Here is a 72,089-nt window from a genome sequence, read left to right as displayed (position 1 = left end):
ACGCTTGCATCCCAGGTATGAATCCCACTTGATCGTGATGGATAATCCTTTTAATGTACTGTTGGATTCTATTAGCAAGTATCTTGTTGAGGATTTTGGCGTCCATATTCATTAGGGAAATCGGTCTGTAATTCTCCTTTTTGATGGGGTCTTTGCCTGGTTTGGGGATCAAGGTAATATTGGCCTCATAGAATGAGTTTGGTAGCTTTCCTTCTGTTTCTATTTTTTGAAATAGCTTTAGGAGAATAGGTATTATTTCTTCTTTGAATGTTTGGTAGAATTCCCCAGGAAAACCGTCCGGGCCTGGAGTTTTGTTATTTGGAAGGTTGTTTATCACTGACTCAATTTCTTCATAATTAATTGGCCTGTTTAAGGAATCAATTTCTTCCGGTTTCAATCTTGGTAGTTTATAGGTTTCCAGGAAGGATTCCATCTCTTCCAGATTGCTTAGTTTATTGGCATATAGCTGTTGATAAAAATTTCTAATAATCCTTCCAATTTCAATGGTGTTCGTCGTGACCTCTCCTTTTTCATTCATAATTTTAATAATCTGGGTCCTTTCTCTTTTCTTTTGGATAAGTGTTGCCAGTGGTCTGTCAATTTTATTGATTCTCTCAAAGAACCAGCTTCTAGTCCTGTTGATCTGCTCTACTGTACTTCTGGTTTCTGCTTGATTGATTTCAGCTCTAATTTTGGTGAACTGCTTCCTCGTGCGTGGATTAGGCCTGTCCCTCTGTTGCTGTTCCAGCTTCTTGAGGTGAGAATATAAAAACTGCATTTTAGATTTTTCTATTCTTTTGAGTGAGGCTTGGATGGCTATGTATTTCCTCCTTAGGACTGCCTTTGCAGTATCCCATAGGTTTTGGACTGTTGTATTTTCATTCTCATTGGTCTCCATAAATTGTTTAATTTGATTTTTGATTTCTTGGTTTATCGAGTCATTCCTGAGCAGGATGGTTCTTAGTCTCCAAGTGTTTGAGTTTCTTCCAAATTTTTCCTTGTGGTTGAGTTCCAATTTCAGAGCGTTGTGGTCTGAGAATATGCAGGGGATAATTTCAATCTTTTGGTATTGGTTGAGACCTGTTTTGTGTCCCAGAACATGGTCTATTCCTGAGAATGTTCCATGGGCATTAGAATAGAATGAGTATTCTTTGGTTCTGGGGTGTAGTGTTCTATATATATCTATGAGGTCCAACTGGTCGAGTATGGCATTCAAAGCCCTTGTTTCTTTGTCAATTTTCTGCATGGGTGCTCTGTCTATTTCTGATAGTGGAATGTTGAGGTCCCCTACTATTAATGTATTTTTATCTATATGTCTCTTTATTGTGGTTAAGAGTTGGCTTGTGTATCTTGCTGCTCCCCTGTTGGGGGCATATATATTTATAATTGTCATGTCCGCTTGTTGGATACATCCTTTAAGAATAATATAGTGCCCTTCTGTGTCTCTAACTATAGTCTTTAGTTTAAAATCCAATCTGTCTAATATGAGAATTGTTACCCCAGTTTTCTTTTGACGTCCATTGGCGTGAAAGATAGTATTCCATCCCTTCCTTTCAGTCTGGATGTATCTTTAGGTTCAAAATGAGTCTATTGTAGTTAGCAAATGGATGGGTCATGTTTTTTATCCAATCTGCAACCTTGTGGTGTTTTATGGGAGTATTTAGGCCATTTACATTGAGACTGATTATTGAGAGATATGATTTTAATAATGCCATGTTGCCAATAAAGTCTTTGCTTCTATAGATTGTGATTTTCTGTTCTGTATCACTTTTGGGGACTTTTTACCTTTATAGAACCCTCCTTAATATCTCCTGTAGGGCTGGTTTCGTGGTTACAAATTTGGTCAATGACTGGTGAATCAGGAAGGTCTTTATTTCTCCATCAATTCTGAATGACAGCCTTGCTGGATAAAGGATCCTTGGCTGCATGTTTTTCTCTGAAAAAGCTTTAAAAATGCCCCCCCATCCCTTTTTCTCATTCCAGGTCTGTGTAGACAGGTCTGATGTAATTCTGATACCTTTGCCTTGGTACGTGAGAAATTTCTTTGCCCTGGCCGCTTTCAATACTGTATCTTTGGATCTAATATTTGCAAAATGCACTTTGATGTGATGGGGTGTAGGTTTGTCATGGTTGAGCTTGGGAGGGGTCCTCTCTGCCTCTTGGACACGAATGTTTGTTTCCCTTGTAGATTAGGGAAGTTTTCAGCTACAATTTGCTCATATATCTCTTCTAGACCTCTGTTTTTCTCCACCCTGTCAGGGATGCCAATGATTCTGACATTGAAACATTTCATTGAGTCAGTAATCTCCCGTAACCTACATTCTTTTTTTTTTTTTAAGATTTTATTTATTTATTCAACAGAGATAGAGACAGCCAGCAAGAGAGGAACACAAGCAGGGGGAGTGGGAGAGGAAGAAGCAGGCTCATAGCGGAGGAGCCTGATGTGGGGCTCGATCCCACAACGCTGTGATCACGCCCTGAGGTGAGGGCATACGCTTAACCGCTGTGCCACCCAGGCGCCCCCCCGTAACCTACATTCTTGAGCGGATATTTTTGAGTCCAGATTCTATTTTAGCTTTCTCTTCTACTAACCCATCCTCCAATTCGCTGATACTTTCTTCTGCCTCATTCACCCTGGCCATCAGAGCCTCTAGTTTTGACTGCATTTGGCTCATAGAATTTTTAATTTCTGCCAGATTTGGTGTCATTTCTGCCCGTAGAGATTCTATATTCTCATTAACTTTTTTGTTAATACTTTTTTCAAGTCTACACATCATCTTGACCATTGTTACTCTGAATTCCATTTCTGATAATTTGGTTATATCCAAGCAGATGCCACAGACTCATTGTCTTTTCCTTGCTGGGGGGGATTTCTCCTTCTCGTCATTCTGATGAGGAGAGGTTGCGGGGTTGTCCAGAGCCCAAATTATTGACCAGGACTCAGGCAGTGTGCACTTGTTTTATAGGGATTTTAGGGATGTGGGCTTCTTGATTTTTTAGCCTGCCTTCTGGGGAAGGGCCCTGTCGCGCCGATACTCAGGCAACCCTGTTTGGGTAGAGTCTCCCTGTCCCCTGTGAGGGGGGATGGGGATGACACACTGTGAGCAGGTATTTCCAGGCTTTTGTTCTCTGGAGGCTTTCCCTGGCGGTTTGCTGTGCCTTTTCTGAGAGTCAGAGCAGCAGTAGCCGAATCTCAGCCTCTGTCTCAGAACAGAGGGATCACAGACCATTCTCCACTGATGTTCTGGCCACTTTAACTCTGTTACTGTTGGTGCTGCTCAACCCTGCAGCATCCTGGGATGTGTGCCCCACACCCGGCATCCCAGCCCTCACTTCCAGGGCCGGCGAGTCTCTGTCCTTTGTGTTTCTAACACCGCCAGCCACCAGCTGCCAGCCTCCCCCGTGGGCTCCCGGAGCTCCCAGTTTCAGTCTGTTTCCAGGGAGCACACCGGAGCTCCGTTTCAGTCTGGTGGCACATTCCCCAGTTCACGGTCTCAGTCTGCTCTCTCACGAGTGCCAGTCCAGGAGTCCGCCCGCTCCCCCGTGCAGGTGGCTACCGCTTCCAGGCACCCAAACCCGGTGGCTCCCTTCCCCTTCCATTTATCTTCTGATAAATGTGAGCGGTTTCATGGCTCCCCACTTCAAACCTCAATACTCAGCGCTGGAGATGTTCATTTGTAGAGATGCAGATGTATCTTCCTGCATCTCACGCTGATTCCATGGATTTTCAGGCTGGTCTGGTACCTATCCAGCTCGACTCAGGGGACCGGCTGAAAAAGGGGTCCCCTACTCCTCCGCCATCTTAACTCCACCCTCCATTCACAGCATTTTTAAGTTTGGCTTGTTTAGATCTCTTTTCTCCCCATAGAGATTCTGTATTGTTGCTAATATTTTTCTCAAGCTTAGATATTGACTTTGTAATTGCTATTCTGAAGTCTATCGCTGACATCGTGGTTATATCCATATCCATTATGTCTGTGGCAGAGGCCACAGTCTCTGATTCTTTTCTTTGTTTGGTGTTCCTCATCTTAGTTACTCTGCTGGGGTGTGGTTGAGGGAATGTACAGAGTCCAAAGTATTTACCACAACCCAAGCAAGATGCACCTGTTTTATAGAGAACCTAGGGTTGTGGGCCTCTTGTTCTTCCAGCCTGTCTTCTGTGGGAGGGGACTGCCATGCTGTTATTCAGGCAACCTTGTTTGGGGTGGGTTCAGTGAATACCCTTTTTTTTGGGAGGGGGGATTTTGTTTTCTGGCTGCTTTCCCTGACAGTTTTCCACATGTCTTCTGAGAGTTGGAGCAGAAGTGACCCTCATCCAAACCTCTCTTTCAGAACAGAGAGGTTGCAGTCTGCTCTTCACTGAGCTCTCCAGGACACAGTCTCCTTTTCTGTCCGTGCTGCTAAAAAACCACAGCCTCCCCAGTTTTGCACCCCACAGCAACACTCCCCGAGGTCGATCCCAGGGGTGGGCACATCTGCCCTTTGTGCTTCTAAAACTGGGAGCCACCGCATGCACCCACAGCTCCTGGATCCTGTCTGGGGCTGGACTAAAGTCCTTTCCCCACTGCTACCAGTCTGGGAGTCTATGCCCAGTCCTCAGCATGGGACACTTTTGTGCTCAGGTGTTATATCACCTTCCTGGCACCAGCTAATGGCATCTCCCTCTCCCTTTGTTTTTCTTCTGATATCTACCCACAGAATCATGGCTCCTCCCTTTATACCTCGAGACCACCAGAGATATTCAGTTTATAGAGATCCAGGTATATTTTCTTACATCTCAGGCTGATTTCATGGGTGTTCAGAATGGTTGGGTAGATCTCTAGCTAAATTCAGAGAACTGGTTGAAATAGGGTCCCCCTACCCCTCTGCCATCTTCGTCCTTCTCCTAATTATTTATTTTTAAATAGGCTTCACACCCAGTGAGGAGCCCAACATGGGGCTTGAACTCATGATCTTGAGATCAAGATCTGAGCTGAGATCAAGAGTCAGCATGTAACCAACTGAGCCACCCAGTTACCCTAATCATGTTGCTTTTAAAGAAAAGCAGATTTTCTTTTCCTTTCTTTTTTCTTTTCTCTTTCTTTCCCTTTTCTTTTTTCTTTTTTCTATAAATAAAATTGTCTCAGTCTTTGTTTATAAGTAAGTAACCATATTACAATTTTGAAGAAACTTTTTTTGTGGCAGATCTAGAAAATTGTGAGTTAAACTATGTGCAACATGTACTTATTGATAAGGAGAGGAAGAAATTTAACAGATAATTTTTTTCAGTATATAATGCCTTTCTTTTTTAAATTTAAACTCAATCAATATATAATGCATTATTTGTTTCAGGTGCACAGGTCTATGATTCAACAGTTTTATATAATACCCAGTGCTCATTGCAACACATATCCTCTCCAATGTCCATCACCCAGTTACCCCATCCCTCCACACCCCTCCCCTCCAGCAACGTTCAGTTTGGTTCCTATGATTAAGAGTTCTTATGGTTTGTCTCTCTAGTTTTGTCTTGTTCATTTTTTCCTCTCTTCCCCTATGATCCTCTCTTTTGTATCTTAAATTACATACATCAGTGAGATCATATGATAATTGTCTTTCTCTGATAGAGTTATTTCACTTAGCATAATACCCTCTATTTCCATCCACCTCGTTGCAAATGCAAGATTTCTTCTTTTGATGGCTGTGTAATATTCCATTGCATGTGTGTGTATACCACATCTTCTTTCTCCATTCATCTGTTGATGGACATCTAGGTTCTTTCCATAGTTTGGCTATTGTGCACATTGCTGCTATAAATATTAAAGCGCAGGTGCCCCTTTGGATCACTACTTTTGTATCTTTGGGGTAAATCCCTAGTAGTGCAATTGCTGGGTCATTGGGTAGCTCTATTTTCAACTTTTTGAGGAAACTCCATACTGTTTTCCAGAGCGGCTGCACCAGCTTGCATTCCCACCAAGAGTGTAGGAGGGTTCCCCTTTGTCCACATCCTCACCAACATCTGTTGTTTCCTGTCTTTTTAAGTTTAGCCATTCTGACTGGTGTGAGGTGGTATCTCATTGTGGTTTTGATTTGTATTTCCCTGATGACAAGTAACGTGGAGCATTTTTTCGTGCATCTGTTGGCCATTTGGACGTCTTCTGTGGAGAACTGTCTGTTCTTGTCTTCTGCACATTTCTTGATTAGATTATTTGTTCTTTGGGTATAGAGTTTGACAAGTTCTTTATAGATTTTGGGTAGTAGCTCTTTATCTGATGTGTCATTTGCAAATATCTTCTCCCATTCTGTTGGTTGTCTTTTGGTTTTGTTGACTATTTCCTTTGCTGTACAAAAGCCTTCTATCTTGATGAAGTCCCAATACTTCTTCATTTTTGCTTTTGTTTCCTTTGCCTTTGGAGACATGTCTAGCAAGCAGTTGCTGTGCCCGAGGTCATAGAGGTTACCGCCTGTGTTCTTTAGGATTTTGTCAGATTCCTTTCTCACATTTATGTCTTCTATCCATTTTGCGTCTATTTTTTTGTATGGTGTAAGGTCCAGTTTCATTCTTCTGCATTTGGCTGCCCAATTTTCTCAACACCAATTGTTGAAAAGACTATATTTTTTCCATTGGATATTCTTTCCTTCTTTGTCAAAGATTAGTTGACCATAGAGTTGAGGATCCATTTCTGGAGTCTCTATTCTGTTCCATTGATCTATGTATCTGTTTTTGTGCAAGTACCACACTGTCTTGATGATTGCAGCTTTGTAATAGAGCTTGAAGTCTGGAATTGTGATGCCACTAGCTTTGCTTTTCTTTTTCAACATTTTTCTGACTATTCGGGAACTTTTCTGGTTCCATACAAATTTTAGGATTATTTGTTCCAGTCCTATGAAGAAAAGTTGGTGGTATTTTGATAGGGATTACATTGAAAGCATAGATTGCTCTTGGTAGCATAGGCATTTTAACAATATTTGTTCTTCCTATCCATGTGCATGGAATGTTTTTACATTTCTTTGTCTTCCTAATTTCTTTCGTGAGTATTATATAGTTTTCAGAGAACAGATACTTTGCCTCTTTGGTTAGGATTATTCCTAGGTATCTTATGGTTTTTGGTGCAGTTGTAAATGACATCGACTCCTTAATTTCTCTTTCTTCTGTCTCATTGTTAGTGTATAGAAATGCAACTGATTTCTGTGCACTGATTTTATATCCTGCACGTTGGTGAATTATTATATGAGTTCTAGCAATTTTTTTGTGGAGTCTTTTGGGTTTTCCACATACAGTATCATGTCATCTATGAAGAGTAAGAGTTTGATTTCTTCTTTCCTGATTTGGATGCCTTTTATTTCTTTTTGTTGGCTGATTGCTGCAGCTAGCTTCTAGTACTATGTTGAACAGCAGTGGTGATAGTGGATATCCCTGCCATGCTGCTGACCTTAGGGTAAAAGCTCTCAGCTCTTCCTCATTGAGAATGATATTCGCTGTGGGTTTTTAATAGATGGCTTTTATGATATTGAAGTTTGTACCCTCTATCCCTACACTGTGGAGAGTTTTAATCAAGAAAGGATAATGTATTTTGCCAAATGATTTTTCTGCATCTGTTGAGGGGATCGTATGGTTCTTGTCCTGTCTTTTATGTAGTGTATCACATTGATTGATTTGTGGATGTTGAACCACCCTTGCAGCTCAGGAATTAGTCCCACTTGGTCATGGTGAATAATCCTTTTTATGTACTGTTGGATCCTATTGGCTAGTATCTTGGTGAGAATTTTTACATCCATGTTCATTAGGGATATTGGCCTGTAATTGTCCTTTTTGGTGGGGTCTTTGTCTGGTTTTGGGATCAAGATAATGCTGGCCTCATAGAATGAGTTTGAAAGTTTTCTTTCCATTTTGATTTTTTGAAACAGCTTTAGAAGAATAGGTATTAATTCTTCTTTAAATGTTTGGTAGAATTTCCTTGGGTAGCCATCTGGCCCTGGACTCTTGTTTGTTGGGAAACTTTTGATTACTGCTTTAATTTCCTTGCTGGTTATGGTCTGTTCAGCTTTTTTATTTCTTCCTGTTTCAGTTTTGGTTGTTTATACGTTCCTAGAAATGTATCCAATTTTTCCAGATTGTCTAATTTGTTGGCATATAGTTGCTCATAATATGTTCTTATAATCTGTATTTCTTTGGTGTTCGTTTCTTTAAGCTGTTCTACTCTTATTTGGGTTTCTATTTCATTGATTTCTGTTCTAATCTTTATTATTTCTCTTCTCTTCCTGGGTTTAGGTTTTATTTGCTGCTCTTTCTCCAGCTTCTTTAGGTGTAGGGCTAGGTTGCGTATTTGAGGCCTTTTTTCTTTCTTGAGAAAGGCTTGTAGTGCTTATATTTTCCTCTTAGGACCTCCTTTTCTGCATCCCAATGATTTTGAACAGTTGTGTTTTCCTTTTCATTTGTTTCCACCAGTTTTTAAAATTCTTCTTTAGTTTCCTGGTTGACCCATTCATTCTTTAGTAGGATGCTCTTTAGCCTCCATGTATTTGAGTTCTTTCCAACTTTCCTCTTGTGATTGAATTCCAGTTTCAAAGCATTTTGGTCCAAAAATATGCAGGGAGTGATTCCAATCATCTGGTACTGGTTGAGACCTGATTTGTGACCCAGGACGTGATCTATTCTGGAGAATGTTCCATGTGCACTTGAGAAGAATGTATGTTCTGTTGCTTTGGGATGGAATGTTCTGAATATATCTGTGAAGTCCTTCAGGTTCTGTGTGTCATTTAAAGCCATATTTCCTTGTTGATCTTCTGTGTAGATGCTCTGTCCATTGCAGTGAGGAGAGTGTTAAAGTCCCCTTCTATTATCTTATTATTGTTGATGTGTTTCTTTGATTTTGTTATTAATTGGCTTTTATAATTAGCTGCTCCCATGTTAGGGGATAACATAAATATTTACAACTGTTAGATCTTCTTGTTGGATAGACCCTTTAAGTATGATATAGTGTCCTTCCTCATCTCTTATTATAGTCTTTTTTAAAAATCCAATTTGTTTGGTATAAGGATTGCCACCTCAGCTTTCTTTTGATGTCCATTAGCATGGTAAATGATTTTCCATCCCCTCACTTTAAATCTAGAGGTGTCTTTGGGTCTAAAATGAGTCTCTTGCAGACAGCATATTGATGGGTCTTGTTTTTTATCCAATCTGATACCCTGTGTCTTTTGACTAGGGCATTTAGCCCATTTACATTCAGGATAACTATTGAAAGATATGAATTTAGTGCCATTGTATTGCCTGTAAAGTAACTGTTACTGTATATTGTCTCTGTTCCTTTCTGGTCAATGTTACTTTTGGACTCTTTCTTTGCTGAGAGGACCCCTTTTACTATTTCTTGTAGCGCTGGTTTGGTGATCACAAATTCTTTTAGTTCTGTTTGTCCTGGAAGCTTTTTATCACTCATTCTGTTTTGAATGGCATCCTAGCTAGATAAAGTATTCTTGGCTGCGTGTTTTCTCATTTAGCACCCTACTTTTTCTTTTCCAATATGGATTATTATTTCTTTGTATTGTCTTATTGCAATGACTAGTACCTCTAGTAAAATTCTGGGTAGAAGTAGTGAGACTGAGGTCCTTTCATTCTTGATCTTAATCAATCTTCTATTTAGACTTAGGCTATTAATAATATGCTGCTATTAATTATAGCTGTAAGGTTGCTTTGGTCTATGGCCTTTATCAGGCTGAGGAAGTTCCCTTCTATTATTAGTTTATTGCTGTTTTTATCAGGGATGGATATTAGATTTTGTCAACTGCTTTTTCTGTATCTATTGAGATGATCATACAGTTTTTCTATTTTAGCTTGTTAAAATAGTAAATTACATTAATTGATTTTTGAGTATTAAACCAAACTTGAATTCCTGGGATGAACCCCACTTGATCATTATGTATTTTTATATTCCTTTAATATACATATCCTTATACATATATTATATATCTACCTTTTATATTTGTGGGTTTGATTAAAATTTTAGCATTTAGGTTTTTGAATTCTTGTGTCTATGGTAATGAAAAATATTGATGTGTATTTTTCTTTTCTTGTAATGTCTTTGGTTTTGATATCAGTGTAATGCTTGCCTCATAAAATAAGTTCAATTGAATTTTCTTCTCTTCATTTTTTTGATAGAGTTTGTTTATAATTCATATTTCTTCCTTAAGTGTTTGAAAGAATTCACCAGTGAAGACTGGAGTTTCTTTTTATGAGATGATCTTAAACTACAAATTCACTTTTCAAAATGAATATAGAGCTATTCATATTATCTGTTGCTTCTTGAGCGAGTCTTAATATTTGTTGCCTTTTAAGGAATTTCTCTTTTTTTGCTAAAATTACGAAGTATTGTCCATAGTATTCTTCTTTTCACCCTTTTAAATATCTTTAGAAACTATAGTAATGCCAACTTTTTTATTATTGATATTGGTAATTTGTGTTATTTCTTTTTGTTTTCCTAATCAGCGTGGCTAAAAGCTTATCAAGTTTATTATTGTTTCTCTGATATCTGGCTTTTAGTTTCATTGATTTCTCTATTATTTTTCTGACCTACATAATATTAATGAATTATTATATAATTTTTTTTAGTTATCCCATTCCTATATCCTGGAACATCTGTACTTTTATCCAATTATCTTTTGAAGAAATATAGGTCTTTTCATTTTTACTATTAAATTTTTTTATTTGTAATGTAGTATTTTAAGCATATGAAAGACTATATGTAACTTGTAGGTTAAGAAGTAAAATAAAATAAACACCTATGAAGTTGGTGGATTACTTCTATACCTGTCAGATCTCATTAATTCTGATTTTCTCCCACTTTATCTCTTACAGGGTAACTTCTATTAAAGTTGTAGAAGGGAGCACTTGGGTAGCACAGTTGGTTGAGCATCTGATTCTTGGTTTCAGCTCAGGTCCTGATCTCAGGGTCATGAGATCATGCCCTGTGGCGGGCTTCATTCAAATGTGGATTCTGCTTGAAATTCTCTCTCCCTCTTCCTCTGCCCTTCCCACTCGTGCGTGTGTGCTCTCCCTCTCTCTCTCAGATGAATAAATAAATCTTAAAAAAGAGTTGTAGAGGACTTTGGTTGTGTTTTTCTATGTACTAATTGTACCTAAGAAAAATTGTTCTCAGTTAATATTAAGTCAGGTTTGCCTAACATTCACTGAATGCTTTCTGCAATTCTTATCAATGTCCTAAGAAGCAGGTGTTACCATCATCTCTTCTATGGTTGAAATTTGCTTTAAGCCATATTCAACAGAAAACCCACCTCTAGCTTAAGCACACATGGGTTTATTTTTATCTCTCAATAAGAAAGTTTGCAGTTAATATTATAAGACTAGAATGGCAGAAAATAATGTCACACATGACCTGCTGTCTTACATTAGACTCCCCAGATGTAGACCTTGAGTTAAGGATTCATGAGCATGTGATTTACCAAGAAATTATTCCTAGGAAAGACTGCTAAGGGAGTTGGGCAGAGCAGGGATGGTAGCTTCAGCATGAAGCTGTGGGAGAATTTTTTAGTCAAATTTAAGGCAGAATTGTTTGACCCAAGACAAAGACTTCCAAAAGCCCTGTGAGGTTGATGGAGGAATGCAAACTCACAGAAACTTTCATCTCTCTGTGCAAGATGACAAAGCAACATCAGTACTGTAAAGCCAATCTTGCAAGAAGAGCTGCATGTGCTGGATATTGAAAGTGCATAGAAGGTGGTGATGGTGGTGGTGGTGGTGGTGGTTATATAGGTGTACATACAGAAATGTAATAAAATAATAAGTATAAAGGAATCCAAGGGGCTTTGGGCAGAACATCAGTATTGCTCACCCTACCAGGGTTCTCCGTCTTTCCTTTCTACCATTTTTAATGTATTGGCCTTTCTCCACATGCTCATTGCCTCATGGTAAGAAGTTGGCTGTTCTACATTCAGCCTTGTATCTATGTCTAGGTAAGAGGAAGGGGGAGAGAAAGACTGAAAAAGGGCATTTTAATTGAATATGTCCCCTTTAGAAAAGCTTTTCTCAACCCTTTATCTTGCCTTATTTTATTGTTCAGGACCATGTCAAATGGTTACCATATCTACTGCATGGGATTCTGGGAAAGCATACATTTTGAGTTGGGAATATGCTGTCCAGTACAAAATGAGGTTCTATTTGTAAGAAAGTAGGGATAGTGGTGATGGATATAAGGTAAACAACTACAATATTTGATACCTCCTCATTTTACAGAAGATAGATTGAGAGAGGCCACGTAATTTGCTGAAGTTACACAGCCTGTAATCAGTAAACCAAACTTATGTTCTTTTTTAAAAAATATTTTTATTTGTTTGTTTGTTTGTGTATGTGTATATGTATGTATGTGTATATGTATGTATGTATATAATCTCTATACCCAGCATGGGGCTCAAATTCAGGATCCTGAGATCAAGAGTTACAGGCTCTTCCAACCAAGCCAGCCAGGTACCCAAAACCTGTGTGTTGTTGTTGTTGTTTTGTTTTGTTTTTTGTTTTTTTGTGTGGCAAACTGCATATAGTTTTTGTCATCTTGCCATTTTTTATTTTAAGGCATACCCTATGAAGACATCATAGTAACATATATACATTCTTTATTTTTTTAAGGCCTTTTCATTCTTTTCCTGAAGTTCTTTTTTTCTTCTTTCTTTATTTGCTTCTTTGTTTCTTTCTTCTCTCTCTCTCTTTTTAGAGAGATAGAGTATGCATGCAAGTGGGGAAGGGAGAGAGCAGAAGGAGAGGAAGAGAGAGAATCTCAACATGGGGCTCAATCTCTTAACCCTGAGATCATGACCTGAGCTGAAATCAAGAGTCAGATGCCTAACTGACTGAGCCACCCAGGTGCCTCATTCCTCATTCTTCATACAGTTGTATAATGCTCCATGTTGATAGTCCCTGGATTTTCCAACCCTATTATTGGTTCTTTCAATAGTTTTCTGTTGAAATACATCTTTTCATGCATTTAAAAATGTGGCTTTATTTTTTAAATTTTTTATTTTTATTTTTAAGTTTTTATTTTAATTACCTGGTGCTCATCATGGCAAATGCACTACTTACTCCCTGTCTCCTATTTCACCCATCCCCCCACCCACCTCCTTTTTGGTAACCATCAGTTTGCTCTCCATAGTTAAGAGTCTGTTTCTTGGTTTGTGTCTTCCTCCCCCCCTTTGCTCATTTGTTTTGTTTCTTAAATTCCACATATGAGTGAAAACTTATGGTATTTGTCTTCCTCTGACTGACATATTTCACTTAGCATTGTACTCTCTAACTCCATCCATGTTGTTGCAAATGGCATGATTTTATTCTTTTTTGTGGCTGAATAATATCCCAGTGTGTGTGTGCGCGCATGTCTGTGTGTGTGTGTGTGTGTGTGTGTATCACATCCTCTTTATCAATTGATGGACACTTGGGCTGCTTCCATATCTTGGCTATTTTAAATAATGCTGTTATAAATATATGTATGTATCCCTTTGAATTAATGTTTTTATATTCTTTGGGTAAATACCCAGTACTGTGATTGCTGGTTTGTAGGGTAGTTCTGTTTTTAACTTTTTGAGGAACCTCCACACTGTTTTCCAGAGTGGCTGCACCAGTTTGCATCCCCACCAACAGTGCAAGTGGGTTCCCCATTCTCCACATCCTTGGCAACATCTGTTGTTTCTTGTGTTGCTGATTTTAGCTATTTTGACAGGTGTAAAGTGTCTCATTGTAGTTTTGATTTATATTTCCCTGGTGGTAAGTGATCATAAACATCTTTTCACGTGTCTGTTAGGCATCTGGATGTCTTCTTTGGAGAAATGTTTGTTCATGTCTTCTGCTCATTTTTTTATTGGATTATTTGATTTTTGGGTATTGAGTTTGAAAAGTTCTTTATATATTTTGGATACAAACCCTTTATCGGACATGTCATTTGCAAATATCTTTTCCCATTCCGTGGGTTGCCCTTTAGTTTTGTTGATTGTTTCCTTTGCTGTGTAGAATCTCTTTATTTTAATGTAGTCCCTATAATTTATTTTTATTTTTGTTTCCCTTGCCTCAGGAGACATATCTAGAAAGAAGTTGCTATGGCCAATGTCAGAGAAATTACTTTTATGCTCTCTTCTAAGATTTTTATGATATCTGGTCTCACATGTAAGTCTTTATTTTGAATTTATTTTTGTGTATGGTGTAAGAAAGTAGTTTCATTCTTTTGCATGTGGCTGTCTAGTTTTTCCCGACACCATTTTTTGAAGACACTGTCTTTTTTGCATTGGATAATCTTTCTTCTTTGTCGAAGATTAATTGACCATATAATTGTGGGTTTATTTCTGGATTTTTCTATTCTGTTCTGTTGACCTACGTATCTATTTTTGTATCATTACCATACTATTTTGATTACTACAGTTTTGTAATATAACCTGAAGTCTGGAATTGTTATGCCTCTAGCTTTTCTTTTCTTTTTCAAGATTGCTTTGGCTATTTGGGGTCTTTTGTGATTCCATACAAATTTTAGGATTGTTTGTTCTAGTTCTGTGAAAAATGCTATTGGTATTTTAATAGGGATTGCATTAAATGTGTTGATTGCTTTGGGTAGTATACACATAAAATTGTGTATTTACAAGTGATTTCTAGAAGTAGGATTGGAGTAAGTGCCATTTGCACTTTTTTTCTATGACATCCATATCTCGTCCTATTTTTTTCTGTAGGGTTATTGACTGTTTCTCTATTTTTAGAAACTATGTATTAAACATGTTAACTATTATGTTATAACTGCAATTCTTTTTCTTTTTCTTTTTTAAAAAGATTTTTAAAATTTATTTATTTGACAGAGAGGCAGTGAGAGAGGGAACACAAGAAGGGGGAGTGGGAGAGGGAGAAGCAGTCTTCCCGCTGAGCAAGAAGCCCAATGCGGGGTTCGATCCCAGAGCACAGGGATCATAACCTGAGCTGAAGGCAGACGCTTAATGACCGAGCCACCCAGGTGCCCCTTGCAATTATTTTTCTCATATAATATTTTACTCCTCTTGAGTTAAAAAGTGTATAATCAGTTTAACAATATTTTGATTAACTGCATCTGGAATTTGAGTCATAGTTAGCAAAGGCTTCTACTACTAACAGATATTAGGTTTTACCATGATTCCTTCCATCATTCCACTTTTTATATTTAGATCTCTAACTCATTTGGGGTTTCTCTTAGTATCAGTATGATTCATGAGTACAGTTTTATTTTTGTCCTTATGGATATCCAATTAACCCAATATCTCCATTACAAAGATATCTTTTTCTATACTTAACTGAGATGTCACCTTTATCTATACTAAATTTGCACATGCATTTGAGACTACATGTTTTTCTATTCAGTTTGTCGATCTGTGCATTCCTTCATCAGTACAACATTACAGAGATTTTAAAACATAATTGAATATATTCCAGATATTTTAATGTTTTTCTAGGGAAGAATTTTTTCTTTTTCATTTTTTTCTTTTTCCAAGTGCTAGAGGCTGTTGTCCCCAGTTTTGGTCTCATGGTGCATTTCCATCTTCTAAGCCAGTGATGGCTATGCAAGTCTTTCTCACATCATAATGTGATGTGCCTTCTTGTCCCACATTTAAAAGATCTTTGTGATTACATTTGCTCCACTCTGATAAACCAGGATAATTTCTTTGTTTTTTATTTAAATTTTAGTTAGTTAATTCAATAATTCATCGTTTCATACAACACCCAGTTCCCTCTTTAATATCCATTACCTACCTAATCCATCCCCACACACCTCCCTCTCTCTTCAGTTTGTTCTCTATCGTTTTTCCCCTCTCTTTTTTCTCTTCCCTCTTCCCATATGTTCATCTGTTCTCTTCCTTAAATTCCACATATGAGTGAGATCATATGGTATTTGTCTTTCTGACTTATTTCACTTAGCATAATACACTTCAGTTCCATCTATGTCATTGCAAATTGTAAGATTTCATTTTCTTGATGGCTAAGTGATATTCCATTGTATATATACACCAGCCCCTCTCTATCAGCCAACAGACATTTAGGCTCTCTCTATAGTTTGGCTATTGTTGATAATGCTGCTATAAACATTGAGGTGCATGTACCCCTTTGAATCTGTATTTTTGTATCCTTTAGGTAAATACCTAGTATGCAAATGCTGGATCATAGGGTAGTTCTATTTTTTGCTCTTTGAGGATCCTCCATACTGTTCTCCAGAGTGGTTGCACCAGTCTGCATTCCCACTAACAGTGCAAGAGACAAACCCATATTTTTAATATGCTGGGTAGTGATTCATGTATTCTCTTATGGGAGTATCCTATGGGCTAGGGACTATGATTGGACTTAGACAAATATTTCATCATCTTGACATCTCAATAGGAAGCAGCTCATTGATTCTAACTCTACCAATTGACTTTAACTTTTATCTTTTGCATCTGTTTCCAGATTCCTAAGCCCCTTAATCCCAACCCTGACTATTAGGGAATTTGGAGCAACTGAATTGACCCCCTTTTCCCTGGGATCTGCAGAGGGAACCTATTTAACATGACCTTGAGAATGAATATATGAATCGATCAGGGTAGATGCTAGGGCATGGGGATAGAGTATTCAGTCCTATTTCTTTCTCTGATGAGAAACTCACATTGATGTCTCTTACCTTTGTGCAACTGTGTACTGCAGAGTTGGAGTTTTAATACATAAATTGTACATGTTTTAAATTCCATGTGCACAAGGAGCATAGTTTAGGGTTTTGGGGCTTTTTTGTTTTGTTTTGTTTTTGGTTCTTTCATGGTACTTAGCAAAGTCCAATATATCTGGCATATGTTTAAGGAGCAACTGCTAGAGGACAAGATTTCTGGGCTGTACAGGTCATTGTATGATGGGGGAAAGGAATTTTGGGACAAGCCTGGCCCAATCCCCACTTGAGTACCCTAGCCTAAGATTTCTCTGTCTATCATGCAGTTTCTTGGCATGAGGCACAAAGGCTGAAATTGTTTTTGTTTTTTGACTTGTTTTGCAGATGTAGGGGTTTAAGTCAATATTTTTAGACTTTAATCAATCTGTTGCATTCTAATTAGCATTTTTCTTTCCAAATCCCCTGAATCTTCACTCTTACTTTTCTTTTCCAATTCTAAGCCACATTACTCATTCAAATAAAATTTTCTTGATAGTATTTCAAGGTATCCAATAAACACATAAAAATCTAACAAATATAAATAAAATGAGGGAAAAGTAAGTTTTGACATAATCGTTATTTCTGATACAATGAAATGAACAAATTCCTCCCAGTAATGTGTGTGTAAAGGACCATCAAAACACACGAAAATAAGTGGCAAAAGGCCACCACACATTTGTATATTTTAATCAAATAATACTCACCATAGTGATGGTGGAAAGTATTTTTAAAAAGGAAAATTGAATATCAGAATTAAGATAATCAGGTTGAAAGATACCTGAGTCAGAAGTCGGATTGAAGTTCCTTTTGCAGGTGTATGTTGGCTGTTTGATCTCAGGTAAAAGTCACTGAATAAGTCCTTTGTGCTGGCCACTATGATGGGCATTGGGAGTACAAAGGTGAAAAAGACACAGTCTGATCCTGGGATAGGCCAGTGTTGGGTATTAAGGAAGGCATGTATTGCATGGTGCACTGAGTGTTATACACAAGTAATGAATCATGGAACATTACATCAAAAGCTAGGGATGTACTGTATGGTGACTAACATAACATAATAAAAAATTATTATTAAAAAAAGAAAAAAAAGACACAATCCGTTTTCTGGAATATCTTACCTAGTTTTGAATTACCAGACAAATGACCTACTCCAGATACCAATATCAGTGGATTAAGATATGCTTATTTTGACTTAAAAATTTCAGAATAGTCATTTTATGATTAAATCATTATGGCCTCACATACTTTTAAAAATGCAATTTATTCAAGAGCATAAACAATGTAATCAATACATTTGGTTACTCAAAAACAATCATTTTAAGTATATCATACAGATGCATATGATCAACATTTAGTGTTTTTCAGAAAGAATGATGTATATTCTGCTTTTATCTTTGTCTCCATAATAAAACTGACAATGTAATGAAAGATATATTGTTGTTTAAAGTTGTTTACCCTCACACAGTCGTTCTTAGCCTTTTTAATCTTATGTTCCACCAGCATTATATCCAACAGATCTCAACAAATTAGAAATTAAGAAGCCTACACTCTCAGAAAAAGTTGTACTTCATAAGTATTCTGTTAATAGTTTTATCATTTATTGTCAGTGTTAGGCCTATGAAAAAGTTATAATAGAATTTAAGGCTTTAAAATAAGCAAAAACTATTCCTTTAGTAGTTGAAAAATTTTATTATATGGTTAAGTATAAATTTTACTACCTTAGTAATGTAAAACACAAAGATGTTTAATAAAAAATATTGCCATCAGTAGGCTTGTATGAAATTCTACAACATTCAGTAGACAAAGTATAAAAAGATGTTGGCATCCAGAGGTCAGGTGATATGGAATGAAGCTCAGGGGGCACAAAATGTATATCAAGACCACAGCTGGTCAAAAGAAATGAAAGAGGAAGAAAAGTCAAATAAATACTCCATAGTAAGCAGGGTAATCAGGAAGCTGGACAAGGAAAACACTTCTACACATGGGAAGAAAAGATCAGAAGAAATTTCGTCCCGGGTGACATGGATATTAAGTCCTAGATCCCTGGAGCATAGTGTCAGAAGGATATGGTATACCACAAACTGAAGGCATAGACAGTTAATTGATATTGTAATGTTAATTCTGTGTCCCATTTAGGCTCTAGTAGATGAGAGAACTTGTGGCTTCACCATGGTACTTAGTTAGATATTCCCAAAGATTTCAATTATATGTCTGAACTAAAATTTATTTCACTTCCTAATGTAAGAATGCCTTGTTAAATTTAACTCCGTTTATAAAATCCACATTTTAAAAATGAAACAATTAGATGTAAAATGATTTACTTTACAAATACTGGATTTATTTTTCTTAACTTTTCAACTATCTTTGTCTGTTCTCATATTTATATTATCTGCCTACCTATGTAGGTATCTGAAGTTTTGGGCATCTTCTTCTTTTCAAGATTTTTATTTATTTGCTAGAGAGGGATAGAGAGAGAGCACGCACATAAGCACGGGGAGTGGGAGGCAGAGGGAGAAGCAGGCTCCTGGCTGAGCAAGGAGCCAGATGAGAGACTTGATCCTAGGACCCTGGGATCATGACCTGAGTGAAAGTCATCCACTTAACTGACTGAGCCACCCAGGTGTCCCAGTTTTGGGCATCTTCAAGCACATTTCGTGTTTTATTCCATTTGTGAAATGTTCAGTCTAAGTAGATCTGATTGTCTTTTCACCAACAACTCTAATGTTTGAACTTGTTTGAAACTAGGGAAAATTATGTCTCTATGTAGCTTTTTAAAATGGATCCCTGTCTAAAATGAAACTTGAATTAAGGCCCTTGCTTCTCCTCAGAGGTCTCAGCTCTAAATATGAAGCTCTTTCTGGACTGAAAGTAGAAAAAAGTAAAAGTCAGGTTGTATATCTTCTGAGGTCTCTTTAACAACACACTTTTGAATATGTAGTGAGACAAAGGGTAATAAAAAACTGAACTGAAGGATTATAAAAATATATTTTACAAATAGTAAGAAAAACATTCCATTTCCCTTCAATGTTGTCTGCCTCTTTATCTCTTATCCTTTCTCCTGCAGTAGCTATTTGGGCTACCCAACCCAGGTTCCACAGCTTTTCATCACATTAAGTTTAAGAGAGCTTAAATATGGTATTCTCTACACTCGAATGCTCAGTTTGGTCCCCTACTTTAATTAGAGCAAGGTGGTTATCTTTTACTCCTATAAACACTCCAGGATTGTTCTTACATTCAAACGAAACACATTTAGGAGACTTCATATGAAGGCGGAAGAAGACCTGGTCTGGCAATTGGTTTTCACATTTTTGTAGCTGAGGAAACAAGAAAGAAAGCAACCAGCATGTGAGTGGGAAGTCCAAAGTCAACCTTACCTCCCTGAGTTAGAAACTAAAGGGGAATAATTTTAACTTAGTAGTTCTAGCAAGGCTGCTTACTTGTAGGGGATGGGAGTGGTGGAGAAGAAAGAAATGGGTAGAGGGCTAAAGTGCGGGGTGTGTGATTTGATTTGATTCATTGATAGTTGAGAGACATTGTAGGTTAGAGTGACTGGATCTGGATGCAGCAGCTCAGGATTTGTGCCCAACTTTTGCCATGTACTACCTCTGAGACATGTGCACATGACTTCTCAAACCCCAGTGTTTCAGTCTAATCAGTTTTCTAGATCAGTTAATCTACAACTTATCAGCAGGTACGTGAATGATAAAAGTGATTATTATTTTAGGCTGGTAAGTGTTGGGGATGGTTTGTATTACAGTAATATTTGACCAGTACAATATCTCTATTATAGAATTACTGTAAGAATTAAAGGAGACTGCTTGTAAAACATTTAGCACAGTATTTGGCATGTAATAGAGGTCTGTATGGGGTCAGCTCTTATGTCCAACACTGTTACATACATTTAGGAATGTTTGTTAAGGAAGATGCTGGTTACCATACAGTGTTTATGTTAATACCTTACATGGCTGTATTAGTTAGATTTATAATTTTGTATTTATGTTATTTGTAATCTGTATTATACTCATATGTTTTCTTCCTGGTCTCTATCTTTGGCTTCTTTGTTCCTGAAGATGTTTATAAATTTTCATCATGACCAATATTATACTGCCATTTGCATTGTTTTGTAACAACATTGTAACATTGTAAATCTTGGCATATGAAAATGTTCGTGACTGTCCATTTAGCAGGGTTGGAGTGTAAAATTATTTTTGCATTTGCCTAAGAAAACTATAATTTATCAAGAAACACTTCTTGGAAGGACAAAGTAGTTCCTAAACTCGAATAGAAAGAATTTGAGATCATTCTATATAGCAGTGCTTCTCAAACTTTAATGCACTTATGAATCTCCTGGAGATTCGTTAAAATTATGATTCTGATTCAATTGTGAGGAAGCCTGAAATTCTGCATGTCTACCAAACTCCCATGTGCACTGCTGGCAGAGACCAGACTTTCAGTAGCAAGGCTATACATGCTGTTTCCCTCCTTTTCCTCCTCCAGAAGCAAGTTATTAGTAGTAACTGATTGTGTTTTAGATAGAACAGTACAAACAAAACTTCTTCTTTGAAATATGTTACACACCCAAATCTGCACAAATGAGTGGAGTCAATTATGACAGTTAAGTGCATATTTCTCTTACCTCCACAGAGTGTTCCTTGTTGTTGGCATGCAGCAAAAAGTCTTTGTTTTTTGTAGGACTCAGGTTTACCAATAATGTCTGGCCATCAACGCCATCACCTTGCAATTAAAAATATGTAAATCAAAAAAATTAATAAATAATTAAAATGTAAATTATAAAGTTAAGAATTTAGCTCATTTTAATTTAATGAATTTGACACCTAGGAAAAGAGTCCAAGATATGATGTAAAATAATTGCTTCATTCATCAACATGTCTTTTAGAAGTATTTGTACCCAAATGAAACTAAAGAATCATTGGACAATTTGGGGTAATTTTAAGCTCCTTAGTTTTCTTACATGCTTTCTAATTGTGGAATTGTGACTCTATTGGGTATTTGTCTCGGTGTCAGCTTCCCTGTCTGTATGCAAAGCCACCGATAGTGTCTCCCAATATCCGACTACCCTCCCTATGTAACAGAACATTTCCCAGTCTGTTTTCTTATAACTAAGTGTAGCAATGTGACTAAGTTTTGACCAATATGATGAGGTGAATGGAAGTGTCAGGTGCAACTTCAAGGTTTTGTTCTTAAATGGAAAGAGAATTCATGGTCTGTCTTCCTTTGTCCTGCTGATTAGGCATCCTCATGGCAGCAAGCAATCTTGAACCATGTAGATGTTGGCAGTACCACCGGGAAGGAGCTGGGTCCTTGTACAACCTGTTGATCAGAACTGCTATTCTAGTCCTGGCTAAGATAAGAATAAAGTTTTGTGTAGCTTAAGCCACTATTTTTTTGAATCTCTTTTAAATGTAAACCTTTATCCTAATTATTAAGCTGCACAATGGATGGGTGGGATAAATCCTCTAAGAATCTAAGATTTTGCAATGAGTGTGGGCTAAAGAGAACTTTCTGAGACTGCCTTCCTTTTTCATGGAGTACTTTTGGATTTGTCCTTGCCCCAAATTCAAGAATTCAAGCACTACTGCTGCCCAGCCCGCCAAATTACCTGTTTCATGTGAAGGGGATTTGGAATCATAATAACGAAATAACACCTTATCTGAAAGAGAAGGCATAAAATCCCTTTGGTGAGATACAATTTTTATCAAAAGGTTTCAATTTCAACATATACATAATATCAGAAAATATCCTTTTTTATTATATATCAATAAAAGCAAAACTTTTGTGATTTTAAGAAAGGTCTCAAAAATATGTGAATATGCTCTGACGAATTCTTTAACACAGTCATTATTAAAATAGTTAACATATTGTTCATAGCACTGGTATATTCTCTTACTTGAGGTTGTACTGTGGTGCTGTTGATAAGGCTGGAAAGATCTAGTAGGTAATTTAGCAATAGCAAATATGTGTAGTCTCTCCTTCCATCTCTCACAACAGACACCACTTCTCAATATCAGCATTTTTCCCTGATAAGCCCTGACTAAGCTTCTAAATTCTCCCCAGCGTAGTGGTATTTGGGCATCTGCTGCCAGTGCATTGGAGTTAGCACACAACATGAGATCTACGCCATGTCTGAAGTAATCCACTCTTTACGGTTTGGTAAAATTATTATTTTTTTTGAGGGGGGAGGTGGAGCTGGAGGGGCAGGAGCAGAGGGAGAGGGAGAGAGAGAATCTTAAGTAGGCTTCACACCTAGTGAGAACCTGATATGGAGCCTGATCTCAAGACCCTGAGATCAATGACCTGAGCTGAAATCAGGGGTTGGACGCTTAACTAACTGAGCCACCCAGGCAGCCCTTGGCAAATTTATTTTTTACTTTACTAGTCTTCATTGTATCATTATAGACAAAAGGAAATATTCTACCTTTCTCTTGGTCTTTTCCCAAGTCTTCTACATAGATCTCATAACTTCCATCCTCAAAAACGAAAGTAATAGATTGATCATTGTATGTGCTCAGGGAAGCAGAATATTCTGTAACAAGTGAAAAGATTGTCATTAAAAATTCAAAAACACTTGTTCCCATGAACAATCTTTCAGCAATTAAAAAGATATGCTTCCTTAAAGGTTTTTGTTTTTTTTTTCTTTCCAATTTGAGCTGCACTTTGCCCACCACTATTGGACAGATAAAAGCCTTTGGCGCAAGCATAATGTAGCTCAAAGGGTAAGGTGTTCCACTTGAATAGGATTAGAGATGTTAGCCTCTTGCTTGAAAACCATAGGAAGTCACGTTACTGTGTTTATGGGAGGATTTGGTGGAGAGAAAGAAGCTGGAAAAGTGACAGACTTTGCCTGAGGAAACCTCTGCTTCCTTGCTTCTTATGGTCAGGGGGACTGTGGACAAGGAGACTGTATTTTGATAGACATGGTTAAATGAATACCCATCTGTAAGGTGTGGAGTTCAGAGACTTCCAACAGTCCTGGAGAGTGTAAGTGTACCATTCTATCCTCTGGCTAAATAACAGAGACACTTAGATCAGAGTTCCCAACTTTTAAAAAAAATGTCCCAGCACACATAGAAAATGAGAATATTTCTACAGCATGCTGGGATAAACTGGTGTAGAATTAGGGACTACCTATGTTGGTCCTTGAGAAAAAAATCATTATGTTTTCTTTATGTTATACAATTGCACTAAGAAAAGTAACATAGAAAACAGAAAAAATTAAATATTGAGTCTGCATGTGAACTTCTAAAGTAAAATGATTTAAAAATACTTAATGAAAAACTTCAATATGCTTCTGGGAACTTAAGACATTTATATCAGGATTATGCTTGAAGTGGCAATGTGCAATTCCTTGTCAAATTTTCTCAAAGATCTCTTCACTTCTTGATGGTCACCATCAATATGGAATTTATTTGCACAGTAGGTGATACACCTTAAAGCCATTTGAACAACCATTTAAAATGCTTAAGAATTGAAATTATATTTTAAAAATATAGTAGTTCTTAATTTTCTTTCATTGTCAAAATGTTGAAATTGGGGGGGGGGGGATATGGGTTTTTTTTCCCCCAAAGGATAGCATATTTTCCCCTGGAATAATGTATATGGGATTCCAATCCATAACAAGCATTTCCAAAATAATGATGGAGAGCTAACTATAATGTGTACATTCGTTGTTAGAACAGCTACTCTGTACCTAGTTTGAATACCACTGAATGGGTATGTGGGCAGCAAATGGACAGAAGTTTCTGTTACACAAGTAGGCATACCCTTGGAGCTGTTTCCTAGAGTGGCACTGGTCCTGTGTCTTACTTCCCTCCTCACACCCACACACCCTCATTACCAGTGAGACCTTGGATACTTGGAACATTAGTTTCTCTAGTACGTTTCTGGACCATAGGCACATCACAGGCAAAGTCTTCCTTTAGCTGCTGATGACAAGCAGTGAATACCAGATGTCGCTCTTTGTACTTTCCAGCTGCAGAATGGGGGAGAGTAGGAGTGGACTGTCAATACCCACTCTGCCCAAACCTCTTTACCCTCCTTTGAGGATTCCCAGTCAAAGAGGCTTGCTGGGACTGACCCCAGGGCTTTAGCAACACCATAGTCTGGAGGGATCAATACCTCCTGGCACACCTGTACCCCAGTAGGGCATATCCATTGGAGCCCACGTGGAAGAAAACAGTTACCCATGGTCTCAACACCAAAAAAAAAAAAATCTGCTATTAACATTTTACTTTAATTCCTTTAAATGAAAAAAAAATCCACTTAAAAATACTGTAAATATGTTTATAATTTTATATCCTCTGTTTTCACATAATATTATAACATAACCATTTCTCCCATGCTATAAAAATTCTTTATACATCCTTTTGGAAATGGCTAGAAAATAGTTCAGCATCCTTACTTTTTTTCAGAAGGAAAATCTGTGCAAGGGAAGAAATACATCCAAGATGTGGTAAATAAAGGCAAATAGAAGCCCATTACTATATTGAATAATTACCAGGAAATGTAGTTTCCCCTTACCTGTTCTTGGTGAATGCCTTTTGGTGATTTCTTTCCTAAAATAACAGGCTGTCTTTTCTATGATAAGACCAGAGCGCAGCTGCGTAAAGTACCTCTGGCAAACTTCTTCAGCTTTCTGTTGGGATTCTAAACAATTGAAAAATTTGATACTGTTTTATTCCATCCATTTTTATCCTTTTATAAACCCTGAACATAGCAGACCAAGAAAGCAACTAAAGGTCTACAGTATTGGGTCACCTGGGTGGCTCAGTTGGTTAAGCATCTGCCTTTGGCTCAGGTCATGATCCTGGGGGTTGAGTCCTGCATCAGGCTCCTTGCTCAGCGGGGAGCCTACTTCTCTCCCTGTTTGTGTGCTCTCTCTGACAAATAAATAAATAAAATCTTTTAAAAAATACATCTATTTGCTAAAAAAAAAAAAAAAGGTCTGTAGTACCTTATCAGAAAACTTAGGGTCATTTGTGTTTCAAAATTCACAGTTTTTTAGAATTTAGAATTGTCATATAGCGTATATACTATATATATGTGGTACTCCCAGCAGGGAGTAGGGCAGTACTCACATAATCAAAAATTAATTAATGATTTTATAGTGAAATATAGGAAAATTTACATAAAGTGAAATAAACACCTCATGTTGGTTCAGGTCAAGATTTAGCTGTCATATAAGTTCAGATCATATTTACCAAATGAGTTATGAAAAATTTTAGGTCTTTAGAAACATTTTGGTTTTCAGAATCCTATATAAGGGAGTGTGGATCTACATCCAACACGTATCAGTCTTTGCCTGAGGGGACTTTTACGGTCATATGAGATCTATGATCTTCTTTACTTATCTAGAAAGCACTTTTAATAATTTTAGAAAGATGGCTATAGTCTCTAGAGTTTATTGATACTAAAAATAACTGATTCATGTTAAAGAGCTTTTTCCCCTATATTTTCTTCTAGGAGTTTCATGGTTTCAGGTCTTATATTTAAGTCTTTAATCCATTTCAGGTTAGTTTTTGTGAGTTCTTTTACATGTGAATGTCCAGTTTTCCCAGCACCATTTATTGAAGAGACTATCATTTCTTCTTTGAGTATTCTTGGCTCCCTTGTCAAATGTTAGTGTGTTATACTGCAATTTTAGGAACTAACATAATACAAATACAAATTAAATCAGTTAAAGTAAAAGACTTAATCACCTATTTAGTAATTCTCATTCATTTAGTCAAAGAAAAGGTCTCAAATAAAAAATTAAATTTCCTACTTGGAAATTCATAAAAAGCCTTTCAGAGCCAAACAGAAGAGAAGGTCGTAACACTTGAGTCATGGCATCTCAACTTTTAACATTATAGTAAATGAATTATCAAGCAATTTGTACAATATAGCCAAATTTCAATTATTCACAGTAATTCAGAAAATGAAAATAGTTACTTGTGACTTTGGGATCCATTCTATGATTTTTTTTTTTAGCTTTCTAAAAGATTTGTCTTCCTGATATGCTTTTCAAAGTTAAGTAAACTTTTGTTAGCCACTATTTTGAATGATCTATATCTTGCCTCCAATTCAGATGGACATCTTCCTTTAAGTATCTTCAACTGTCTGAACAGGGCAAGACCACTTAATTATATTCACATCTATCCTGGAACTTCCCAACATTTCATCACAGCTTATAAATATCAGCTGTAGTATCACATGTTTATGTAGTGCTTTTACAATTGCAAAGAAATTAATAAAGCTATGCCAGAGCTAGCATTGAACTTGGTCTCCTAATAAGTAATCTAATACAATACTTTATTAACTGTATTACATTGTCTCTCCAGACCTAAAGGGCATAAGATGGTATTATAAGGATGCTCATTCTTTGTATGCTTATCTTTATGTTGTATTCAGAATCCCATGGGACATAACTGAAAGGTGTGTCTAATATGGAGAGTGGACTTTCTGGGGAGCAGGATGCGGGTCTTGGTTAGTTAGAAGTAAGGGTCATGATATTGAGGAAGTATTATGCATGTAGAAGAAGAGAAAGGCTAAAGATATTGATGTAGGGGCTAGCATCTAGTGGGACAAATGCTAGGTATAATTTATCAAGGGGTGACTACATTTGAAGTATTGAAGATACTTCACATTGGGAGAATTTGGAAGAAGGTATACTTTGGGGCAGCTAAAAGTGTAGTGTGATGGTTGTGTTCTCAGATGGGAAACACAAAGCTGCATGGCCTTGGGGATTCTGTGGGAGAGAGTGCTCCACTGGGGTCAAAGGGCTATCTCCAGCTTATGTAAGGGCTGTTGTCACTTCCTATGTCTCTACCTCAGCTAATGTCTAAGGGCAGTGTCTTAGCATGGCTTGTAAGGAAATTCTCGTAAGTAGTTTCATCATAGCAACAGCATGATGAAATCCCTCACGCATTTCTGGTGAGTAAATGGGAAGGGGCCTGGAAATCTTCCTGTAGTTCTGTCACTGAGAGAGCCAGACTGTGCCTGAGGGGAACTACATAAGTGAATCACTCAGCTTTCATTTCTTCCCCGAACACCTCTTTCATAAAGGTTTCTTCTCACTGCTTACTACCCTTGATTTATCTGTGGCATTTGACTTTGGGAACCACATCCTTTTCTGAAACCCTTCTTCCCTTATTGTCATGTCACCAGTCTCCTTAGGTTCTTGTTTTTCTCTGAACATTCATCTCTGTTTCTCTGTTAGTTTTCCTTGTCTGACTGCTCCTAAAATGTTGGTGTTCTGAAGGATTTGTTCTTTGCCTTTTCCTCTCTCTTTCTGGGCAATCTTACCTGCTCCAATGACTTCAATCATCTTTTTATAGGCTGATGACTCCCCAAACTATAACTCTACCTTTGGGCTCTCTCCTGAACTTTGTGTGTGTTGCTATTTCTTCACAGGGTATTTTGACTTCAATTAGCTTAAGGCATCTCTGTATATATCTATGAAGAGCCTCTAGAATTCTGGACATCTCTACCTGGATGACTTATACTTACTCCAAATTCAAATATACTCATAATAAAAAAAAACTTTATTTTTCTCTACTCACAATATATTCCTCCTGAATTATTATCTTGAAAAACAGTACCACTTTCTACCATTGTCTGCCCAAACCTTAAATCATCCTGAAAGCTGGAATCATCTATTTTTCCTTCTCTGTCCATCCCTCAATTTATTTGGTCTGTAATTAAATCTTATTGATTTCACTTTCTGAGTGTATCTGCCATTTAGTCCTTTCTTTGCATTCTGTTGTATTAGGTCAGGCCCTCATTCTCAGTCCTCTAGATAATACAGTAGACCTCTAACCAGTTTTTGTTTCTATTCTTGCTCCCTTACTCTATTTTTACACCACCATCAATGTGATCTCTCTAAAAAAAAATTTCTTGTTATTCCCCAATTAAATGTTTTCAGTGGTTTCTTACTGCCCATAGGATAAAGTTGAAGCTCCCTCACTGTAACTTTAGAAGATATTCCATGGACATGGAATTGCCATGTAGGGATATGGGCCCAGTGTTGCTAGATTTTCAAATTTTTCAAGAGATTCAGATTTTTATACACAATCTTCTAATTTTTAAATGTTTCCTCAATTAAAAAACACAATAATACTGTTCAGGCCAAATAAAATGCTTCTGCTGGAACGCTCTGTCCCAAGGCTCCCATATTGTAACTTCCGGCTAGATCCATTAGGAAACTGGATTGTCAGGACAGGGAAAGTGTTGATGGATGTAGAGAAGAGGAAGGAGCAGAGGAAAATGGCCTGACTCTGGGAGTAGCTTCCTGGAAACTGGGAAGGGAATGAGTTTGGGGAGGGGCTTTTCTCTAACTCATTAAATACTGTACCTTGTTGGTGCTAGAGGTGAAATACTCTGGTGGTGACCCAAACTCATATGGAACCTGACTATGTATCTCTAGTGGGTGGATATTGAGTTTTGTGGCTTTGTGATTGTGTCAGATCCTGCTAGCCCAAAGGAGGAGAAGGAACTAAAACAAGCTTTCTTGCTTTGTTGCTTGGGGGCTCAGAGAAGTTTATTTAGAAAAATGGGTATTAAGGAGGGCACATATTGCATGGAGCACTGGGTGTTATATGCAAACAATGAATCATGGGACATTGCATCAAAAACTAAGGATGTACTGTATGGTGACTAACATAACATAATAAAAAATTTAAAAAAAAGATATGATATTGCTTGCACCTTGAGTTTTGAGAAGTACCTGCCACAACTTTATAAGTATCTGTTGAAATTTTGTCCAAGAGTGTCTAAATAACAACAGTCTTAGTGTTAAACCGAGCCAATATTATTGGAAAAGATCTGCTAAGAGACAATAAAAAAAAATGTGCTGTATTCCAAGGATTATCTTCATCACTGTTTCTTTAAATGGTATAAATGAGCTCTTAGGGCCACTGCACCCTCAAAGGAGGGGTTACATTTTAATTTTTGCATTAATGCCAGCAACTCTGGCATAAACTCCAGGCTGCCCCCTTACTCCAGTGTCTATAAAGGGGCCACATCTCCTGGGGTACAAAGAAAATATGTTTCTTTCTTTCTTTCTTTCTTTCTTTCTTTCTTTCTTTCTTTCTTCTTTCTTTCTTTCTTTCTTTCTTTCTCTTTCTTCTTTCTTTCTTTCTTCTTTTTTTTTTTTTTAAGAGAGAAAGTGGCATGCACAAGCTGGGGTGGGGAGGGGCAGAGGGAATTTATTAAGAGGGAATTGAAGACACAGAATCAGTTCCACTGAGTCACTGTTTCTACACAGAGCATTTAGGCTCAGACACAAATAAAAGGACTAACTTAACTGTGATTTTCTGGCCATTCAGAAACCACAGTCAAATTAATGTTTTCCCTGGTTACTAAAACCAGCATGGGTGGGCCACAGTCTCAGGGAAGACAGAAAATGATATTCTTTAATATGGCTCTCTCTTCTAGCCTTAAAGATGTTAAGGGAAATGAAGAGGAGAACAAAAGACAAAGGTACACCAGTCCCTACCATCATTCCTCATCTTCTATTTTCTCTCCAGTCTGGCCAAGGTTCCATTAATTTTCTTTTTTGTTACCTCTTTTGTACGAAAAAAACACATGAGTATAAATTTGCATAACTTATTCTCTAGGATAATTTTTTAAGAGATGAATTTATTTACAAGAGAGAGAAAGAGAGCACATGTATGTGTATATGCTCTCCAGTGAGGGAAGGGGCAGAGGGAGAGAATCTCAAGCAGACTCCCTGCTGAGCACAGAGACTAATGTGGGGCTCAGTCTCATGACCCAGAGATCATGAGCGGAAACCAAGAGTCAGACACTTAACCGAATGAGCCACCCAGGTGCTCCCTAAGATAATTTTCAGGATCAAAGATATAGCCCTTTCATCTTAGAGCTATGGCTACAACTTGACTTTATTTACCCTTCAATTTGTGCCAAATTCTTTGAGTTTGCAATTGGGTAGACTTGAGCATCATTGGATCAATTCTGTTTTATTTGAGGCATGGATTATTCAAATATTTTCACTTATTATTCTCTCCTTTGTCAGAAGTTGCAAGTCAAGACCAAGCTTGATACACAAAGGTGCATATTTTATATACAATGAATGTTGAATGAAAGATCAGTTTAAAATTTTGTTAATCTAGGAAAAAGATTTTGGGATTAGTTAGAAAGAAGTGTGGGTAGAGAGAAGGGATTGATATGAAGGGCTTTCTATGTTTATCACTATTAGCAGGTTTAAATTACTCAAGCCATTCCTGTCCTGGGATGTATCAAATAAGCAAAAGTTGGCTGTGTATAGTCTGTTTAAAACAAAATGCTGCTGTATCAGCTCTTATATTCTTAGTAGCTTTTGGCAAGGTAACATGTATGAACATCAGAATAATAAGAATTTGATAATAGATAAAAATTGTGTGTAAAACTATCAGAAATGCTTAAGTCCTTACTTCTCAGTTTGGGAGATTTTACCAAAGACTTGCTTGTTGAACTGTTCATCTTTGCTGGGGAGATTTTCGTTGTTGAATACTTCATTTTAGTCTTCGTTTTTCAGGCTTCTGTGGATTAAAATGTAGTATTAGTTCAATTGCCTCAACTTGAAAATAAACGGAAACTGTGGCAACTCAAAATGACATTAATAACATAGTCATACAAAGAAAAAAATTATTTCAGTAAAATTCGAATATAGTTTTTTTTAAAGATTTTATCTTTATTTATTCGACAGAGATAGAGACAGACAGCGAGAGAGGGAACACAAGCAGGGGGAGTGAGAGAGGAAGAAGCAGGCTCATTGCAGAGGAGCCTGATGTGGAGCTCGATCCCATAACGCCGGGATCACGCCCTGAGCCAAAGGCAGCCGCTTAACCGCTGTGCCACCCAGGCACCCCCGAATATAGTTTTCTGAAAATATATTCATATTGAAATATGGTCAGAGGGCAAAAAGAACTACAAAGAATCTTAAACTTTACTTAGTGAGTTTATTTCTGGTAGTATTGTTGCTGTTAGGATTCTGAAATGTTTTTGCTATACTATAGGGTAGTGAAAATAAGTAGATGTATTGATATTGTATGATTTTTAATGCAGGGGAAAGGAAATACAAATATAAAATATAAGAAGCCAAGGGGAAAATCTCTATAATGTTAAATCTGGATCAGCACTCTCAGTGTCCCCATATCTTAGGTTCTAAATACTTTTTCCGCTAAAAGGAACCAGGATTCTCTAGGGCCGGGCTGAGAATATAGAAGTGAATATGGAATATTCGGTTATGTCAGAAAGCAGTCAATGATTCAAAAACTTGTGAGTTTGTGTCAAAAGGACACAAGAGCCCCCTTAAACAGTTTCTCACGGGCCAAATTTGGCACAATTTGAGCATCAGAAAGAATAACGATGGTAATTCACTATAAAGCATTTAATGCAAAAAGAAACCCACCAGTCCATACCATTCCTCAAGAATGAATGAACAAGGGATTTATTCATTACAGAAGGAATGGTAGAATCAGAAAATAACAGTTTTGTAACCCCCAGTGTAATACTTGATTCAAGCAAGGATCATCAATGGATGCTGTGCCTTGAGTATCAATCTGGGTCAGAGTATCTTACTGAAAGAATACTAATTTTCTTTTATAAATTGCAGAAAGCCCCATATTCGTTCAGTAGGGTACCACAGCCTGGCTTCATCCTCAAGGTATGGTAGTGGTGCTTTGATTTGTGGAGGGAGCAGGACTTCTCCAGCCTTAAATTCTTCCTTACATTGCTTGAAATTCTACTAATAGTTACTTCTACTTGTATTAAGCCTTGCCCTCTTTTTCCTAGATTTAAAAAAAAATTTTTTTTTGGTGTATCCCAGGAGTGGTTACTATTTAAATCTCTTACAAACTTTATATGAATCAGCTCTTCTAGCAAGGTAAGGTATGAGCATTGAGTTACTACATTAGAGGACTCTGTGAAAGATAAATTTCATGCAACTTTATTGTTTCTGAACAACTTTCAATAGACTGAAATTCCAAATGGAGCTACAATCTTAGATGGAACTACAATCTTACACACAACCATCCTATTTACAACTGGCTTCATGAGAAGAACTCTTAGAAGCAGAGAACCTTGGATACCATTTTCCTGAGCCTCTAAATCTATGGATGAGTAGGCTAAGACTGAAAGAAAGTGCCTTGCCCAGGATCACAAAAGGAAAACTGGGCCCAGAACTAGTCTCCTGATTTCCATCTTTATGCCAGAACTTCTGCACATGTCTCCTCTCTCCCTCCTCCAAATGTAGGAAGAAAATAATCAGAACTGGGAATTTAACTTCAAATGCTTGGCCAGTTGTCCAACTTCTTTAGAAATAATAAATTTCTAAATATGGTAGTTAATATGCAATCATAACTGGTGCAGTTAGGTAATCTCACTGTAGTTAAATTTTAAATTTTCAGAAAATAGTTCAAGTAATACTCTGCACACAGTACATATGCAGGTAACAACTTACTGATAACATGAAAATTGTAATGCTGGATTTTTGTTTGTTTGTTTGTTTGTTTTCTTTTTTATCCAAAGATCCTTATGACCCAGAAGAAAAGCTCTCCTGGATGGACATTAAAAAAAAAAAAAGCAACAAACTGTGGCATTTTCAAATAAATCTGGGAAATGTTCTTATCTATATTCCACCTCTTGTGAAGTCAGAACCACATTAGCATAGTAAAGATGTTGACAATCCTTTATTGAAGATTCATGGGTACTTTTGTTTAATTATTTTGGGTAATTATTTGATCTTGTAACTTCTCCACTACCTCTATTAACACCCCTGTTAACATAGACTATCTATTAACATGGACTAATTTGAGATCACACACTTGGAGGAACTCTGCTCTAAACCAAATTTAGCTTTCTGATTTAAGCAACATAAGAAACTGAAATACCACATTTACAATGGAGTGATTGACACAGGTAAAGTCAACTGCTTTTTAGTAATTGAATAAATCGAAAGCATAGTCAGAAAAAAAAAGCATAGTCAGGAAATATTTTCAAACCCTATTCTAAAAAGCAAAGCATTTTCTTTAAACAATCCACAAACCTTTTACTTTAAAAAGTACAATCACTCTTTTCACCATTTTTTTCAGACTTAAAATTTACTCTTTACTCTCTTATTTTTAAGTCAGAATATTTCAGAATATATAGCAATATAAAAATCACTGGTTCTTTCATGCTGCTTTTCCCAATAATATAGGCAAATATCCACACGCCGGTTATGATAACTTACCTTAGTTTTAAACATGAAGGGTTGGTCTCAAATAATGAAGTTTCTTGTCGTCAGCGTTTGGTAGTGGTTGATGCTATATTTCAACTCTACGTATATATACGCACTTGGATTAAGCAACATTGGGTGGCAGTGTTTGATGAATGAGGCAATGCAAATAGGGATAGTTGAATGGGTTAGGTTGAGTGAGAGCATATCTTATTCCCACAGTCAAATCCTGAACAGAGCTTTTAGATTATTTTAACTGCAGCACTTTCAATTAGTTATACTCAGTTAATCATTAATTTTTATGAAACCTCTATGGCCTGGACTCTAGGTGCAGTTTATTGCTCAATGTAGAGCATACAAGGGCACAGACTTCATTGCCTTTCTCTTTTCTATTGGGAAGTCGAATACTTAAGGTAATTTTTTTTCTGATTATAAAAATGATGTATGTGCACTCAGAAATTGATAAATGATAGGAAAGCATATATACTATATTCCCTGACATTCTGTTTCCAATACGGAAATATTATGCATATCTATTTTTTCATTAAAATAGAATCTACTGAAAGGATTATTTTGTAAGCTGCTTTTTTGATTTTCCAATTAATGTCAGAAATATTCTTTTACAGGAAGCATTATAAATAGATTTCAATCATATAAGTATACCATACAAATCTTTTATTGATAAACACTTTGGCTGTTTCTGGTTTTTTCCTTTCTTTCTTCTTTTCTAATATCACCAGTGTTGCAACTGATTTCTCTGGTGTGTGTGTGTGTGTGTGTGTGTGTGTGTGTGTGTGTGTGTGTTGTGATTCTTGGTTAACTTTTATATGTTCATTGGTAGCACAAAAGTAGTGAGATTGCTGAATCAAAGGGTTTGTGCATCTTATATGTTGATAAGATATTACTCCATTGAATTTCTGAAAGTTTGTGTTGGTAATTTATAGTTTTTTCAATGGTCCAGGTGAATGCTCTTTCACCATTGCTTTAACAGCAATAGGGTGTCATCACTTTTAAAATGTTTGCCTTTCTAGTGGAATTTAAGAAACAAAACAAATGAGCAAAGTGGGAAAAAAGAAAAGGGCAAACCAAGAAACATAGTTTTAACTATAAAGAACAAACTATTGTTACCAGAGAGGAGGTAGGTGGGGGGGGCGTGGGTTAAACAGGTGATGGGGATTAAGGAAGCCACTTGTAATGATAAGTACAGAGTGATGTATGGAAGTGTTGAACCACTGTATTATACACTTGAAACTAATATTACACTGTATGTTAACTAACTGGACTTTAAATAAATAAATTTTTTTAATTGTCTTTCTAGAAAGTAGAACATATCTCATGATTTTGAATTTTATTTAGTGAAATTAAGCATCTTTTAAAAATGTATTTATCAATTTCTATAAATTATTGATTTATATGAGTTCTTTGTAAAGTAAGAAATGAAACCCTTATCTGTGACATGTGTTGAAAAATTTTCCCCAGTACCATTTATCTTTAGACTAGTAATGGCATTTTTTTTTTTTTGGCCATACATAAATTTTCAAATCTCATGTGGTCAAATTTAATTACTGTTTTAGAATTTCTGGATTTTGTGTCCTGCTCCAAAAGACCTCCCCTCTTCTAAAATTATAAATTAATTTATCACACCATTTTCTAAAATTGTATTGTCTACTACTTAATACCCAAATCTTTGATCCACTATTACTTTTCGTATCTAAAGAATAGGATTTTTCCCCCTCCAGTGCTTATCTCAACCACAGAAGTAATCTAATTTAGACAAAGTGAAGTTTCATATGTTACGTTGGGACTAGTATGCAAAGGGCTGTGAATGCAGCAATAAGGAGTTGGAATTTTATCCTGTAGCCGACAGGGTTCTTTTAAAAGTTTTTTAAGCAAGTGAGAAGTATGATAAAAAATGTGTTTTGTGAATGTAATTTTATGGTTGTGTGAAAGAAAGTCTGAAGGAATGAAAGAAGAGAAAGACAGGAAACAAAGCCCAGTCAGGAGGCCAATTAAGATTGGGATAGGCTGGTGATGGGTAGTAAGGAGGGCACACATTGCAGGGTGCACTGAATGTTATACGCAAATAATGAATCATGGAACATTGCATCAAAAATGGGATGTACTGTATGGTGACTAATATAACAAAATAAAAATTATAAAAAAAATAAATGCAAATCAAAACCATAAAAAAATAAATTAAGTAAAATAAAACAGCCCAAGCAAAAAGCAGTGAGGGCAGGAACGAGGGCATTGAATTAGTGAGGCCAGTAAGGAGGGGATGAAGGTGATGAGTGCTGCAAGCATTTCATAGAGTCCTTGAATATTAGCATGAGAAGGGGCCCCAGAGATCCCTGTTCCAGCTCCACTAAGTCACTCAGCTCCTTAGTGGCTGAATGAGGATTAGAACCCAAGTTTCAGTCTCAGTTCAGGGTTGTGTCCACCACAGAGCATCCAAAGCTCTTTTTGGATGTGTTTGTATCAGCTCTGGACTGGGAAAGAGAGGAGGTGCAGGGAAGTGAAGGGGCTGTCAGTGGTTCAGGGTAGGAAACTCAGGTGAAGAGTCCATTTTCAGGCACAGGTAATGAGTCTGATGCGGGGAAGATGGAGTTTGAGATACTTGAGAAGCAAATATGGAAATTTCAGCCCTGAGTTGGAATTGGGTTGTGGGTGGGTGGGGGAGGCAAGAGTTAGCAATCTGGATTTGCTACATGTAGATTTCATTTGTTACGGCATGAGAGTTGATGATGTAGGAACAAATGAGTTTGTCTCAGCTGAGTGTGGAACAGGAAGAGCAGGCTATGTCTAGATGGAACTATAAGGATTCTCACATTTAAGGGGTAAGAGAAGATAAGAAGTTAGCGAGGAAGACCAGAAAGAGAACCAGAAAAAAGAAGAGGTCATATATTTTGAAGGCTAAGAGAGAAAACCATCTCAAAAAGGAATATTTGGTGATGAGCACTACAGAGACAAAGCTGGAGAGTAGAAACCTTGGAGGGAGTCCAATAAGCATGGGCCTCTCCAAGAAACTGCAGTGGATTGCACAGTGTAGAGGAGGAGCTGAAAGTTTTTCAAGAAATACAGTAATGAAAGGGAAACAAAGAGAAAATGGTATCTTGACAGTACCATGGAGAAGGGAAGATGCTGCTTACTAGTTAGACAATCTTGGGCAAGTTACTCGCTATTTCTAAGCTCTCAGTGGCTCATTGCAAGAATTATATGAGAAGATATATTTTAAGCCATTGGCACTGTAGCTGGCACATAATGGGAACTTAATACTTTTATTATGGATTTTTTTTATTGGGATATGGGACTCGAGCTTATTTCAATGTAGATAGAAAAGGAGAATGAAAAGAGAGAAATGAAAAGGAGAAAATGGATGTAATAAGGTCCCAGATGAGACAGAGAGAGAGGAAAGAATACTAGTGGAGGGGTTGGCTTTGAAAAGGAGGATGCATACTTCTTTAGAAGAGGAGGAAGAGCAAGAGAATGGGAGAGATGTGAAGTTTTAAGGGACATGAACTTGATAGTCTTGTAAAAATGGCCTGAATCTTCATAAAGTAGGTTGTGAGAAAAGTTATAGAAATTAAGAGAAATAAGCATAGGTTTTAATTTTTGAGGGTAAATAGTTTCTTGAAGAATGTAAAGAATTTACTAAGGAATGGGGAACTACTGTTCATGGATATCAAGTTTCAGTTTTAGAAGATGAAAAATGTTTGGATATGGAGTGGTAATTGTTACTCAATCATATGAATGTACTTCATACCACTGCACTATATACATAAAATAGTTAAAATGTGGGGCACCTGGGTAGCTCAGTCGTTAAGCATCTGCCTTCGGCTCAGGGCGTGATCCCGGCGTTCTGGGATGGAGCCCCACATCAGGCTCCTCGCTAGGAGCCTGCTTCTCCCTCTCCCACGCCCCCTGCTTGTGTTCCCTCTCTCACTGGCTGTCTCTGTCAAATAAATAAATAAGTAGAATCTTTAAAAAATAGTTAAAATTATAAAGCTTAACACAATTTTAAAAATGATTTTTAAAAAGATTTTAAAAAATGAGAGTGGGAGAAGTAGAGAGATGAGGCTGTTTGTAAACCAAGGAATCCCAATGTTCCCTATCTTGGAGGTAGAAAAGTTCTGATGATAATGGTTGTCAGGATGAGGTTTTGTGGGTGAACTGTGGAAGAGTATTAAAGAGTCATCAAAACAGGCACTGGAGTCACCAAGGGTGACATCAGCAGAGGTAACATCAACCAGAAAAGGACATCAGGGTCCCTGTCAATATGAATGGGAAGAAATTTACATATGTAGAAAATGAGAAATGTGCTACTTCTCTGTTGACCCTGAAAGATGGGCACACAAAGAAAAGGGGTGGATTTTGAGAATAGCGGTGTCACCAGGGGAAAGCCACATTTTAGATGATAAAAGGAAATACAAGAAGCTTTTTAAGAAAAAAGGAGGGAGAGGACATTCCAGATGAAATGATACACGTTTAAATTACCAAAAAAAAAAAACCCAAACAACCTAAAAGAAGATTTTAATCTATCAAGAAATAATATCTTACACAGAAATTCATTGATTGGTGATTCACATCTGAGCAACAGCAACAAAAAATGTATGAAGTGTAGTCATTTCCAAAGTTGCAATATGTGTGTTTGTCTCTTTGCCCTGAGAAGGCTTCCAGAAACTTACATTCAACAAATATCAAGTGTCCATAACTTGTCAGGGACAATGTACTCCAACAATATTAGTTACTTTCTAGGGCATCAAAGTGTTCATGAAACACTGCATGAAAAATTTTCATTTCACTTTGTCTTATTATCTACATCTGATCAACTGGAAAATCCTTTATTGAATCACTAGCCACCTCTCATATGTCAGGCAATGCCCTTTGATTAGCAATTTCCCTCTTTTGAAATATTGATACACTTTACCATGTTAAGTCTGTTGGTCTTTCCTTATTGTGAATTTTACCTTTAAAATAAATTCATTTAATTAGATTGATTTCCTGTGAGGAAGCTTGTTGTTAACATGCAGAGTTTATAAGGAATTTTTATTAAGAATACATGTTAATTATGAAAAATTTGGAATATAAAATATAAAGTTCAACCTTTGATGCCCTAGAAAGTAATTAAATGCTTTGAAAATAAAGATACCCGGTAATCATTCTAAGGAAATGCTGCCCTCCTAATATCCCAAGGTCCTAAATGATGCTGGATTTGCACCTGTCTGTACTACAGCAGAGTGCTGCCTAATAATGGTAACAGTAATAACTCAAACACTTATCTAGTGCTGGACTAGGTGCTGGAGGTATAGTAGTGAACAAAATAAACTTTTCCTGCCCTTCTAGAATTTACTTTTTTGGGGAGATAGATATTGAGCAAATTATCATACAAACATTTCATTTATAAACAGGGATAAATAAGAACTAGGCTGGTAAAGAAGATAAAGAGGAGTACTAAAGTATTACTCTTAGTACTACTAAAGTACTAAAGTAGTACTTCTGTGACTAAAAATGTCACAGAAGGTGGTGTTTATGCTGTACTCCAAGGGCGTGAAGAATCTATGGAAGAGAGAAGACAGAGGGTGCCTTCTGGGCAGAGAAAACCCTAGGGGCAAGGACTGGACAGAACCTGTAGTATTTAGGGAGCTGAGCAGGCTAGTGTGGCGGGAACACAGTGGACAATGAGGAGAGTGTAATGTAATGGGGATGGTGATGGAAGGGGACAGAAACCAGGTAGGTCTGGGCGCTGGAGGCCAGGGAAAGGAGCTTGGATTTTATTCAAAATTCAGTGGGAAGCCAAGGAAGGGTTTTAAGTAATATAGGATGTGACTTGGGTTTTGTTTTAAAAAGAGTGCTCTGGCTGCCATATGAGGAACAGATAGAAGGCAGTAAGAGGGAGGAAACAAAATTAGCAAGCAGTCTGCATTAGTTCAAGCTCTTAATAATGGTGATGCTGATGATGATGACAGTGGGGATGGCAGCTGTCATGTCTTGGCTACCTTCTGTGGGTCAGACGCTTTATATATACTCTCTCTAATTGTCACCATGACCCTGGTATTTGAATATGACTGCCTTCATTTCAGAAGTAAGGAAATAGAGATTGAGAGATTAAATAAATGTCTTAGTAAGTAGCAAGGCTAGGATCTGAACTCGAGTTCATCTAGTTCTTTCTCTTATTCCATGGGAACCACTCGTAGAATAAGGTGTAATTAAATTCCTGGCCCTGAAGGTCAATTCCTCACCTTGTCAAGCTTGCGTGCTCTTGTATGGGCAGAGGATCTATGAAGGTGTGGTATGGTTACACAAACCGTTGTTGGGTACTAGAAAATTACTGGAAGAAGACAGTGTCCCAAAACTTGTCCTGGCTGGTAAGAGGGAGAGGAAATGGGGAGTATGACTAAGCTTCACAGCACTATATGACTTCATTCTGGGAGATTTTATAGGGGAGAAGGAGGGAGAGGGTGAGACGGGAGGGTGATCACATTATCCTCTGTTCCCTTGGGTATATTGGTTTCACTTCTTTCTTGGGGGAGATCAGAAAAAGTGATGTGGAAGAAGGGGAGGTTGAAGTTTGGGGAACAATGAGATAGCATTGTCCTTTCTCAAACTGAATCACTTCCTGTCCCTGAGACCCTGACACTCTGAAAATTTCTACATGCCCCTTACCTGGACCCAGGAGAGAACATTTCTCTCAGAGAGAGGAAGCACTATAAAGAAATTTGGCAAATCAATGTATGACTCAAGCCAAACCCCTGTGAGAGGAGGGTAAGGATGTTATGAGTTTTTAGGAAAACTTTCTTTTGTTCTCATTTAGCATTTGTAAAGTACGTCTATGCCTTCCCACAGTTTTCCTGAACTCATTCTTACCCAGTCATTTTTATTCACTGGCAATACCTACCCCTTCAACCTTTTAGCATCACACACCACCACTTCCCCCCACTATACATTTTGCACCCACTGGACTGCTTACTGTTCCTCAATTTACCACTCACTTGCACACCTCCATGCTTTTGCTCAAGCTTTTCCTCTTGCTAGAGATGCCTCTTCCTTTTTATCTGGGAAACTTCTACTTAACCATTGGAGCCCAATTCAAATGTCTTTGTTTCCCTAACCACCCACAATCAAGCAGAATTTATTGTTTCCCTTCTCACTTGCTTATCATATCCAAGTATATTCAATTTCCTATCTCCTCTGCTGGACTAGTAACTCCCTGGGAACAAGGGTTGTACCTTAGTCATCTTTGCTTCCGAAGTAATTATGGATAGCAGGCACTCAGTTATTATTGTGTACTTTAGATCTGTCCTTGCAAAATTCCTACATACTAGGTAAGGCAGGTATTACCCACTGAACAGATGTGGAGGCTCTGTCCAAATCCCAAAGCTCTACTGAGTGGTAGAGCTGGAACTGTGGGTTGAGCAGTGTGGAATTGGCAGTATTACAAAATGACAGTTTTATATGACTCAGCCTAATAAAACTCAGGTCTTCTTGTTCCTGGGTCAATGTTCTTTCTGAAGAAGCTGACTTTCTGTTTGATCTATGGCCCTGTGGTTTTAGTGTGACCAAACATTTTGAATTGTTCGGTTCGGTGTGTTGTTTTATTCCCCTCCACTTGCCTTACATACATTGGAGACCTAGCTATATGTTGAACCAAATCTTTAAAGATTTTTGAAGAAGCAGAGGTAGAGGGACCTGCATACCCAAGCTTAGACTCGGGTTTGTTCCCTCCTTGCAGGGCTCTTCAGCTCTTTAGGTCTTAGTTTCCTCATCTCAAAAATGAACAGGGTGCATGAAAGCCAGGGTCTTCTATTCCCTTTGACTCTTTCTTGTGTTCCTATACAGGCTCTCACTTCCTTCCCCTTTCCCTGGGCCTGCTACTTCAATACTAGCAGCTGCACCAACCCCTTGCCCCACGAAAGATGTCATTCTCAGAAAAATGCACAAGCTCTGCCTCAGCCCTGTGCCCTCCTCCTCTCCTTTCACTACCACACAGCAGATAGGATGACAGGGTTAGACAAGGGGGGAATTAAGTAACATGGAGTCATGTCTTAGGCAAAGGCAGATCTGAAATCCAAGTAAGACATGGCCTTGGCTATATTCTGTCTTAGGGCAAAATTACAGAGAAAAAGAAAGTCTATAGAGTCTGTATATATATATTGGGAAACTCTTAAGTGCTAGAGGAAAGCAATATATGGGAAAGGAAGAACACAGAACAAAAAGGTCTTTGGCTTTAGTTTAATTCTGAAGTTTAAAGTTGAGATCACTTTTTTTTTCTTTTGCTTAAAATTTTCTTAAGTAAAACTGGACAAGTGATATACAAATTATGGATTTTGTAAAAATTCAGCGGAGCATAAAACATTCAATTGGAGTATGCAGAGTTAAAATAAAAGTTCTTCTGTGTTTCTAAAAATTTACCTTTATATAGTATTTACTATGTGCCAAGTACTGCACTAAGTGCTTTATATATTTAATTTCTTCAATCATCACAGTAATTTTGTCAGGGAGGTACTATTATTTTCCCTATTTTATAAGGGAGAAAACTGGGGCACAGAAAGATCAAGTAGTTTGCCCAAGAGTCCATGGCTAAAACCTGAAGCAAATGTTTTCAGAATTCATGAGGTGTTCTAGAAAGGCGTGGAGGGGGGGCGCATGGGTGGTGCAGTCGTTAAGCATCTGCCTTCGGCTCAGGGCGTGATCCTGGCATTATGGGATCGAGCCCCATATCAGGCTCCTCTGCTGGGAGCCTGCTTCTTCCTCTCCCACTCCCCCTGCTTGTGTTCCCTCTTTTGCTGGCTGTCTCTGTCAAATAAATAAATAAAATCTTAAAAAAAAAAAAAAAAAAAGGGGTGGAGGAATCTAAACCTCTTGGGTTTCAGATCTTCCTGCCTATCCCCCACACCCAGAGCAAAAACTCCCTATCCATACTTGGTTTCTGCTTAAAATTTACTTGGTCAAATGTTTTGCTACAAGAAAACAAATTAAAGTTTTGATAACATGGCATAAACCCTTCCATCTGGATTATTTAACCCTGTGAAGGAAGAGTGAGACTAAAGCCCAGTTCATATACCATCATTGGTGGTCTAGTTGGTGAGTAGATTTAGCACCATCAAAAGAAGAAATCATTAAGCTTAAGGTTTTGGAAGATGGGATTTTCAAAACTTTGTCAGGAGTAGAAACCTTGTCTGAAAAAGAAATACTGCAAAGAACCCCAAGAGATTTTTTAAAAGTCAGTAATTTATTAATTTATTAATATAAATATGGTTTATATGTTTAAATTTTAATATTTACTCATTATAAAATTAGTTAATCAGAGACTTTATTTTCAGTATAACGGTGGATTAGTTACCATGACCAGTCCTTCTGACAAAAAGAACTAAAATGTTGAAAGAAATATTAAAAAAAAATCTTTTCAAACTCACTGTTGAACTGGAGGGAAAGTAAAGAACGTATAGTGTTCAGAATACTGCGAGGCAAGAAACCTTGGCTTTTTCCTAAAGTTGTCTGCCAAATGCTACAGACAGGGTAGACAACTACATGAAATGCAGGGCCCAGGAGATAAAGCGCAGAGTACGCCTAACATGGGAATTCTAAGAATGCATGACCTAAATCTGAACACCCAAAAGGCTGCACTTGCAGTGTAAGGGTGATTGAGACAAATAAACCTCACTTGTGGAAGGGTGCCACTACGAAGTTTTTTGACTCAACTCTGGCACTGGATAGAAAGATTACCCAACATTTGCAGCAAAATGGATGGGACTGGAGGATATTATGCTAAGTGAAATAAGTCAAGCAGAGAAAGACAATTATCATATGGTTTCACTCATTTATGGAACATAAGAGATAATAGGAAGATCGGTAGGAGAAGGAAACGAAGAATGAAGGGGGGGGTAAACAGAAAGGGAAATGAACCACAAGAGACTATGGACTCTGGGAAAAAAACTGAGGGCTTCAGAGGGGAGCGGAGTGGGGGATTGGGATAGGCTGGTGATGGGTATTAAGGAGGGCACATATTGCATGGAGCACTGGGTGTTATACACAAATAATAAATCATGGAACACTACATCAAAAACTAATGATATAGTGTATGGTGACTAACATAACATAATAAAAAATTATTATAAAAAAAAAAGGAAAGAAAACCATTCTTCTGAGGATATCTCTCCTCATGAAAAGTCAGCCCTCATATGGGTTTGCAGTCTGAAATCACACTACCTGTGTGTTTCCAAAAGTCTGAAATAGAGAACTAAATATAAAATGGTTTTAGGTTGGTAGTGTCTCAAAACAAATGGGAAAGGCAAACACAAGTCTTATCTTGAATTCAGCTGCAGCCCAAGCCACAAAGTATTCATTTACACAGAACAATTTCCAGAGCAAATGAGTAGTTTGCAGTCAAAATTTATAAAACAAACAAGAATACTAAGTACCATGGTGAGAACCACAGAAGGAATGGACAGCAGAAACCAACCTGCAAAGTTGGTGTATGTATTTAGAACAATCAGAAATGACATATAAAACAACTGATTTTAATACCTTTAGGTAGAGTTCTAAAAATATTGAAAACAGAAGCAAGGAAAAATTAGATTTGGAGAAGATCCAAATAGAATCTCTAGAAATAAAAAAAAGTAATATTGAAATTAAGAAGTCATTAAATAGCAGATTAAATAGCAGATTAGACATAGTGAACTAGATGAAGAGTCAGTGAACTAGAAAATATATATGAAGATATTCTTTGGAATACCATTCAAAGGTATATAGAGATGGAAATATGGAAAAGGGGGTGAGAAACTTGGAGGACAGATAATGCATATCTATTTGGAATTTTAGAAGGGGATGATAAAATAGGGAAGGGAAATATTTGAAGGTATAAAGACTGAGAACTTCCAAAATTATTGAAAGACTCCAATTTTCAGATCTAAGAATCCCAAGCAAGTTAAAAAATTAAAGAAATTCATATTTTGATATATTATGAAACTACAGAACATTGAAAAAAGAGAGAAGGCGAGGAAAATGAAGCTATTGGGACAAGGAAAAATTTTTGGTTGGGTTTATGGATGGATGATTAGTATTAGAGTAGCCCCCAATTTCACAAACCCGTGAAATTAACATTAGGTATTTTTGGAAACATTAAGGTCAGATCTTTACTCAAATTCACATAGCTAGTGAGTGGGTACGTTGTGGAGCCAGGATCCAAACTCTGATCTCCCAACTCACAAAGTGGTAGCTGTCACTACTCTTTCCTCTCTACCCTGCTGCTATTTCTTTAAAATATTTAACAATAGTGAAGAAAAAGTGTAAAGAAAGTACAGGGAACAGTTTCAGTTTATCAGGGAAATTTTTGGCACTGTCCTTACTTTTCATGTATGGAATTTAATAACTATTTTAATACATTCTTACACAGTACAGTGTCCCATCTCTAGGAACCAATGAAGCTGCTCAGTTTTCAAGGCAGGGATAAGGAGACACAGTCTTGTTTCCTTTAAGCTTATAAGACAATGTGAAGGTAGAATGAGAAAGGTTTTAGAAGATGTAATTAAGGCAGAGTCACAGAAAATAGTTCTGGCACAGCATTCTGTAGAAGGTGGCAGAAGAACAAGGGGGGGGGGTAGATGCAAAATCTCAATTTGGAGAAAGGCTTTGCTGAGAAATACACATGGAGAAAGCAGGTGCCAAGCCACAGCATGTATGTATCCCTGAGTCACTAAGTCATAAATCAGTACTCAAAACGAGATGAAATACAATCTGTTTTGCTTCAGTTCACTGCCTTAGACCTGGCTTGTTTTACTTTCTAAAATGTTTATTTATACTGAGATCCACAAAGGAGGAAAACCTGCAAAGGTTGTGTCTCAAGACAAATCATTTGTATATGTATCAAAATCTGGTAGAACCTTGATATGATCTGGTTTATCAAATGGTTGTGATAAGGGTGCCTGGGTGGCTCAGTTGGTTAAGCATCTGCCTTCAGCTCAGGTCATGGTCCCAGGGTCCTGGGCTCAAGCTCCACATCAGGCTCCCTGCTCAGCGAGAAGTCTGCTTCTCCCTCTTGCTTATGCTCTCTTTCTCTCAAACAAATAAAATCTTAAAAAAAAAAAAACCAAACCGAAACCCCCCAAATGCTTGTGATAAATTACACCAAGTGGATACTTTGTTAAATTATGTGTCATTTGAACAATGTTTTAATCAAGAAAATTAATCAGTGTGGATTATTATTAGCTCATAATGATTCAAACAATACCTTGACTAAATTTTTTTTAAGTATGTTGTATACAAAGTCTTTAAAAACTAGCTCTTTCTTCCATCTTGGAGCTTGTGGAGGCCTGCTGGGAACAGGACTCCTAAAATGATGGAAGTCTGTGGTCGAAGGCCATTTTTGCTGACTGTAAGTGGGGTCTCTGGAACTGGAGGGAGCACACAGCTCTTCTTAAAATTGAAGGTATTTATGCTTGAGATGAAATTGAATTCTATCTGCGCAAGAGATATGCTTATGTGTACACAGCAAAGAACCCACAGTAACTCTTGTTAGCAAACTGAACAAAACCAGGGTAATCTGGGGAAAAGTAACTTGGGCTCATGGAAACAGTGACATGGTTCATGCCAAATTCTGAAGCAAACTTTCTGCTAAAGCCACAGAATCCATGTGATGCTGTACCCCTCAAGGATTTAAACTTATTGAAAATAAATAAATAAATAAAGGTGTAGATTTATTTTTAAAAAACAGTCTACAAAAACTAAATTTATGACCACGGGGTTAAGAAAATAATCCTTTTTTTCCCCCTACTATGGTATGACACTTAAAAAAAGTGATTCCTGACACTTAAAAAAAGTGATTCCTGACTTTGTTTCCTGAAACCCAGATACAATATGATGATTTGTTTTGTTCCCTAATTAATGTTGCTTTGTAACTGGGAAACTATAGACAAAATTACAATCTTAGGGAAGAAAAGTTTTTTTCTAAATTGTGTTTGCTTAGCTAACTCAAGTCTGGGGAAAAATTACTAGCTGCCTCCGACTGACATAGGGTATTTCTAGGAAAGGTAAAGAAAATGCATGCATTAAAGGAGAACCACAATGCCCACCTACCAGAATGGTTAAAATGAGGAAGAGAGAAAATATCAAGTATTTGCAAGGATTTGAGACAAATGGAATTATTACACATGGCTGATCAGAGTATAAATTGCTACAACCACTGTGGGAAATAATTTGGTAGTATTCACTACAGCTGAACATGTGCATAGTTTTGGCCCAGCAATTCTACTTGAAGGTATATATGAAAGGCATAAATATGCTGGAAGACATAATAAGGGAATATTCATAGCAGTCTTAGTCATATAATGCTAAGCTGGAAACATTGAAAATGTCCATCTACATTATAATAGATAAATTGTTGCACATTTATTTAGAGGAATTCTACAGTAATGAGAATAAACAAGTTACATGTATGTGCAACTACAGGGATGGATCTCACAGACACAATGTTGAGTGAAAGGCTAGATGCAAAAGGGTATATACTGTGTGAATTCATTTATAAATAGTTCAAAAACCCCACAGGCAAATTGAAGGTATGACATTAGAAAGCATAATGCTATTCTTGAGGTACAGAGTGGTGACTAGAATAGGGCATGAGGAGCTCTTAGAGTTCTATACTCTTCTATTTCTTTAAATGGTTATTTTACATTTGTTCACTTTGTGACTATTCATTAAGCTATGCAGTCATGATTTGTGCAGTTTTGGGTGTGTTATATGTGAATGAAAAATTTTTAAGTTAAAAGAAAGAGAGATTGTCCGGGAATTCTAAAACATACAGATTCCACATTCTTTTTTTTTTTTATGTTATAAAGATATTTACTGCAGCATTGTTCATACCAGTAAAAAAAATTCAAAAAACCCAAATTTCCATTAAATAACACTTTTGTCCATATTATAAAATGTTAATCAGTCATTGGAAAACACAATACAGGCAGTCCTTGCTTTGCACAGTTGTGTAGGACCCTAAAAATAACCATACAAACTAAATTGCAAAGCAATGTTAAAAAGGGGGGAGGATAGGATTAGTCTATGTCCTTTAAAATTTGTCAAACAAAAAATAGGAAAACTAATATTTCTTTAGTACATTATAATTTAAAACATTACAATATTGAGAATTCAATTGTTTTATTCCTTTTTAAGAAAACTTGCAAAAGTAATTTGAACAGTGCTGTTCTTCTTCTAGTCATATAACTTTCAGTATGGAGTGGCCATCTCTCCTATGTTTGGTGAATTACCATACTACTTCCTAAGTTCAGAGAGCCTCCCACACTTTATCCTTTGTACTTGCAGGGTCATGACATATCTGCAAGAGTTCCTTTAATGTGAAGTATTTTGCTGTTGTCACTTACTCTGCGAAATCTTCATCCTTTCCATCACAACTACTTTCCTCGTTCACGTCAATAAGTTCATCTTTACTAGATGTTAGTACCCAGTTCCTCTGGCTGCATATCTGGAGTTTCACAAATAGGGCCACATCACCATGGTCAGCTATTATTTCTATGACTCCATGTACATTCTATTCAGATTTCACTTATGGAGTTCTGTTTTTCTTTGTGTTACTTTCTTCTTTGTCGGCCAGTTCCCTCTTTCAATTACCTGCTTTTGTAAAATGTCACATGGGTTTATTAGTGGGTGACAAGGAGGTGACACAACTACACACTTTGCTGTCTGTATGAACTAGTAACGTGTGCAGTCACGAATCACTGACAAATTTAAAAAAATTTTTTATTACGTCATGTTCATCACCATACAATACATCATTAGTTTTTGATGTAGTGTTCCATGATTCATTGTTTGTGTATAACACCCAGTGCTCCATGCAATACTTGCCCTCCTTAATACTCATCACTGTCCCAGCTCAATCCCCCACCCCCTCGAAACCCTCACTAGTTTCCCAGATTCCATAGTCTCTCATGGTTCGTTACCCCTTCTGTTTACCCCCCTTCTTTCTTCCCTTCCTTCTCCTACTGATCTCTCTGCTATTCCTTATGTTCCATAAATGAGTGAAACCATATGATGATTGTCTTTCTGTGCTTGACTTATTTCACTTAGCATAATCTCCTCCAGTCCCATCCATGTTGCTGCAAATGTTGGGTAATTGTTCTTTCTGATGGCTGAATAATATTCCATTGTATATATGGACCATATCTTCTTTATCCATTCATCTGTTGAAGGGCATCTCAGCTCCTTCCACGATTTAGCTATTGTGGACAATGCTACTATGAACATTGGGGTGCATATGGCCCTTCTCTTCACTATGTCTGTATCTTTGGGGTAAATACCCAGTAGTGCAATGGCTGGGTCATAGGGTAGCTCCATTTTTAACTTTTTGAGGGACTTCCACACTGTTTTACAAAGTGGCTGTACCAACTTGCATTCCAACCAACAGTGTAAGAGAGTTCCTCTTTCTCCACACCCTCTCCAACATTTATAGTTTCTTGCCTTGTCCATTTTTGCCATTCTAACTGGCGTAAGGTGGTATCTCAAGGTGGCTTTGATTTGAATTTCCCTGATGTCTAATGATTCTGAACACTTTTTATGTGTCTGCTAGCCATTTGTATGTCTTCATTAGAAAGCGTCTCTTCATATCTTCTGCCCATTTTTTGATTTGACTATTTGTTTCTCGTGTATTGAGTTTAAGAAGTTCTTTATAGATCTTGGATACCAGCCTTTTATCTGTAGTTTCATTTGCAAATATCTTCTCCCATTCTGTGGGTTGCCTCTTTGTTTTGATGATTGTTTCCTTTGCTGTGCAGAAAACTTTTGTCTTGATGAAGTCCCAAAAGTTCATTTTTTCTTTTGTTTCCCTTGCCTTTGGAGACGTGTCATGAAAGAAGTTGCTGTGGCTGATGTCAAAGAGGTTACAACCTATGTTCTCCTCTAGGATTTTGATGGATTCCTGTCTCACATCGAGGTCTTCCATCCATTTGGAGTTTATCTTTGTGTATGGTGTGAGAGAGTGGTCAAGTTTCATTCTTTTGCATGTAGCTGTCCAATTTTCCCAGCACGATTTATTGAAGAGACTGTCTTTTTTCCACTGGATGTTTTTTTCCTGCTTTGTCAAAGATTAGTTGACCATAAAGTTGAGGGTCCATTTCTGGGTTCTCTCTTCTGTTCCATTGGTCTATGTGTCTGTTTTTGTGCCAGGACCATGCTGCCTTGGTGATCACAGCTTTGTAGTACAGCTTGAAATCAGGCAACATGATGACCCCAGGTTCATTTTTCTTTTTACATTTCCTTGGTGATTCCAGGCCTTTTCTGATTTCACATGAATTTTAGGATTGTTTGTTCCAGCTCTTTGAAGAATGTCATTGGTATTTTGATCGGGATATCATTGAAAATGTAGATTGCTCTGGGTAGCATAGACATTTTAACTATGTTTATTCTATCGATCCATGAGCATGAAATGTTTTTCCATCTTTTTGTGTCTTCTTCAATGTCTTTCATCAGTGTTCTGTAGTTTCTGGGGTATAGACCCTTTACCTCTCTGGTTAAGTTTGTTTCGAGATATCTTATGGTTTTGGGTGCTATTGTAAATGGAATCAATGCCCTAATTTCTCTTTCTTCAGTCTCATTGTTCATGTATAGAAATGCAACTGATTTCTGAGCATTGATTTTGTGTCCTGCCACATCACTCAATTGCTCTATAAGTTCTAGTAATTTGGGGATAGAGTCTTTTGGGTTTTCCATAAAAAGTATCATGTCATCTGTGAAGAGAGAGACTTTGGCTTCTTCTTTGCCAATTTGAATACCTTTTATTCTTTTTTGTTGTCTGATTGCTGTTGCTATGACTTCTAGTACTATGTTGAACAATAATGGTGAGAGTGGGCATCCTTGTCGTGTTCCTGATCTTTCAGCTTTTCCCCATTGAGAATGATATTTGCTGTAAGCTTTTCATAGATGGTTTTTATGAAATTGAGGAATGTTCCCTCTATCCCTACAGTCTGAAGGGTTTTAGTCAGGAAAGGATGCTGTATTTTGTCAAATGCTTTTTCTGCATCAACTGAGAGGATCGTATGATTCTTGTCTCTTTCTTGTTGATATGATCTATCACACTGATCGATTTGCAAATGTTGAGCCACCCTTGCATCCCAGGGTTGAATCCCACTTGGTCGTGATGGAGAATCCTTTTAATGTACTGTTGGATCCTATTAGCTAGGATCTTGTTGAGAATTTTGGCATCCATTAGGGATATTGGCCAGTAAGTCTTCTTTTTGATGGGGTCTTTGCCTGGTTTGGGGATCAAGGTAATACTGGCCTCATAGAATGAGTTTGGTAGTTTTCCTTCTATTTTTTGAAAAAGCATTAGGAGAATAGGTATTATTTCTTTTTTGAATGTTTGGTAGAATTCCCCTAGGAATCCCTCAGGCCCCGGACTCTTGTTTTTGGGGAGGTTTTTGATCACTGCTTCAAGCTCTTCATGATTAATCAGTCTGTTTAGATAATCAGTTTCTTCCTGTTTCAGTCTTGGTAGTTTATAGGTTTCCAGGAAAGCATCCATTTCTTCCAGGTTGTTTAATAAACTGGCATATAGTTGTTGATAATAGTTTTAAGGATTGTTTCTATTTCCTTGGTGTTGATCGTGATCTCTCCCCTTTCCTTCATAATTTTCTTAATTTGGGTCCTTTCTCTATTCTTTTGAATAAGTCTGGCCAGTGGCTTATCGATCTTTTTAATTCTTTCAAAGAACCAGCCTCTAGTTTTGTTGATCTGCTCTACTGTGCTCCTGGTTTCTAATTCATTGATCTCTGTTCTAATCTTGATTGTTGTTTTCTTGTGCGTGGGTTAGGCCAGTTCTTCTGTTCCAACTCCATCTTCTTAAGGACTGCATTTTAGATTGTTCTATTCTTCTGAGTGAGGCTTGGATGGCTATGTATTTTCCCCTTACGACCACCTTTGCAGTGTCCCCTAGGTTTTGGACCAATGTGTTTTCATTCTCATTGGTTTCCATAAGTTGCTTAAGTTCTTCTTTAATTTCCTGATTTACCCAATCATTCTTAAGCAGGATGGTTCTTAGTTTCCAAGTGTTTGAATTTCTTCCAATTTTTTTCTTGTGATTGAGTACCAGTTTCAAAGCATTGTGGTCTGAGAATATGCAGGGAATAATCTCAGTCTTTTGGTATCTGTCGAGACCTGTTTTGTGACCCAGTATATGGTCTAATCTGGAGAAAGTTCCATGTGCATTCAAAAAGAATGAGTATTCTGTTGTTCTGGGGTGTAGTGTTCTGTATGTATCTATGAGGTCCATCTGGTCCAGTATGTCATTCAAAGCTCTTGTTTCTTTGTTGATTTTCTGCTTAGATGATCTGTCTACTGCTTTGAATGGAGTGTTGAGGTCCCTTACTATTAATGCATTATTATCTGTAAGTCTCTTTATTCTGGTTAAGAGTTGGCCTGTGTACCTAGCTGCTCCCCTGTTGAGGGCATAGATATTTATAATTGTTAGATTCTCTTGTTGGATACACCCTTTAAGAATAATATAGTGTCCTTTTGTATCTCTAACTACAGTCTTTAGCTTAAAATCTAATCTGTTTGATATGAGAATTGCTACCCCAGCTTTCTTTTGAGGTCCGTTGGCATGAAAAATGGTTCTCCATCCCTTCACTTCAGTCTGGATGTATCTTCAGGTTCAAGATGAGTCTCTTGGAGACAGCATATGGATGGGTCATGTCTTTTGATCCAATCTGCAACCCTGTGTCGTTTATGGGAGCATTTAGGACATTCACATTGAGAGTGATTATTGAGAGATATGATTTTAACGATGTTATGTTGCGGGGTGCCTGGGTGGCTCAGTCGTTAAGAGGCGTGATCCTGGAGTCCTGGGATCAAGCCCCACATCAGGGTCCTCCGCTGGGACCTTGCTTCTCCCTCTCCCACTCCCCTTGCTTGTGTTCCCTCTCTCACTGGCTGTCTCTATCTTTGTCAAATGAATAAATAAAATCTTTTTTAAAAAATGATGTCATGTTGCCTGTGAAGTCTTTGTTTCTATAGATTGTAAATTTCTGTTCTGTATCACTCTTGGGGTCTTTTTACTTTTATAGAACCCCCCTTAATATTTCTTGTAGGGCTGGCTTGGTTGTCACATATTCTTTCAGTTTCTGCCGGTCTTGGAAGGTCCTTGTGTCTCCATCCATTCAGAATGACAGACTTGCTGGGTTAAGAATCCTTGGCTGCATGTTTTTCTCACTTAGTGCTCTGTATATGTCTTGCCAGCTTTTTCTGGCTTGCTAAGTGTCTGTAGACAGTTCTGAATCTATTCTGATATTCCTCCCTCTGTGCGTGAGGATTCTTTTCCCCCTAGCCACTTTCAAGATTGTATCCTTGGATCTAAGATTTGCGAATTGTACTATTATGTGACGTGGTGTTGGTCTGTTCTCATTGATCTTGGGAGAAGTCCTCTCTGCCTCTTGGACACGAATGCTTGTTTCTTTTGCCAGATTAGGGATGTTCTCCACTACAATTTGTTCAAATATCTTTTCTAGGCTTCTCTCTTTCTCCATCCCCTCAGTGATGCCATTGATTCTGACATTGAAACGTTTCACTGAGTTAGTAATCACCTGAAGTCTTATTTCTTGAAAGTGGAGTTTCTTAAGCCATATTTCTCTCTTTTTTTTCTTTTCTATCTTCTCATCCTCTAACTCACTAATTCATTCTTCTGCCTCATTTAACCTGGCCATCAGAGCATCCAGTTTAGACTGCATTTGATTCATAGCATTTTTAATTATTGCCAGATTTGCTCTCATTTCCGCCCTTAGAGATTCTATATTCTCGTTAATATTTTTTTCAAGCCTACACATCATCTTGACCATTGTTACTCTGAAATCTGTTTCTCACAATTTGTTTGTATCCATATCCATTAGTTCTGTGGCAGAGGCCACAGTCCTTGTTTCTTTCCTTTGTTGGAGGTTCCTCCTCTTTGTCATTCTGATGAGGTGTGGTTGTGGGCATTACAGAGCCCAAATTATTGACCAGGACCCAAGCAAGATGCACTTGTTTTATAGGGAGCTTAGGGATGTGGGCTTCTTGATTTTTCAGCCTTCCTTCTGGGAGAGGGGCCTACTGTGCTATACTCAGGCAACCCTGTTTGGGTAGAGTTGCCCTGTCCCCTGTTGGGGGTGTGATGGGCACAGTGAGAACCGGTTTTTCCCTGGCGCTTGTTCTCTGGTCTCTTTCCTTGGTGGATTTCTGTGACTCTTCCAAGGGTCCGAGCAGCAGTGACTGTATCCAAGCTTCTGTTTCAGAACAGAGAGATCACAGTCTGCTCTTCACTGAGCCCTCCTGGCCACTCTAACTCTGTTTCTGTCAGTGTTGCTATGAACCCCACAGTGTTCCAGGTTGTGTGCCCCACAGCCATTCTCCCAGTCCTTGCTCCCAGGGCTGGCATGTCTCTGCCCTTTTTGTTTCTAAAACCGTCAGCCACCCTGGTTCCTGCGCACTCTCCTGAGCTCCCGGTTTTCATTCTGGTTCACGCACTCCCAAGCTCCTGGTTTCAGTCTGGTTCATGAGCTCCCAAGCTCCCAGTTTTGGTCTGGTTGGCGTGTGCATTCCCCAACTCCCAGTTTCCATCTGGTTTCCCACAGCTACTGGTCCGTTAGTCCGGCCTGCTCCACAGTGCAGGAGGCTACTGCTTCCCAGAACCTGAGCGCCGCGGCCCCCTCCCCCTTCCATTTATCTTCTGATATATGTGTGCAGATTCACAGATCCCCATTCGTACCTTGATTCCCAGTGCTGGAGATGTTTGTTTGTAGAGATCCAGTTGTATCTTCTTATGTCTCAGGCTGATTTTGTGGGTGTTCAGGATGGTCTGGTAGATATCCAGCTTGATTCAGGGGAGCAGCTGAAAAAAGGTCTCCTATTCTTCTGCCATCTTTTTTTCCTCCCAATCACTGACAGACTTTTAACCGGCTCTGGAAACCATACTGCCAGTGACATGGCCACACTACACAGGCACCCAGATTCTACATTCTTAAGTGTGGTGGTCAAAGAGACTCATTGACAGAATTAAGTAAGCAGTCTGTATCATGGTTAAAAAAATTAAAGAAGTGTCAACATCTGTGTTTAAGAATGCATTGAGCTGACTGGAAAATGGCCAGATGGGAAATGCACACATTCTCTTCTTCCCTTAGTACAAAATAAGTGGTTCTGATATGCCTGATTAAAGATTTACTTTTCTGACCTGAAGGAATTGTAAGTTGCTCAGATTAAAAGAGATTTTTGAGGTGTTTTTGAAATAAGGCAGAATTCTCATAATAACTTTGAAAAGAGTTTGATTGCCCTTCTTAGTTGTTTTTTTTTTTCACAAGTTCTTAAAAACCAAAAACTAGTTGGATTTCTGTGGGAATTAGAAGATATTGAGAGTTACCTGGGATGAATGTTGTTTCTTAGTTGACAAATCTCTTTTCTTTCCCCAAAGAATAAATTTAGATATGCAGAAACATAAGCTATTCATAGCAATCCTATTTGCCAATAATGCATCTAGGAGGAGGCATATGACTCAGATCTTGCCAATCAGACAAAGGGGAGGTGTGTCTGGAACTTCTAGGAAAATTTTTTTCCTTAAGAGTAAGCACTTTTTGACTTGTACTCACCTGGCATCTGTGAGGATGTGATGCTCAGAGCTGGGCCAAACATCTCCCGTTAAAGGGAGAGATCATGGACAGTCTGAGGACAGCAGAGTAGAAATTTCAGAAGAGCTTGGGTCTTTGGTGATGTCCTTGATTCTTTGCATCAATTGTGGGATTGCCCACTCTAGAACTTCTTATGTGAGCAACAAGTGTCCTTATATTTTAATCCATGTTCAATTCATTATTCTATTTTTGCAGCCAAAGCATATCAAGTGATACAAATTCTCTTTGTTTTTTGTCTAAATGTCATCTACATTGGCTTTTTCTAAATCCTAAAATGAAATGGCAAACAACTAATGTATTCTGGACCTTGATTTAATAATATCATTAAATATGGCTGGATTATTTAAATATTTCCCCTGTCCCCCATGCTCAAAGTTTTTCTTTTTTTCTTTTAATTTAATTTTTTTAAATTTTATTTTAAAAAATATGTTATTGATTTATTTGAGAGAGAGTGAGAACATGAGAGGGAGGAGGGGCAGTGGTGGGGGGAAGAAGCAGATACCTCACTGAGCAGGGAGACCAATGACCAGGCAGGCAGGCAGATCCCAGGACCCCGAGATCATGACCTGAGCTGATGGCAGATGCTTAACCAACTGAGCCACCCAGGTGTCCCTTTAATTAATTTTTAATTAAATTTTAAATTAAATTTATCAAATTTTATTAAATTTATTAAATTCAGTAGTCTCAACTACATCTGTTCTGTAGCAGATATCTAGAACTTTTTCATCTTGCAAAACTGAAACTATATTCATTGCACAACAACTCCCTGTTTCCCACTTTCCCAGGCCCCTGATGACATTTCTACTCTCCGTTTCTATATGTTTGACCACTCTAAACACCTCATATAAATGAGATAATATAGTATACAGTATTTGTGTCTGGCTTATTTCACTTAGCATAATGTTGTCAAGGTTCATCCATGTTGTAGCATGTGACAAGATTTCCTTCTTTTCAAAGACTGAATAATATTCTCTTGTATGTATGTACCACATTTTCTTTATCCATTTATCAGTTAATAGACATTTGTGTTGATTTTACCTCTTGGCTATTTTGAATAATACTACAATGAACATGGGTGTACAAATATCTCTTCAAGATTCTGCTTTCAATTCTTTTGGATATCTACCCCAAAGTGGGATTGCACAGTGATATAGTAGTTCTATTTTTAATTTTTTGAGGAATTTTCATACTCTTTTCCATATCAGCTAGGTTGAAAAGTTTAATATTTAAGTAATTTTATATTTTAAACAAAATTAGAGCATAATAATATGGATATATAAATGATATATTAAAACCAATAAAAATATATATGAAAGAAAAAGCATGATACATCAGAAATAGGAAGGATAAACTGAAATTTTTTTTGTACCAGAACAAGATTTTGAAAACTTATAAGTAACTGTTTTAGATGCTCTTTTAAAAATAAAGTCAGAGAGCCAGGGGTGCCTGGGTGGCTCAGTTGGTTAAGCATCTGTCTACTTTCTGCTCAGGTCATGATCCCGGGATCCTTTGGGGGACCCTGCTCAGTGGGGAGTCTGCTTTCCTCTCTTTATGCCCCTCCCCTGCTTGAGCTCTCTCTTGTTGTCTCTTTCAAATAAATAAATAAAATCTTAAAAAAATAAACAAATTCAGATGACCAATAGCAGTACTGTTATTACTATTTTTACTATTAATTTTACAGATTACCAATATAGTAGTATTATTACTATTTTATTTTTGCAAAACATTAGTTGGATTTGTTTACCAAAAATTTTTGTGTGTATTATTTTTTGTGTTAAATTGATTATGAAAAATATAAAATAAAGTTGATTATGAAAATCATATGCATATGATACATATTCAGTAGGTCATTGTGGTTGGACAAATAGTGACAAAATGAAATGACTTATAAAGACTTTTGAATATCAAACTTCAGTTAACATTCCATTTATAAAGTGAACTGTTAAACAGGTTTTCATACCTTCCAGTAATTAATGTAGCTAACAAAGGGAAAAAAACAACTCTCAATTAATAAAGTATTAACATTTTCAAAGTTAAAGCAACTTAAACAATTGGGTAATAAAAACAATCTTTTCTTTAAAGTATTTGTATTTTATTTTATTTTTTCAGGTGTAGAATTAGTGATTTATCACTACATGCAACATCCAGTGCTCATCACACACACACAAAATCTTAATATATTCATAACAAAATAAAATTGCCAATATGAACTCATGATTTTTTGTATATATATTTCCTCCCCTATCTCTGTAACTGAACTGATTTAATGTCAGTACTAAGATGAAATAATCCAGTATATATCCCAGGGCCCATAGTTTGTAATCTAATAATGTTCTCCACTGAAGAAATCAGAGTTCTTTGGAGAATAGCTGGTTTCATATTATGGGTGGAAGAAATGCAAGGTGAACCTAAACAACTTGTTGCCTGAAAACAATGATGCATTTTTCAAAGTTCTGAAGTGATTAATAAAAGAGCAAATGGGCCAGCATAAAAGGGCTTCTATGTGCCAAATTGTGACAATTTGAGTCAAAACAATAAAAAAAGTAGCTAATCAAAACAAGTTAAGTTTGAAAACGATTTAGTTACAATGTCAACAAAAGCCATGAATCCATAATGATGCTCAAAAGAGAAAAAGATTAAAAATAAAAACTGTTTTCTGCTAAAAATATTGTTTCAGTTTACCTTTACTCAGAAGTTAATTGTAAATATATGTTCATAATATGTGAAAGTTTTCCCTTGTATGAAGACTGAAGTTACTGCTTGCAAAACTTTTATAGGAATTTTCTCCTACGTTTGGGATATGCCTATCACATAGTAACAGAAATATTAGTCGAGTTGTTAAAAGTTCTGTAAAACTTAGATATTTCACACTACCCTTACTGCACCATTATCCCAGATTTGTTGGTATAGTCCAAAGCCAGAATGAGAGTCCTTCCCAATGCTGGTATTCAGCTGGCATGCTGCACGTGGCTGGTTCTTTTCCTATTTATCTCTGCTCATGCCATACCAGCTATTGAACATCACCCCTGGATAAACCATGAGATATTTTTTCACAACCAAATAACCACCTAGTAATACACTGTGTCATGTATTAGATGATATTAAATTTGATTATTGAAAGAAATTTAAAAATTAAGGGTATGGAAGTGTCTTTCCTTCCTTCCTTCCTTCCTTCCTTCCTTCCTTCCTTCCTTCCTTCCCTCTTTCCTTCCCCTCCTTCTCTCTTTCTTTCTGGAGCAAGGGAAAGGTTACATTTTAATGTCCCTGTCCTTGGGCTCTGGGCCATCCAGCACCGAACCATTCCTCATGGCCTAGCTGCTCAATGAAGCTGGCCTGCTTCATCAGGGCCTTCAGCAGAGGTTGTGCCATCTTCCTTGGGCACCAATTTCACATCCAACTTCAGCTGACCCATGTAGAAACTGAGGGCACAAACCTAGAGCAGGCTCATGGCCAGCACAGCCCCCACGCCCACCACCAAGGAGGTGCTGCCCCACACCATGCATAGGCCATGCAGCAGGAAGAAGCCACTGGCAGCTTCCCAACCCATGCCAAGAGTATGGAAGCTTGCCACTCACAGGTGTGGAGGTTCCTGGCCATTGACCTGAAAAAACTTAAGTTACAATCCACATCCTGGATATTTAATTCCTGTACAAGTTTAAACAGAGCTTCCTTCTGCAACAATCAGAAAATATAACTCAGAGGGCTGGAAACTTGTCCATAACAGCATGACAAGCCTTTGTCTCCCACTTTGCCTGCTTCATGGGCTGCTCCAGCTATTCCCCAAATTGTTGACTTCATCATTATCATGTGGGATTCTAAGTAGGTTCAGCCTTGGTTATCTGGTAGCTGGGTTTGAGGTGAAAGTTACTAACATGGAAAGACTGTGTTAACAACCTCTCTTCTTATCCAAGATAAGACTTAATTGTTTTTTTTCCTCTGGACAGATAATGACCTTTTCCTGAGTATACCCAATGATGCAGAGTGAAAGAATTTGACTGGTGTTCCTTCCTTTGCCAAGAAGAGAACTTGCATATAATAGGTACAGAAGTTATCTGGACCTAACAATGAACAACAACACTAGAGGTTAGGAGTCACTGCACTGTTCTGCCTAGATAGTAGTCTAAATAAATCCAGATGCTCTTTTAGGAGCATTTACTACAAATAACCAGAAAAAAAATTGGATGCTGCTAAAAAATGGACTTCTATCTAATTTTTATACTTTATGAATTTAGAAATACAAGGATTTATAAACGACAGTTTTTTCCAACTGGCACTTCACAATGCAAATTATTTTAATTCTTCTAAATGCTAAATCTGATTTCATGGACCTCATAGTAACAAGGAGAAATCATACTACTTGACATAATGAAGGGTAGTAATAATTAGACAACCAGATGTGAGCATTACATGTCATGTCTTAGGCATAGGACACTCCAAATCTTCTTAGCAAAACAGCTTATACTCCTTTGACTTAATAATCTCCAGTTTATTCTATTAACAACCACACTGTGATGGTTATGATTATGATCACAAACCATATGATTCTTGAGTAAGTCAGTGAAGATGAAATATGCACCATCTTTGATAAAGTAGTGCCATATGCACTTTCAGGTAATATTGATCTCATATAGGTCATAGTGAAGAAAAAAAAGGAAGCTGAATTATATCTAACAAATTAAATTAGAATGAATATTGACACCTATGTCTGTGGCTGAAACTTTTTTTTTTAAGATTTTATTTATTTATTCGACAGGATAGAGACAGCCAGTGAGAGAGGGAACACAAGCAGGGGAGCGGGAGAGGAAGAAGCAGGCTCCCAGCAGAGGAGCCTGATGTGGGGCTCAATCCCGGGACTCCGGGATCACGCCCTGAGCTGAAGGCAGACGCTTAACGACTGTGCCACCCAGGCGCCCCTGGCTGAAACTTTTTTTAAAAGCAGGCTCCATGATCAGTGTGGAGCCCAACGAAGGCCCCAAACTCATGACCCTGAGATCAAGACTTGATCTGAAGAGTTTGTCACTTAACCAACTGAGCCACCTAGGCACCCCTGAGGCCAAAACTTTTTTAAAAAGATTGAAAAGAAATATTACTCAAGGAAACTGAATACTACAACTACTACTAATTTACAAATATGAAGTGGTCGTGATGATAAAGTATTGTTTAAACAGGATTGCTAAAGAATGTGGACAAGTAATACACATATGTATAAAAGATAATGGCATATAACCTCAGGAAGGAAAAATTTTGAAACTAATAAATTCAGGCCAGAGGAATATTCATGTTTGTATATAAAAAGCCCCTGAAGAACACAAGAGAAAAAGCACATAATCTCTTAAAGAAAAAAATGTTAAGTGGTTAGATAACACTTCTTTTTTTTTTTAAGATTTTATTTTTATTTATTTGAAGAGATAGAGACAGCCAGCAAGAGAGGGAACACAAGCAGGGGAGTGGGAGAGGAAGAAGCAGGCTCCCAGCAGAGGAGCCTGATGTGGGGTTCAATCCCGGGACTCCGGGATCACGCCCTGAGCTGAAGGCAGAAGCTTAACGACTGCGCCACCCAGGCGCCCCCTAGATAACAGTTCTTAAACAACTGCCACTGATAGAACAAACAGGCTAAGAAATTAGAGTGGTTGATATTTGAACACAGCAAACATGCAAAACTATGAAGTTCTGTCAAGCTCTTTAAAAAATATTCAATCTTTCCTAGGAAATTCAAGGGAAGTAATGAGGAAAACATTCTTATGATTGCAAAAAGTCTCAGATGCGTTAGTGTTCCTAGAGAAAATTGTGGCAATCATCTAATTAATGAGGTGTTCTAAGTGAAAAGGAATTAGATGTAGACGGTTGTGCTAATTAAAAGTGAAATCACTCAGCCAAGTTTGTGGGTGGACCCCTCTTGGTTCTGGAAATACCATTGGGAAAGAAAGTTATGTAAGAAAATGGTGGCTGGCAGGGAAACTTCCCCTCAGATGGCAATGAATGTAACCTTAAAAAAAGATAGGTGGAAGGTTTTACTGTCATCTCATTAATATTTTTATGTCTGAAAATTATAGAAACTTTGATTAGAAAAATCCATCTTCCTTCTTGGTTCTTTTCCTTCATGGGACTTAACTCTGGGTTTTACTGATTGAGTTATCGTGGGTTAGTACAATCTTTCCAAATTTTTCTTGCTTAACTTTATAAATGGAGGATGTTATCTCACAGAGATGCTCTGAGGATTAAATGAGATAATGTGAAGAAAATACCTCACATTTAGTGTGTGATCAGTGATTAATAATAGTTACCTTTAATGACTGCTTCTGACTTGCTTTATCTCCGTAGGTATCAGAACACCTCTCTAAGGCAGGATGTTTTGTTATCATTACTGTTTTGTTTGTTTTATATTTTGCACCAGAGGAAAAAAAATCAGGGTCAGGAAAATTAAGTAAGATCCAAAATCACACAGGTAGTCAATGATAAATGATGGATTTAAGGCCTGCCTGACTCAAAAAATCTGTGTATTTTTACTATTATGCTGTATTGCACTCTTCACTTAAAGCAAAAACAAAACCAGAAATGCTCACAGATACAGCATGATCTACTGACAATAACAAGGCCAGCATATGAGTATCTGCCAGGAGTCTGTTACAGGGAGGAAGTGTCCCAAACTCCTTACTTCCCCATTACCATCCTGCAACAATGAACTTTGCCTGCCCTGTAAGGCTGTGTACTCTTAAAGCTTTTGCATGCAGATATCAGAATCAGAGAACCCAGAGGGAAACTGAAAAAAGATTAGAGGTTCTCCCATGATTTCCTGAAATCCTTGAACCAAACATCATTTTGTTTGAAGGAATTAAGATTTCTTTATACTATTCAAGGAGATTATTTTTAGTCTTAATGTTTTTAAATATCCCTGCTACAAACTGTGATACAGAGAAGAAAAATTCTGACTGACACTTTTGATTTCCACCATGTTTGCCGGAATTTCAACTTGTTAAGTAAAAGATACATTGATTTTGGCACAGTCACACTCACATCTCCAAAAATGACCTCGTGCTATCAGATTTACTGGCAGAAAAATTCCCTGGTGTTTATTTTTTCTTCCCTCAATGCAGTCCCCTCTGCAGAACTTCTCTGTAAAGAGTTAATTCTGCATGCCTCTCTCCAAAAAAGACCTTGTGCTATCAGATTTACTCCTTGGTGTTTATTTCTTTTCCTCCCTTCAGTGCTACACACACATACACACACCCCACAGTATTTCCCTGTAATGATTTAATTCCCCCGTGGATGAACTTTTTACAATTGAATCTCAGACACATTCCCAGAAGTTAGTCATAAGCTCTGTTTCTTTAACCCTCTGCTGACCCTAACCAGGAGTGGCAGCTCCCATTTCTCAATCTTTTGCCTTACTTTCAGCCCTGTTTCAAACTCTAAGTAAAAGTTCTCAATTCTTCCTTCCCTATAAATAGGAAAAAGAAAGAGATATATTCTGGCTGTAGATATTGTAAGCTAAACAGTGATGGGAAATAGAACAAATCTAGATCATTGCTGAGAAAATGAATTATGCTGCTACCAGTGAAAGAATGGTAGGAAGTCTAAGATCCTTTCAGAGAACAATGGAAAAAATGTGAAATTTGAGCTGCAGGGAGGGATGCTTATGCAGAGAGTTCTTAACTATTTAAGGATACTACTCAACTGTGTGATTCCAAGCACTCCAAACTTTGGGAAATAGAGGATTCTGAAGTTTTCTGAACACAGAACTATGCCTTTTCAGGGCAAACTTAGAAGCAAAAAGTATTCTAAAGACAAATGTGAGAAGCGATAGTCAAGGATATTGGGAACAGCACTGGATCACAGTGGCATACAGAGATGATTCAAGCTTCACTGAGGAGGGAGTAAGACTCAGGAAGATCCAACCACACCTACTCCTTAAACTCTCAAGTTTCCAAAGACCTCGATCAACTTTGTGCAGCCATGATAGTTTTGGATTTGTGCTATTTTCTTTATTAAAATAGTCTGGAGGCATGTATTTATGTGTGGAAAGATAGGGCAGAGAAAAGTGCAAAGAGAAAAAATTGCCACAAGGTGAACAGTAAGAAATAAAGTGATTAAAACAATCTTTTAAAGAAAGTGTTTAAATGAAGACTAATAGCAAAACTAATGAGCTTTTGAGTTTACTCATTTAGGATGCCAGTTCCTTATTTTTTCATAAATGGTTTTTTTTGAGCAGATGATTTTGAAGGGAGGAAAGTTCTTCTATTTGTCCCCATTTTTTGAAGCCACTGGTAAATAATTGCGAGTAGGTTTGTCTTGGATAAGCATTAGGAGTATGAAGTAGAATTATCAACTTGTTTTATAAAGTTTTGTGGTGGGGGATGGAAACTTACTATAAAGACTATTATAATCAATTTTAACAATTTATTAATAGTTTTCCAAATCACCCAAGGAAATCAAAGTGGAATTATAGGTTAGTAGCAACTGTTGTTATCAACTTTTATTGGTATTGGCAATAAATAACAAATCAGCCTAATCCTTTATTTTATAGAAATAAAAGCCAGTTCTCCATCATTCCCAAGATCTTATTTTACCAAACCTGACAAAAAATGTACAAGAATATTAGTTTTATTCTTACCGTGTAATCTTGTTTTGATTTCTCCTCTGAAAATTTGCAGCTCTGTGTTCAGAGAGCTTGCAGATTCTATTTATTACTCAAAATTTGGCAGAGAACCAAATTGCCCTAAGAATGAAATTTGAGTGGGTGAGATTTTGGCAGGATTTTAACTGCATACAAAGAACCAATAGAGTTACAATCCAGTCAACATTCAAGATTCCCTACTTTCTGTCTTCTCCCCATCTCCATCTTACAATTTAATGCAACCACTATGGATTTTTTTTTAAATTTCCAACTCACATCAGAGTTATCTTATATGCAACCCCCACTCCCATCTCCAACTCATAATCCTCCTCTGCCTCTGCCCCCACACATTACAACTTGGCTCTCTTCAGAGTTGAACTTCAGGGGCGCCTGGGTGGCACAGTGGTTAAGCGTCTGCCTTCGGCCCAGGGCGTGATCCCGGCGTTACGGGATCGAGCCCCACATCAGGCTCCTCCGCTATGAGCCTGCTTCTTCCTGTCCCACTCCCCCTGCTTGTGTTCCCTCTCTTGCTGGCTGTCTCTATCTCTGTCAAATAATAAATAAAATCTTAAAAAAAAAAAAAAGAAACAGAGTTGAACTTCACCTTCAGCACTGTTCTTGGTGGGGGTTTTAAGGTGATGATGATTAGTTCCTGAACTTAACTTCTCCCATGAACACTCCAAATCTACAGCTACATATGGATCAATTCCCTCTGAAAAAGATCTGAAAATTAGATGAACTGCTCTCCACAACAAAGAATAACAACAACAGGATACAACAAAGATAAAAGAACCACATCAAGATGGGTAGGAGAGGCAGAGACACAATCTCACACACAAAAAATCCAACCCCTGGCATGGCAACAGACAATAGGGAAGGATGTCACCAGATGGGTGCTTTACCCAGAGAATTGAGAGTTAGTATCCTATTTTGGGTGCCCCAGCCTGTGGGATCTGCTCTGGAAAAACAAGCACCCAGAAAAATGGCTTGGAAAACCAATGCATCTAATGTCTAAGGGTCCCAGAGTGCAATAAGAGGCTGAGATTCTCTTCTTGGAGAGTTCACATATACTCCTACTTGTCCCAAGATCCAGTGAAAAAACAGCAGTTTGAAAATCACCTATACTATATGAGGGGCATTCATTTGCTGACCTGGAAGCATTGGCTGGAGGGGCAAGGGACAGTTGAGGTGCTTCCTGGAGATGGAGATGTGGGTGGACACAATTGTTCCACTCTCCATACAGTCTGCAAGAACAGGCAAGTGAGTTGAGATGCAGCACTTCTCACTACCTTGCTGCGATGGGGGGAGCAGGAAAGCAGTTACAGCATGTGTTGAGGCCAGAGAGCAGAGGCAGTTGTAGTGCTCCCCCACATTCTGGCTGCAATGGGCAAGAGCAAGTAGTTACCACATTCCAGCTTCCAGCTCAAAGCTGGTGTATGTGCACAAACAAGATACTCTCGCACTGCATTACTGAAGGCTGTGGGGGCATTCAGTGCAGACATTTGCTCATGGTATTTCTGAAGCTGGTGAAGGTGACCCACCCCTATACTCTCTAGCTTCCTTGCCCAAACCAGTGGGTATGCACAATCCACATAAGGGACACTCCTGGATTGCCTGGTCTTGGTGGCCAAGACTGTAACAATTGGAAAGACAGTTTTCAGCAGGCCATCAATCCCAAGGCACTGCACAGACAACAGACTAAAACACAACTCCAGTCTTCCTGTGAAAAAGGCCTATTTATTTAGCTTGGAGCTTCAGCCTGAGGGGCAGACTTTATGTATCCCACACATCTAGAGAAAAAGGAATACTTCCAGGGTATATAAGCAGGGATACACCATCCTTGCACACCCTCTTGGCCTTGCTAGAGATTGATGAGACTTCCCAGAAGGAGCTTATACACTCTTCAAGAGCCCCAATTATTGCACCTATCAATTGGGAGACACTTCCATATCTCCTGGTCTGGAGGCCAACAGAGATTATGATTGTGACTCCACAGGACTATATATTTGCATACTTTAAAAAGCTGCTGCCTGAGAGTGTGGTTTCCAATCAGCCTGAAACTAAGTGTTAAATGAGATTTTTCCCTTTGAATCATTGACAGGTCATAGCACACTCTCAACAATGAGGGGATATCAAGAATAAATCAGGCTATTTAGACAATCACAAAGCTTTTTTTTATATAATAATATTTTTTTATTATATTATGTTAGTCACCATACAGTACATCCCTGGTTTTTTTTTTTTTTAATGTTTTTGTATTATATTATGTTAGTCACCATACAGTACATCCCCGGTTTCCGATGTAAGGCTCGATGATTCATTAGTTGCGTATAACACCCAGTGCACCATACAATACATGCCCTCCTTATTACCCATCACCGGACTATCCCATTCCCCCAACCCCTCCCCTCTGAGGCCCTCAGTTTGTTTCTCATAGTCCATAGTCTCTCATGTTTCATTCCCCCTTCTGATTACACCCCCTTTCTTTATCCCTTTCTTCCCCTACCGATCATCCTAGTTCTTATGTTCCATAGATGAGAGAAATCATCTGATAGTTGTCTTTCTCTGCTTGACTTATTTCACTTAGCATTATTTCCTCCAGTGCTGTCCATGTTGTAGCAAATATTGAGAATTCGTTCTTTCTGATAGCTGAGTAATATTCCATTGTATATATGGACCACAACTTCTTAATCCAGTCATCTGTTGAAGGGCATCTCGGCTCCTTCCACGATTTAGCTATTGTGGACATTGCTGCTATGAACATTGGTGTGCATATGGCCCTTCTTTTCACTACGTCTGTATCTTTGGGGTAAACACCCAGTAGTGCAATGGCTGGATCATAGGGTAGCTCAATTTTTAACTTTTTAAGGGACCTCCACACTGTTTTCCAGAGTGGCTGTACCAACTTGCATTCCCACCAACAATGTAGGAGGGATCCCATTTCTCCACATCCTCTCCAACAATTGCTGTTTCTTGCCTTGTCTATTTTTGCCATTCTAACTGGCGTAAGGTGGTATCTCAGTGTGGTTTTGATTTGAATTTCCCTGATGGCTAATGATTTTGAACACTTTTTCATGTGTCTGTTAGCCATTTGTATGTCTTCATTGGAAAAGTGTCTGTTCATATCTTCTGCCCATTTTTTGATTTGTTTATTTGTTTCTCGTGAGTTTGAGAAGTTCTTTGTAGATCTTGGATACCAGTCCTTTATCTGTAGTGTCATTTGCAAATATATTCTCCCATTCCGTGGGCTGCCTCTTAGTTTTTCTGACTGTTTCCTTGGCTGTGCAGAAACTTTTAATCTTGATGAAGTCCCATAAGTTCATTTTATCTTTTGTTTCTCTTGCCTTTGGGGATGTGTCATGAAAAAGGTTGCTTTGGCCGATGTCGTAGAGGTTGCTGCCTATGTTCTCCTCTAGAATTTTGATGGATTCCTGTCTCACATCGAGGTCTTTCATCCATTTGGAGTTTATTTTTGTGTATGGTGTGAGAGAGTGGTCAAGTTTCATTCTTTTGCATGTAGCTGTCCAATTTTCCCAGCACCGTTTATTGAAGAGACTGTCTTTTTCCCACCGGATGTTTTTTCCTGCTTTATCAAATATTAGTTGCCCAAAGAGTCCATTTCTGGGCTCTCTATTCTGTTCCATTGGTCTATGTGTCTGTTTTTGTGCCAGTACCATGCTGTCTTTGTGATCACAGCTTTGTAGTACAGCTCGAAATATAAGCCCTTTACGTCTCTGGTTAATTCAAAGGTAACGTATGGTTTTTGGTGCTATTGTAAATGGGATGGATTCCCTAATTTCTCTTTCTTCTGTCTCGTTATACGTATATAGAAATGCAACTGATTTCTGAGCATTGATTTTGTATCCCGCCACGTTACTGAATTGCTCTATAACTTCTAATAGTTTGGGAGTGGCTTCGTTTGGGTTTTCCATATAGAGTATCATGTCATCTGCGAAGAGAGATATTTTGATTTCTTCTTTGCTGATTTGAATATCTTTGATCTCTTTTGTCGTCTGATTGCTGTTGCAAGGACTTCTGGTACTATGTTGAATAATAGTGGAGAGAGTGGGCATCCTTGTCGAGTTCCTGATCTTAAGGGAAAGGCTTCCAGCTCTTCCCCATTGAGAATAATATTTGCAGTAGGCTTTTCATAGATGGCTTTTATGAGATCAAGAAATGTATCTTCTATTCCTACACTCTGAAGGGTTTTAATCAGGAAAGGATGCTATACTTTGTCAAATGCTTTTTCGGCATCGATTGAGAGGATCATATGGTTCCTGAGTCTTTTCTTGTTGATATGATGTATCACGCTGATTGATTTGCGAATATTGAACCATGCTTGCATCCCAGGTATGAATCCCACTTGATCGTGATGGATAATCCTTTTAATGTACTGCTGGATTCTATTAGCAAGTATCTTGTTGAGGATTTTGGCATCCATATTCATTAGGGAAATCAGTCTGTAATTCTCCTTTTTGAGGGGTCTTTGCCTGGTTTGGGGATCAAGGTAATATTGGCCTCATAGAATGAGTTTGGTAGCTTTCCTTCTGTTTCTATTTTTTGAAATAGCTTTAGGAGAATAAGTATTATTTCTTCTTTGAATGTTTGGTAGAATTCCCCAGGAAAACCGTCCGGGCCTGGAGTTTTGTTATTTGGAAGGTTGTTTATCACTGACTCAATTTCTTCATAATTAATTGGCCTGTTTAAGGAATCAATTTCTTCCGGTTTCAATCTTGGTAGTTTATAGGTTTCCAGGAAGGATTCCATGTCTTCCAGATTGCTTAGTTTATTGGCATATAGCTGTTGATAAAAATTTCTAATAATCCTTCCAATTTCAATGGTGTTCGTCGTGACCTCTCCTTTTTCATTCATAATTTTAATAATCTGGGTCCTTTCTCTTTTCTTTTGGATAAGTCTTGCCAGTGGTCTGTCAATTTTATTGATTCTCTCAAAGAACCAGCTTCTAGTCCTGTTGATCTGCTCTACTGTACTTCTGGTTTCTGCTTGATTGATTTCAGCTCTAATTTTGGTCAACTGCTTCCTCGTGCGTGGATTAGGCCTGTCCCTCTGTTGCTGTTCCAGCTTCTTGAGGTGAGAATATAAAAACTGCATTTTAGATTTTTCTATTCTTTTGAGTGAGGCTTGGATGGCTATGTATTTCCCCCTTAGGACTGCCTTTGCAGTATCCCATAGGTTTTGGACTGTTGTATTTTCATTCTCATTGGTCTCCATAAATTGTTTAATTTGATTTTTGATTTCCTGGTTTATCGAGTCATTCCTGAGCAGGATGGTTCTTAGTCTCCAAGTGTTTGAGTTTCTTCCAAATTTTTCCTTGTGGTTGAGTTCCAATTTCAGAGCGTTGTGGTCTGAGAATATGCAGGGGATAATTTCAATCTTTTGGTATCGGTTGAGACCTGTTTTGTGTCCCAGAACATGGTCTATTCTTGAGAATGTTCCATGGGCATTAGAATAGAATGAGTATTCTTTGGTTCTGGGGTGTAGTGTTCTATATATATCTATGAGGTCCAACTCGTCGAGTATGGCATTCAAAGCCTTTGATTCTTTGCTTAGTTTTTGCCAGGGTGTTCTGTCTATTTCTGAGAGTGGAGTGTTGAGGTCCCCTACTATTAATGTATTTTTATTTATATGTCTCTTTATTCTGGTTAAGAGTTGGCTTGTGTATCTTGCTGCTCCCCTGTTGGGGGCATATATATTTATAATTGTCATATCCACTTGTTGAATACTTCCCTTAAGAATAATATAGTGCCCTTCTGCATCTCTAACTATAGTCTGTAGTTTAAAATCCAATTTATCTGATATGAGAATTGCTACCCCAGCTTTCTTTTGAGGTCCATTTGCGTGAAAGATGGTACTCCATCCCCTTACTCTCAGTCTGAATGCATCTTTGGGTTCGAAATGAGTCTCTTGTAGACAGCAAATGGATGGGTCATTTCTTTTTATCCAATCTGCAACCCTGTGGCGTTTTATGGGATGGTTCAAACCATTTACATTAAGACTGATTACTGAGAGATATGATTTTAATGTTGCCATGTTGCCAGTAAAGTCTTTGTTTGTATTGGCTGTGACTTTCTGTTCTGTATCACTCTTGGGGCCTTTTTACTTTTATAGAACCCCCCGTAATATCTCCTGTAGGGCTGGTTTCGTGGTTACAAAATTGGTTAGTGACTGGCGATTCTGAAATGTCTTTATTTCTCCATCAATTCTGAATGACAGCCTTGCTGGATAAAGGATCCTTGGCTGCATGTTTTTCTCTGAAAGAGCTTTAAATATGCTCCCCCAACCCTTTCTCTCATTCCAGGTCTGTGTAGACAGGTCTGACGTAATTCTGATGCTTTTGCCTTGGTACGTGAGAAATTTCTTTGCCCTGGCCGCTTTCAATACTGTATCCTTGCATCTAATATTTGCGAATTGCACTATGACGTGACGTGGCGTAGGTTTGTCGTGGTTGAGCTTGGGAGGGGTCCTCTCTGCCTCTTGGACACGAATGTTTGTTTCCCTTGCTAGATTAGGGAAGTTTTCAGCTACAATTTGTTCAAATATCTCTTCTAGACCTCTGTTTTTCTCCACCCCCTCGGGGATGCCGATGATTCTAACATTGGATCGTTTCATTGAGTCAGTAATCTCCCGTAACCTACATTCGTGGGCGTGGATTTTTTTAAGACCATCTTCTATTTTCATTTTTTCCTCTATTAACCCATCCTCCAATTCACTAACCCGTTCCTCTGCTTCTGCGACCCTGGCCGTCAGAGCCTCTAGTTTTGCCTGCATTTGGCTCATAGAATTTTTAATTTCTGTCAGATTTGCTCTCATTTCTGTCCTTAGGGATTCTATATTCTCAGTAACCTTTTCGTTAATAGTTTTTTCAATTCTACTCATCATTTTGACCATCGTTACTCTGAATTCCATTTCTGATACTTTGGTTACATCCATATCCATTATTTCTGTGGCAGAGGCCACAGACTCACTGTCTTTTCTCTGCTGGGGGGGGCTTCTCCTTCTTGTCATTCTGATGAGGAGAGGTTGCGGGGTTGTCCAGAGCCCAAATTATTGACTGGGTCCCAGGCCGTGCCCCTTGTTTTTTAGGGATCTTAGGGATGTGGGCTTCTTCTTTAAAGATTTTATTTATTTATTTATGTGGCAGCCAACCAGTGAGAGAGGGAACAGAAGCAGGGGTGTGGGAGAGGAAGAAGCAGGCTCCCAGCGGAGGAGCCCAATGAGGGACTCCTTTTTGGAATGCCGGGATCATGCCCTAAGCCGTTGTCCCGCCGATACTCAGTCAACCCTGTTTGGGTAGAGTCTCCGTGTCCCCTGCGAGGGGGGATGGGGATGGGCACTCTCTGAGCCGGTATTTCCAGGCTTTTATTCTCTGGCGGCTTTCCCTGGCGGTTTGCTATGCCTCTTCCTAGAGTCAGAGCAGCAGCGGCCGAATTTCAGCCTCTGTCACAGAACAGAGGGATTGCGGCCTGTTCTCTGCTAATGTTCTGGCCACTTTAACTCTGTTACTGTTGGTGCTGCTCAACCTTGCAGCGTCCAAGGATTTGCGCCCCACACCCCGCATCCCAGCCCTCACTTCCAGGGCCGGCGTGTCTCTGTCCTTTGTGTTTCTAACGCCGCCAGCCGCCCCGCGCACGCTCCGGAAGCTCCCGGTCTCAGTCTGGATCCAGTGAGCGCACCAGGATTCCGGTGTTCTGCAAGATGCCTGGTGGCGCACGCATCCGGCTCACGGTCTCAGTCTGCTGTTTTGCGGGTGCCGTCTGCGAGCCCCACCCGCTCTCCCGTGCAAGTGGCTACCTCTTCCCGGCGCCCGAATGTGGCAGCTCCCTCCCTTTCCGTTTATCTTCCAATATCTGTGCATGGTTTCATGGCTCCCCACTTCGTACCTCAATACTCAGCGCTGGAGATGTTCATTTGTAGAGACCCAGATGCATCTTCCTGCGTCTCAGGCTGGT

The 72,089-nt window shown here is 38.0% G+C and overlaps 1 protein-coding gene and 1 pseudogene across 4 annotated transcripts; one reads left to right on the top strand and one right to left on the bottom strand.

Moving 5' to 3' along the window:
* Positions 1-19,205: 19,205 nt before the first annotated feature.
* Positions 19,206-64,152, bottom strand: IL33 (interleukin 33). 4 transcript variants are annotated; one of them, XM_008689866.2, is made up of 8 exons: positions 64,117-64,152; positions 31,076-31,183; positions 25,188-25,313; positions 24,505-24,639; positions 23,086-23,193; positions 22,270-22,320; positions 21,286-21,383; positions 19,206-19,963 (listed from the first exon to the last, which is right to left on the bottom strand). In XM_008689866.2, exons 2-8 carry the CDS (start codon positions 31,158-31,160, stop codon positions 19,766-19,768), a joined length of 801 nt encoding a protein of 266 aa, XP_008688088.1. In that variant the 5' UTR covers positions 31,161-31,183; positions 64,117-64,152; the 3' UTR covers positions 19,206-19,765. The 4 variants fall into 4 exon arrangements, with proteins under 4 accessions (XP_008688088.1, XP_008688090.1, XP_008688089.1 ...); XM_008689868.2 differs by lacking the exon at positions 64,117-64,152 and adding an exon at positions 37,665-37,686; XM_008689867.2 differs by lacking the exon at positions 64,117-64,152 and adding an exon at positions 33,877-33,952.
* LOC121103141 lies at positions 43,395-46,516 on the top strand (annotated as a pseudogene).
* Positions 64,153-72,089: the final 7,937 nt, after the last annotated feature.

This window comes from Ursus maritimus, unplaced genomic scaffold (genome assembly GCF_017311325.1).
Source record: "Ursus maritimus isolate PB19 unplaced genomic scaffold, ASM1731132v1 scaffold_17, whole genome shotgun sequence".
Classification (NCBI taxonomy): Eukaryota; Metazoa; Chordata; class Mammalia; order Carnivora; family Ursidae; genus Ursus; species Ursus maritimus.
Note: the sequence above shows the minus strand (reverse complement) of the source record. Positions and strands in the feature narration are given on the sequence as shown.

Bases quoted from the DNA above. Each gene is read 5' to 3' on its own strand.
- IL33 (XM_008689866.2), bottom strand. From the start codon at position 31,160: ATGAAGTATTCAACAACGAAAATCTCCCCAGCAAAGATGAACAGTTCA. The intron at 24,640-25,187 runs GTAAGGGGAAAC...CCCATTCTGCAG, and splicing joins AAGGCATTCACCAAGAACAG to CTGGAAAGTACAAAGAGCGA. The intron at 21,384-22,269 runs GTAATTTGGCGG...TTTAATTGCAAG, and splicing joins ATCCCCTTCACATGAAACAG to GTGATGGCGTTGATGGCCAG.